This window comes from Crocuta crocuta, unplaced genomic scaffold, assembly GCF_008692635.1.
Source record: "Crocuta crocuta isolate KB4526 unplaced genomic scaffold, BGI_CrCroc_1.0 scaffold346, whole genome shotgun sequence".
Lineage (NCBI taxonomy): Eukaryota > Metazoa > Chordata > Mammalia > Carnivora > Hyaenidae > Crocuta > Crocuta crocuta.
Genome location: NW_027527957.1, coordinates 3,198,852 through 3,270,940, shown reverse-complemented (window position 1 = coordinate 3,270,940; position 72,089 = coordinate 3,198,852).

The following is a 72,089-nucleotide window of genomic DNA, read 5'->3' as shown; positions in this document are numbered from 1 at the left end:
ATCTGTTTACAGAAGACAAGCCCTAAAATTCCTCAATCAAAGCAAAATATATAAATCTAAAGTGCATGATTTATTTTGAAGGGTTTTTGCTAAGATCTGAACAAACATTCAGCTGCTCCCTTTATGGGGAGAGAATTGTATATTTTTTATTCTCCTTTTTAAACTGCAGAATTTTAACTCTAGAGGATTCCTCTTTGAAAATGACATATATCATGTACTCTGTATATTCTATATATATGTCATTCTGCAATAGATTTCATTTCTATTATTGCTGTATATGAGGTAGGGCCTGAAGAGTGAGAAATGAAGCAGAGAGCAGAAGGCAGTTTGTTGTGAAATTGATGCCGAGTAGTTCAGTGATCCAGAATGTATTATGAGTAAGAATTACTGAAATACCAATCCATAATATATTTATGGCCACACCTTCATGCTACTTATACTCTAATCAAAGGGTGAAGACAGTCATATTGCTCTAAATTAGAAGGCAATAATAAATTAGAAGACAAAAGAAAGAATTGTTAAACTGGGACTTAGGATTATTGGAGAACTATGTGTATATAACATCAGGGAAAAAAACACAAACCAAAGAAATCTTGGCTACTGTTGCATGACTTACGATTTTAGCTGTTTTTTTTCTAAGTAATGAGCGATGAATATACAAAACTCTTTTTACATATTATTTACAAGCCAGGAGAAATACTTCCATTCATTAGTTTATTCATTTTAGGTATCATTTACATAAAACAAATTCAGTGATTTTAACTGCAATGCTTGATAAATTTTGACAAATGAATATACCCGTGTAATCAGTATCCAAATTAATATAAAAAACATTATCACAATCATAAATTTTCTTATTTCCTTTTCTAGTTAATAATCCCCCTCACTCAAGAAACCACTGCACTAATTTCTATCATTGTAGATAAGTTTGCCTATTCTAAAACTTCCTATAAGTCCAAATCTAGACATTGTAGAAGATGCATTATAAAAATCATTTCCGTTAGAGGTGCCCGGGTGGCTTGGTTGGTTAAGCAACCAACTCTTGATTTCAGCTCAGGTCATGATCTCACAGTTCACGAGTTCAAGCTCCATGTTGAGGCCCATCAGCACAGGGCCTGCTTAGGATTCTCTCTCTCTCTCTCTCTCTCTCTCTCTCTCTCTCTCCCCCCCCTTTTCTCTCTCTCTCTGTGTGTGTGTGTGTGTGTGTGTGTGTGTGTGTGTCCCTTCCCTGCTTATACACTCTTTCTCTCTCAAAAACAAATAAATTTAAAAAATCAATTTCTGCTATATTCTTCATAGGAGTGTTGAGTTTTATTCTAGTAAATAATTAAATTATTGATGTATAACCTTGAACTTGTGAACTTTGTTTTGATGAGTCTATTTCATTTCTGTCATTAACCTCAGGGTGACTCCTTAGTCTTTTCCTCTCCAGGCATGGCCCTGCTGGTTGTCTGAAGACACAACTTCTATATCAATTTCCTCTAACTTAGTGTGGGATCCAAACTCTAAATAGTGTCTCCTCTGCATAGACTGAAATAGCAACTCTTCTCTTTCAGCCTTCCGTCTATTGTTTCCCTCCTGGACTCCTTTAAATCTCATCCTCAGGTGCAGTTAGTTCACTGTTCAACTGCGATTTGAGATGAGTTTATTCACAGCTTTTGGATTACTGTTCTGTTTCTCCCTTCTCTTCAGATATCCTTAATTTCCATGTTTACTGTCTGTCCCAAACCTCCTCTGACCCCTTCTCCAGTGTGGCTGAGGCTTTCTGTTTGAATTCTGTTCACCACTTGTGGATTGGAATGTGCCCTGGAGGGGAATGCTGTATACTCACCGAATTTCACTATATGTGCCCCTTCCTTAAAGGGTAAATTCACTCCACTTTCTGAATGTTTTTGTTTACCGTCGAGTGTCTTCAGACAGTTCTTTTTAAAATTTTGTCCATAGTTTATTTCTATAAAAGCTAGTCTGCTCTATTATATCTGAAACTTTTGTCCTGCCACAACCTGAGTTATTGAATAGAAGTACCATGATAGCACTTGTTATACCAAAGTCCCCATGGTATGCATTCTTTGATTAAACAAATAATAATATAAAAACAATACACTTAAAGTGTAAATTGCTTCCAAAGGGAAAGTGGATTTGTGAGAAACAATACAAGAAGCAAATGATTTAGATTGTATTTCGTAGAGTACCTCTTCAGGACATTCGTAGGATAAAGATGTGTGAGAAAACAGGAGATGAAGAGTGGTTTCCAAGGTAGAGGAAAGTGCCTCTGCCCCAGAAAAGAGCTTATTTCACATAGGAAACTGAAAGGAGACCAGTGTGACTTGATTCTAGCGAGTAAAAGAGAAATGGCAGAAGCTAGGCAGGGATGTACAATGTAGGATTTCGTACAAATGCTTGTAAAAATATACTTGTATATCACATACAATGGGAGGTTATTGACAATTTTTAATCAAGATAGTGACAAGAGTTTGAGTAAAGTATGGAGTTATATACTCTGGTTAAAATGTGGAAGGTGATTGGGGCGCCTGGGTGGCTCAGTAGGTTGAGTGTCTGACTTTGGCTAAGGTCATGATCTCACGGTTCGTGGGTTTGAGCCCCACGTCAGGCTCTGTGCTGACAGCTAGCTCAGAGCCTGGAGCCTGTCTATGGATTCTGTGCCTCCCTCTCTCTCTGACCCTCCCCTGTTCACACTGTCTCTCTCTCTCTCTCTCTCTCTCTCTCAAGAATAAAAAAAAACCTTAAAAAAATATGGAAGATGATTGGATTATGTCAAGTGCAATTGATAAATTAAAGATTGTGAAAACTGGGTAGTACAGTTGTCCCTTGAACAACATGGGTTTGAGCTGTGTGGGTCCATTTATACATGGACTTTTGTTCAACAAATACAGCCCAGTACTGTGAGCATACCTTCTCTTCGTTATGATTTTAGTAACATTTTTTTCTCTAGCTTAGTTTATTATAGAAATGCAGTACATAGTACATATAACATATAACATATGTGTTAACCTACTGTTTGTTGTTAAGGATTCCAGTCAGTAGTAGACTATGAGTAAAGTTTTGGAGAAGTCAAATGTTATATACAGATTTTCAACTATGCAAGGGAGGGCCAGTGCCCTAACTCTTGCCTTGTTCGAAAGTTGACTGTAATAGAAGAGATTAGCAGTATCAAGATGTATTTTTTTGGAAAACAGTGGAAAATTTGAAAAAATTTTTCTTTAAGTTTTAACATGTGATTCATTACTTAAAATCAGTGGTTCATAACAGATTTGGGAATAACTTTTCTGGCAATTATTACATTTTTCTGTCCTTCTTAAACACATTTTAATTTCTTAATATAGGACATAGCACACATTTTTTCTTAACAATGTACAGTAATATAAATAATCTGAGGTCATCTAGCTCAATTCCCACACCAAATTATAATCTTTGTGCACATTTCTTCTACCAGTTCTCATTCAACTTTAAAAAAAACTTATCTAGGGCACCCGAGTGGCTCATTTGGTTAAGGGTCCGACTCTGTTTATACTCAGGTCATGGTCTCATGGTTTCGTGGGTTCAAACCTGACATTGGACTGTGCACTGACAGCATGGAGACTGCTTAGGATTCTCTCTCTCTCCTCTCTGCTCCTCCCCAACTCGCTCTATCTCTGTCTCTTTCAAAATAAATAAACTTTAGAAAAGTTTTTAAAAAATAAAAAAACATCTAGTCCATTATTTTCTAGAAACCTATTTAAATCTGGAAAATTATAGCAGCCTAAAAAGTCTAACTTCTAATAAAATGATGTATTTCTCTTAACCTTTTTTTAAAGCTACTTAGTTAACCAATTACAGATGAGTAATGCTTCCTTCATAGTAATGAACTTCCTCAAATCTTAAATCTTGGTTTAAGACTGAACAATGTTTAGTATTTTTTTCTTTTGTTAAATTTGACAATCCAGAATGACATTCGAAATTTCTAAACACTGTCATTTCTATCCCCACTTAATTTTTTCTTCACTTTTGATTCCTCTATCGATAGAAGTTAATATAAATCAGTAACTACTTGACTGAATACTTCAAGTATTCTTGCATACTTAAATTACAGACTATTTACAAATCATTGCTACTCATATCCCACTTCTGAAACAATTTAATGGGCAATAGTAATTTTATTAGATGACCTTGTATCTTGTTAGTATCTGTTATATTTAAACATTAACTTTTTGTGTGTTTTCCCTCATTTTCTTCTTTGCTTATTTCAACCTTACTCCAAAAGTTTACCACTAACCTTCTTTCCTTAAGTTCATGCATTTTTTATATGTATATGCACTTTGGACATATTGCATCCTGCCAATACTTAGTTTATCAGTTATGTTTATTTTGCATAGCCCTATCATTGCTAATTACAATATGCTCCTCAGTGGTATTGTCTATTCTTCGGCCATGTTCTGTCAGTAGTTTTTCCTTGGGATATAAATCTCTATTACGAAGTCATACTTTTTTTTACCTTGGGAGATTGTCTCTGTTGTTATTAGTCTCTAATGTTAAGACCATTTCTTATTTTCCCTACATGAAAGAAAGATATTTCCTAATAACTTTAAGAATATTGTTTCTGTTTTGGGGTGCCTGAGGACCTCAGTCGGTTGAACATCCTACCTTTAATCTCAACTCAAGTCATGATCTCACAGTTGGTGGGTTCAAGCCCCACATCAGGCTCTGAGCTGATGGCCCAGAGCTTGCTTTGAATTCCGTCTCTCCCTTTCTCTGCCCCTCCCCCACTCACATTCACTCTCTCACTTTCTCTTTCTCTCTCAAAATAAATAAACTTTAACAAAAAGAATATTGTTTCTGCTATTGATTTATTCAAAAGCACGTCCTTTTCTGGACTAATTAAAACCCCTTTATAAATCATTTAAATGTTTCCTCATTAGCCATAACGTCCTCACAAACATGTAGGTGCATCTCTGTAATTCATCTCCGTATATAAACTTTAAAATCAACTTTTGGTGTCTTTCTTCCATAACTCTGCCCATTTCGGTCACAATAACCATGAATAAGCCACTAGGACATTATAAATAATACCTAGTAGGGTCCTTTAATCTCAGCCTTTCTGTAGCAACTTAAGACTTTTCTTTAAATCTCTAAGAAATGAGAACTGAGTATACACATATACACTAAAATATAAATGATACATAAGAGTCGTGATATAAATTTTAAAAGTTTCCTCACCCGGAAATTGCTGCACCTGTTCAAATAAGATCTAGTTTTTTTTCAGGGCACGTGGGTGACTCAGTCGGTTAAACGTCTGACTTTGGCTTAGGTCATGATCTCACGGTTCGTGGGTTCGAGCCCCGCGTTGGGCTCTGTGCTAACAGCTCAGAGCCGGGAGCCTGCTTCAGATTCTGTGTCTCCCTCTCTCTCTGACCCTCCCCTGCTCACTCTGTCTCTCTCTCTCTCAGAAATAGATAAAACATTACAAAATTTTTTAAAAAAAAGATGTAGTTTTTTCTTTTACTTTCACTATCAAAGTGTGGCTGATCTTCAACTTCATCTCCAATGCCATGATTTTGCCACACTCTACCCCCAGTTGGTTTCAATTTCCATGAGACTAGTGTTCTTACTTCTCTATGTTTGACAATACCATCAATGCCAATCCAATGGCAAACATGCAGTTCTTAAAAAGTAAATGATTTCAATAATATTGGTAAACTAGTGAATAAAGTTTTGTTTATGAAGCCTTTTTCTCCATCTTTGTGCCAAGAACTTTATTTACTTCTATTGGTACAAAAGCATTGAGACAGCATTGGTATTCAGGTTAATTTTATACATCCAGTTTTTATTGTATGATTATTAGTGAGGAAATTGCTAATTGCTCAATACTCTCTCTTCTGTAATTCTTTCATAGGACTCTCCACTTTTCAACTTTGTAATAAAGTTAGTTTATATACACTCATGAAGTTTCTAGAACAGTAGCTTTAAAAAAGCAGGTGCCTATGTGATGTGTTATGATAGGGCCGCATCTGTTTTTGTATCCTCTTTGATGTTCAACACGACTCTGCGGCTTGCTTTGGACAGTAAAACATGTGCAGCAGTGAGAGCTCTGATTTCTGGGTATGAACTTTTAATAGCCAATGCACTTGTCAATATGGTCCTAGTGACAGTGAATATTGGAACCTGTACTGTGATGGAACTCCCCATGCACAGCTGTTTCTTTCAAAAATATTTATATTTAAAAATATTTGTTGTATTAAAATATATTTATAAATATTTACTTATACTAAAAAATATCCCCCTCTATTTGAAGAAAGTATGGACAAAGGGTTAGCATAGTACAATATGAAGTATATATAGATATCTTTTAAAAAAATCTGTCAGAATGAGAGTTTGGAAGTAGCATTTGGAATTTTTAACAGTGTTTAATTTTTTAACCCTAGTAAATAGAGTATTAGTCCATAAAAATGCTTTAGGGTCATCACAATACTTTGAGAGTTTACAGACAGTACCATTAGCCTTCCAAAAACTCATTCTCCCTTTATACTGATTGTACGAGCCTTAATATTTACAAAGCAGAAACAAATTCGACTAAAATACTTGATTTTCCAGGGTCCTAGGCAGCTAAGTACTTAACATTTTAGAATAGTCATTTCTGTCATTAATTTTCTAATAATCTTCTATTCCAAACTAAATAACATTCATTTATAAGTTCCTTAAGTGTTTCCCCACTGATCATATTTTTCCCATGTAACATGGAGCCATGACATACGGTCCTGGTGAATGAAATATGAGCAAAAGTTTCTGGGTCAGACTTCTGGACAAGCTATTTAAAAGAGGACAGGTTCGGCTGACTTCTCTCTTTACCTCCTACGCTCTGCTCTTGATCATTTGCCCTTTTGCTGGCTCCCTGCCTGGAGGACAGACGCAATGACCAGTAGGGGAGCAGCCAGATCACAACTGTGAGGGGAAACAGTCTTATGTTAAAAATGGAAGAGAAGGATAGATATCGGACACCAATCCTGAACTATTTTCCCTTGTACTTAGAATTACAATAGGAAAATAAGGCCCTCGTGTCGCAAATTAATTAAGTCGTTGCCTGTTACAATGCTGCTAAAACCAATGACCGACTTACTAACAATTCTCTTCATAGTTTGGGAGAAAATAATCACAGTTTAAAATTTACTTAAAAGTAAATTGTTGAGATTAAAAATAAACAAAATCCTGTGCTTTTCATCCCTCATGCCCAGCTTTGTCCTGGGCATATATGGAAGATTTATTTGATTTTTAAACAATACTCCAATTTTGGCAAGCTGGTAACTCTTCAAGGAGGGAGAGATTACTATTCAAGAGAAGGTATAAAAATCTATCTTTATTGAGCATACTACTATAAAATAGTGGTAACAAAAACATGGACTATGTTTTCCCAAACACTAGAGCAACACAGGGAAAAGAAATTATGCAGGAGAAAGAGAAAGGCTGTAGAGAAAACACTGCTTACTTGAAAAAAAATACTTTACATGTTGCATATGGCCCATTGCTACTTAATATCCACGCTTGACACCTTCTAGGGTCCACAAGTTCTGGAAAATGAAACTACATTTCTCAGATGTTCTTATAGATAGGGTTCTTAACATGCATTAGGAAATGCCATTTTCATGCATTCACACGAGGTGTATAATGTGCACAGAAGTCTCCTTATTTTTGGATACTTTCTGTTTGCTAGATTGTAAGGATGTGGGAATTTTCAATAGGATCACTGAACAGTCCAGTCTCTAGTTTCACAGGTGTTTAGAGGCAATTGTATTGACAGCTGTAATAATCCTATTTTTCATACTGATAAATCACCAATTCAATAATATTTTAACTTAGAATTTTTCTGTGGTAGCCCTTCTGATACTTTCTTAGTTGTGTCTCAAGCATAAGCTCCTTTATTGGTCAGTTTTAAAGGATTCTGAGTCCGTTTAAGGAGATGCAGACTAAGACTCTCCTTAACAAATTGCAACGAATTTGTGTACACCAACTTGGAGGTTAAAATCCTTCTGTTTAACAGTGGTCTGGTTTCCTCGACTGAACCCTGATGGAGATAACCTATAAACCAGAAAGCACTTTCAAATTCGATTACTTTTTTAGTTAAGCACTCTATTTCTCCTTCTCCTTCTTACACTCTTTCTGTTTATTACCACTATCTGACCAGTCTCCTATTAATACCATACGTTACTTTTTAAAACATTATTAAAGTTGTTTTATATAGATTTGACTTTTTTAAAAGTTTTATACCTCTGTTCCTACACTCCTTACCCTAATGTGTTCATTTTATCTGTAACAATTGCTTTTTCCTAATTAAAAAACTTATTTTGACTCCAAAGAGATATTGGTATACATTCCCTAGCAAATGAACGTCGTCATGGATTGACCAATGGTAAATCAGAAATTCAGAAAGAGTATTATTCTAGATATTGCCTTCTGTGATCAGAAGATATTATTTTGTTAGGAAATAATGAACACGGTTTCCTCTAACGTTCTAGTTCCAAAAGTTTTAATAATACTCCAATCAAGAAAGCAGGTTTTTTTAAACCACATTCACGCACGTGCATGCATTTCACTTCTGTTTGGTCACGCAGGGGTCAAGAGGAAGGAAGGATTACAAGGGGCAAAAGGAAATCAATTGAGTAGAAAGATAGAGAAAGAGCTTTTGCAATTACAGAAATAGAAATATTGAACTTGATGGAAGAATAAGAAAACTGAGTATGACGAGGCTCTTATAGATATACATCCAGCCCCCAAAATACATCTCTCCATCCCCACAGGTACTGGCACCACCCTTGTGCGGTCTTCTCCCAAATTACACCGGGCTCGGTCTATGAGATCAACAGATTAAGTGCAAGGGAGAGGACGTCCCTTCTGAAGAAAGGTTACAGAGACTCTAGGGAGTTCCGTCTTGAGCCCTCTTGCTTGCTTGTGTTCCCATTCTCTCTTTCTTCGCTGACTCTGGAAAGGCCAACATTCATGTCCCATGAGCAGCATTATGGAGGACGTAACAAGGAACTGAATGAAGCTTCGTCCAATCAGCTCCCTAAAGGAGTTGAGTGATTGCTAGGTCTCTTCGGGTCACTACCACCCTGACTGACAACTTGAAAGCAACTCATGATAGATGCTGAGCTGGAAACACCCAGCTATGCCATACCTGAAATAATAAATATTTGCTCCTAAGTTCTGGGTAACTTGTTACAGTGAAACAAGTATCTAATACAACATATAATATAAAAATATGTATATTGATATATATGCATATGCATGTGTGTGGATTTATATACATATATACAAACATATGTGCACATATACATTTACATTTAACTTTGATGAATGCTGCCGATTAAGGTTAAATATAACAATTTTAAGTCAACATTGATTTCAATGCAGTATTAGAAGAGAGGGCGAAAGTCCTTAAAGCAACTTCAAATATAAACTCTTACTGCCATCTATTGGTGCTTTAAATAACTTATGGGCTTGTTTAGTAATGTTTCGTTCATTTTAGGGTAAGCTATATTTGGAACATAAATATATTCCAAACCCTTAAATACTACCTAATTAATATATGAAAATTTTCATTCATATTAGTTAGTTAGATAAGGAAAATATATATTCATTACAATGGCAAGTGTTTAAAAAGTATTCTTTTTTAGCCAAAATTTTTAAGTTCAAGTCCCCTTAAATTATTTTATATTTAATGTTATGACCACTGCTTTATAAATTATTAGTAAAAGCAAATCTACTTTCAACATAATTTTATTATGAAGTGCATTGCATATTTTCCCTAAATTTTATAGAAGTTTGATAATCTGGCAATGGGGATGAGTAATAAGGAGACTGCTTATTAACCAAATTGCATTATTCTAAACAACTGTTAATTAATGGCAATTTTCTCTTATTGAGTAAATTAAATACATAATTTATGGCTTATGGTATTTATAAATTACTAATAGAGAACCCTTAAACATAAAAATGTAAGGTTCACAGCTAACAACTGGAACAATATTAGATATCTTTTTTTTATAAAATTTTATACAATGAAATGGAAAAACATCTTATGGCTCCCCATTATACTCCCTGCTTCAATGGTCTTAAATAATAGAAGCCAGTTATCAATTCTTACTCAACATTTAATGCAGAATGCTTTCTCTTTTAGAAGTACTCCAGTGACACCTAATAAATGTTTACATTCAATAACATGAAATTACTGTCAAGTGTTGGGTTTTTTCTCCATGTTTCCATCTTGCATAGTTCTTTTATTCTATACATTGCTTATCACATTTGAAGTAGATGCTAAGTGTTAAATAATGATAAAATGCATGTCTCAGAAAGAACAAAGCAAGATTTAATGCACAACAGAAAAGTAACAGATGATGGATAGATAGATAGATAGGTAGGTAGGTAGATAGATAGATACATGATAGATAGATAGATACTCCACTTGCAAAAATTAGAATAAAGATACTGAAAGCAGTACTAAGTCCAGCTCAGGCAGATCAAATTTATTCTTTTGTTAGACTGGCTTCTCCTATCTATAAATCTTTCTGTCCCAGTGGGCTAGTCATTATAGATAATTGGTTAGTGTGTTATTTCCATGCTGAGCAGAATAGTTAAGTTACTAAAAGCATTTTTTATAGGCAGTCTATTGACACTTGCATAATTTAAGAAAAAAATGAATCTCATAAAACACCTGGCATTCATTAGTACTTTTTATCCATGTATTTCCTGCTCAATATTTTGATCACTTACCCCCTTCTGTGCAGATGACAGAAAAAAGCTCTCTCATAAGTGAGAATTTACTTTTATAAGCCAAGCATACAGTGAAACACAACACATTTATTTTCCTACTGTTGCTCTTTAATGCTGAAGATGAGATAGAGCTACTGAAGTATGTAAGAAAGTGTTGATTGAGAAGAAATTTATGAGAACCCAACTGGCATTATCTCGTTGTTGACTTGCATTTTCTATCATCTTATGGGAATTGTGGCTGAATCTGTCAAAAAGAAATTATCAAAGACTCTGGGATAATTTGCTAATGTACAATTAATGAGCAATTTTCTTTGATTGCTTTTTTTTTACAACTGTTAGATAATATAGAAAATTATCCACAAAGGAAATTCCATTCTTCTGTTTATAATTAATTTGACTTTGTTAGCAAATATTTTCTTGCAACTATACTGACCTTATAAACTTGTGTTGAGAGAAAGGGGGAGAGAGAGAGAGAGAGAGAGAGAGCCAACGTAAAGAATTTTTAAAGACCCAGGAATATAGATTCCTAGTTATACAAACAACTCTCCCATCTCTATTTCCCTTGACCTAATGACATGATAGATACTACTACAAGTCTAAGGGTAAACCTTCCAGAACCATCTGGGTAAATGGCTCTTGGCCCTATTTCATAGCCCTAAGTTTAGAAATACTGATAATATTGAACTTTACCACAGCCCTTTGATCCCCCAAAACAGTGACAGTTAAGAAATACATCCAATATTTTGTGTTTCAACCCCCTCTATCAACAGCATTTTGTGTTCTGGGAAACAGCTTACTGCAAAGAACCAACCACCTTTCACTATATGACTTAGCTAAGACTCACTATGCACTCTTTCTCATGACTTCGAGAAGACTCACAATGATTCCCTTGTTTGCCTGTGACAAGACAAACACAGACCTTTTCCGTTCTGCCTCAACCCACTGACAAGGTCAAACACAGATCATCACCCTTCCTGTAATTTCTTTAATAAATGATTACCTGAGATTAGAACTATCTGTCCCATGAAACTAACTGGACACATAGATAAGCATTTCCCATACAGCTGACTAGGACTTCCTCTTTTTATAAAGTAAACCCAACTCGAAACCTGTACCTTTTTGACTCTCCCAAAGCTTGAGGTAAATCCACTCTGCTGCAACATTATAATATCTAAATCTGGGGTGCTTTCCTCATAGCAATGGTCTGATTGAAATCAGTTTCTTTACTTATTTGATTTTTGCCTTTGACGATATACTTGGGCCAAGCTCTATTGGCCTATATATGCTGTTAATGTGTGCCAACAATAGTTTTCTCTGTGGAACTCCAAGAATGATGAGGTATACCTGATCTAGTGAGGTGATCTGTAGCTTGCATTAGACAACACTATATGCTTATGGCTAGCTCTGATGACTAGAGAGGAGCAAATATTCCTCCTGTGTTTAAACATTATCATCCACATGTGTGCTCCTTGGTCATCTCTCTCTTGGGTATCCTAATAATGCTGATTTCCTTATACATCTCTCAGACAAACTTTCTTAAAAACCTCTTATCTGTGCCTGAATTTTATTTCAACCTACAGCTAACACTGGAGTAATATCTAGTGGGAAAACTGACAATAAAAAAGTGTCTCTTCATTTCTGCAAATTGCATGAACTGTGTATCTTGTCTTCAGCAACCTAAGACTAAATGCCGAAAATTATTCAAGCAACAGAGAAAGAAAATTGCATAATTTTTCCTAATAGCACTGAGGTTGGTGACTGGGAACTAGAATTCTCTGCTTCATGTTGTACTATTACCACGGCAGAATGATGTGAGTAACAAACTCTAACATGTTTACGTTCAGTCATCATCAGGTTTCCATAAAGCACTCTACCCTTCTTTGTGCTAATCTGTTCTAGATTCTGAGAGGTAATAGGAAAAACTTTAGGTTCCCCATATCTACAAAGGACTAGGAGTTTCCTGTCCCACACACTGCCTCCACAACTAAGTCCACATTTTCTTTAAGGATCTGCTTCTTATAACTGCATTTCCTCAAGGGGTGGTTGTGAAAGTGAAATCATTAAATATAAGTACATTCTATATAGGAATAGTGCCTGGCACATACTACCTTCAAAGCTAATGTTACTTCCATGCATACATACACACTCTTTTCCTCCTACATACACTTACACATATACATATATATGCATGTGGGCACGTGCACATGCAGACACACACACGCGCACACACACACACACATCTTTTTGGCCCCTGATCTCACCTTTGAAAGCAAAATAATACATTTGTTGTTATTAGCTTTACTTTATCTATGCTCTTAAATGTTCCATGTAGCATCTGTTTTCCTCCACTTTAATGTTCTCAAAACATAAGGTCATTTAATATTAACAAATTATATCCATAGGGCAAAGGGAAAGACATTTACTTTGAGTTATTAAATCATGTTTATCCAAGTCACATTCAGATGCAGACCCTTCAAAAAGTCATTGACATTTCTAGATAAACAAGATAACACATTTCAATGAATACGGAGAAGTCAATTCACCAGAGGCTACAGTAAAGGATTATGGGGAATTCATTTTCCTTGCCTGTTGCCCTTCATTTACAAAAATGAGAAACTGAGATCATTAAGGAGCTGGATGAGAATTAAAGGGGAATATAATAGTGTTACCAATAAAGCAAGTCTTGTAGAATAATAATAGGATAAATAATGTAATACTCAATAGGCCTATTTCTGCTAATCCCCGTTAAAGCACACATCTTAGCATTGAGAATTCTAGCAAGATATTTGGCAGGACAACTACTGATTGGCATTATAGTTAACATGCGTTTTGAATTCAGACTTATACTTGCCTTATATTTTTTTAAAACATGATGGGAAAACATGGCAAATATGTATTCCTTCTCAGGGAGTAAACTCAAGAGAAAGGGCTTATCAGAATACTTTACAATACCATCACTCTATCTTAAATACTATAATCCCACAATGTCAACACATAGGGATAAGGGACTAGTGAATAAAATATACTTTGTTTCTTCAAATCACAAGAGAGTAACTTGCCTTGTGTCACTTGGTTCAGATCCCTCCTAGTAAATTGCAAATCCTTCACTCTGTAATATTCTCCCCAAGTCTACAAAAAAAAAGGATAAAAGAATTGAAAACTTCAGTATTGTTCTGAACCGTAAAGCCTAGTGAATTCCTTCTAGTAGCTCAGGTCACAATAATGGGATTTGAGTGGCAGGTTTGAGAGAGCTCCATAAATTAAATTAATGGGCATATTTCAACATACTTTTAATGCATGATAATTAACATGGCTTTATAAGATTTAGTGTTATCAGTAAATAATAGTCAGATTCTGCACATGTTGTATATTTTTTGTCCTTCGTGTTCAAATATGACATAGAATGACATTACTATCCTTAGAGAAACTAAGGACAAGAGACATAGAATACCACACAATTATTCACTTGCTTTATTTTCCTTTATACGTTAACAGCCTGAGAATGAAAATATAACATTCTCAGCATTATAACAACAATATGATTAGTGCAGACGTTTTTCTCTGCACATCTTTTCTTTCTTATTAGAGTATATCCAATTAGAAATATGGAATTAAATATTTAAAATTACTTATAACTTTACTATGTGACTATATCGACCCATTTTTGCTTAATTTTCTTACTTTTGTGAATTGCTTATAAATGTTTTTCTCTATATTTCTGTGAAATAGTTACCTGGTCCTATAGACAAATTCATAAAGCAAAGTATGCCCCAAGAACCCTAGCTCCTATCCCTGGATCCTCTATCCCTATCTTCCTCTACTCCTATGGCCAATGGTTGTTTTGTTTTGTTTTGTTTTGTTTTGTTTTGTCTTGTTTTGTTTTAAGATATAAACCCATGCATGGGGAAATATATACCTGTGTGTGGGTATCAATTTTTAAAATAAAATATGTTACTGGAGTTCTGTATCTGGTAGGAGAAAGAAGTTCATATAAGACTGACTCTCCCCCACATACAAAGTATAAATGTTGACAAAATGGGAAAAAATGTGATATAAATAAATAAATAAATAAATAAATAAATAAATAAATAAAATGTGAACAAATGAAGGCATACTCTAGAGAGGAAATGACATTTTGTAAACAGAAATGACATGAGGGAGTTTTTCCTAAACGTTTTGACCTTTAGTCTGAGAACGGACTGCAGTTGGCGCTTTGTCTATAGACAGAACCAGATTATTTCTGGCTTCAAGGACAGACGACAGATTTAGGGGTAACCTTAGCAACTACACAAGGAGTGTGTTCAAGCCCACATCGGCCTCTGCATTGACAGTGTGGAGTTTGCTTGGGATTCTCTCTCTCCCTCTCTCTGCCCCTCAGCTGCTTGTGTTCTCTCTCCTGCTCTCTCTCAAAATAAATAAATAAACTTTAAATAAAATGGTCAGAAAAATATTTGAACAAGTATAATGGCTGATCATTTTCCAAATTTATTGACAGGTATAAATGTACTGATTCAAGAAACTGAATGAGCACCAACAAAGGTAAATAAACATGAGGAAAACCAGGCATGTTAGTGTCAAACTATTGAAAACCAAGGTATAAAGGAGATCTGATAAGAAATCACAGAAGCAGCACACTTCACATACAGACCAGAACTATTCAAACAATCACTGAATTTTTATCAGGAATTATGAAATCCAAAAGACAGAGGAGCAACATCTTTATACTGTGGAGAAAAAAATAAAACAACAAAAAGTCAACCCAGAATTCTAAACTGAATAAAAATATCCCTCAAAACTGAAGGAAAAATAAAGACAGTTTCAGGGAATGAAATCTAAAGTAATCTAGTACCGGAAATGCTAAAGGAAGTTACCACAGTTATGCTTCTAGCTAGATTGCTATGTTTTCATTTCATGCAATTTTTATTTTCATGAAAAAGTTTTTATTTATCTTTCATTATTTGAAGATTGTTTTCCTGGGTAACAAATCCCTCCACTGGTGAGATTCTGAGCAATCTCTTCGTAATATCACTGCTACCGCATGCATGGGTTTCTGTATACTACACCTAACACCACCAGTACCATTCAGTCAGTGCATAACTTAATTATCCCATCCTTAGAGTTTTTTCTGGGATCCTCTCTTGGTCAGAAACTCAGATTGGATTTCCTAGAAGCATACATTTCTTTTGTGAGTGCTCTCACTAGAGTAAGGCTAGGGGAGAAAAGCTACGCAGAAATGGGGTCTCAGGTGGAGACTTTCTTCAGTCTGATTGCACAGGAAGACTCTGGAACACAAAATCCACCACTGCGTTCGTCTCACCTTGAGGCTTCATTCCTCGTGCCAGTTATTCACTGGCTGAGGGGATGTGGTGGTGCAGGCACAGGTGAATAGCTGCCAGAGAAGAGCTGCTCCTGTTTTGCTGAGAGACTGTGTCCAGGGAAAGGGTCAACAGGGCACCTGGGTGGCTCAGTTAAGCGACCTACTGTTGATTTCAGTTCAGGTGATGGTCTCACAGTTCCCAAGTTCGAGCCCCACAAAGGGCTCCGTGCTGACAGCGAGGACCCTGCTTGAGAAATTTGCTCTTCCTCTCTGTCTACCCCTCCCTGGATCACACACGCGCTACAGTGTGTGTGTGTGTGTGTGTGTGTGTGTGTGTGCGCGCGCGCGTGCGCACACGCGCGTGCATGCATGCACACACTCTCTCACTCTCTCAAAATAAATAATCCTTTTTTAAAAAGTGTCAACTGTATAGGAGGAAATCTGGTTCTTGTATAAAAACCCATGTGTGATTTTCAGGCCTGACTATAGACAAAGGCTTTACCTGATAGGCCTCATGGGGGAAAGTTGCTCCCCAAACACCAGGCAAGGTGGCAGCCAGTACATTACACTCTCTGAAGGGAGTTGCAATAAAGGACTCAGGCCTCCTCTGGCCTGTGTGGCTAGCCAGGCTCTTATGCATATTTAAGATCCTCGGTACAGAAGTCATCATTCCCATGTCCCCTTGTCTTCTGGAGAGGTCCTTCAGCAGCAAAAGGGGTGAGTGAGACTCCTGGAACATCTACTCATCTTGGTCATGCTTCTTTACTCTAGTTTACTCTTCATTTTTGAGGACTGTTTCCCTCTTTCTAATTCCTGGGTTCTAGCACCTGCAACTTTACTTGTTGTAATAATTCCAATTTATATTTTTCTCTAGTATCTTTGGATATTTTCATAATTCAATTTCATTCATTCAAAAATATGAGATTCTAGGAACACCTGGATGGCTCAGTTGGTTAAGCATCTGACTCTTGATTTAGGCTCAGGTCATGATCTCATGGTTCATGAGATCGAGCCCGGTGTCAGGCTCTATGCTGACAGCCTGGAGCATGCTTGGGATTCTCTCTCTTCTCTCTTTGCTTTCCCCACTTGTTCTCTCTCTCTCTCTCTCTCTCTCTCTCAAAATAAATAAGTAAATTTAAAAAATAAGAATATGAGATTCTATATTTTCAGTTTGGGAACATAAATTTTCCTCCTTTTGAGGATGTTTTTCTCCTTCTTTGTTGAGTTTCTTATAATAATCTTGCTTGGAATTCAAGAGCAATTGTGGTTTTTTGTTACACAATTTTACATGAAATAAGTTCATCTTATTTTAAAAGACAGGACTCCTACATTAACATTTTGAGCTTCATAGCTCTAAAGATTCCTCTTTTGTTATTTACAGAACTCTTATAACATGTGACCACTAAGGTCTGAAATCTCCTCCCTATCTCACTGCCCCAACTTCTACATGTATCTTCTCTTTTCGGAACTGCTTTTACCCTCGTACTGCTCAGTGTGAATTCTATTTTCCACTGTTTCTTCTCAGTAGCAGCTTTCCCCAGGGAGTGTTGTTAATTTGTTATAAGAGGTCATGTGATGAAGCCTTCTCAAGACTCTTCACCATACAGTCAGAATCTCATACTTACCTGTGAATTTACATGTCAAAAGTCTTCGTGGTTTCAGCTGCTACCGATAAATTGCCTTGCCACAAATTGCAATGAGTGCTCGCTGTGTTTTAGTTTTCTTATTTTTAGATTCCCTGTTACTTACCTCAGCGTTCTTCCAAATGGATCCTCCTATTGCTCAGATCTTGTAGCTCTCAGTGGTTTGTTCTCACTTTCTGGAATTCTGGGGGAAGCTCATCACGTATCTATATTATCACTGTCCGTGGAGTTTTTGTTTCACTGCCCTAATAACTCTGTCAGCTTTTATGGGGAATTGGGGGAGATTTAAAACTACCGTATTTGCCCCTGAATTTCCCTCATTTTCTTTTGTAAACTCCGAGTTTAAAAAAATTGAGAGTTATGAGACAATGTCAATAATTTAAGTATCCTAATTTAAGTTAAAATTTACCACTAGTGCAGTTCCGGAACTATATGGGTACAGTAAGTGCCTGTTCTCCTAAACAAGATACGTATGTGGGTCTGAGGCATCTGAACCTTGTTTGGTTTAGTGTATTCTGCTAGGAAAATGCAGGTATTCTCTAGCTCTAGTCCCAGTTCTTGCCCCTGTCCACACACCCAATAAATTACATATTGTTCCCCAACTGTGCCCCAGCTTCTCCTCTCCTGCCTCCTATGCTCCTTCAGGCTGAAGCATCCTGTCCTAATCCTCTATTTTCTATGGTTTCCAAATAGAACACTCAGTTATATTTGAATTGTCCGATACAATGTTTTGGATTAAAATATTATTTTATGCCTAAACTCTATTGTAATAGAATTGTGATCTACCTATGATACCCTTTCTCTTTTCTCTACCATTAAATCTGACTTTAAAGACTAGGTTTGCACGAAGATTCTTAAATACAGAGGACAAACTGAGGGGGATGGGGGTGGGGGAGAGTGGGTGATGGGCGTTGAGGAGGGCACTGGTTGGGATGAGCATTGGGTGTTGTATGTAAGCCAATTTGACAATAAATTATATTTTAAGATAAAAATGATTAAAGGCTCAGTCTGTAAGTCACTCATTTGTAAAGAAGGAAACATTACCCTGATTCTCAAGGTTCAGTGACATAACTTACGCATAACTTAAACTCTGATTATATATACACGTGGAGTTTTCACTGAATCAATCTGAGTATGCTTATATAGGTGTATTTAATTTTAAAAACAACAAGATTTTGAATATATAGCCATAAATTTAATAAAAGGATAATTCAGTGAAGTCACATATATAATGTGTTATAAACATGGACTTTAATGCTAAACAGAGTTCTTAAAACAACCATATTTTACACTTTTATTAAGTTAGAGGCATAACATTTTTTGTCTGAGAGCTGAACAGAGTCAAATCTAAAGGCAATTTTCCTTAGTGAAAAACTGTCATTTTTCTAGCAAATAATATGTTTTAATATATGTATTCCTGACATCTTGCATGCTGTGTTTTCACAAGTATACATTCTCATTCATAAGCAGAAAATGGCCTTGAATTCTCTAATACATGATCTAACAGCTAATGCAGTGAGAAGAGAGCAGCACCACAAGTAATGCTAGTAACGTACTTCCATTCTGCAATATTTCTTTTAGAGTCATCACTGATATTTAAGTTTGTTTTCATTTTAATTTAATAATATTTTTCTATCACAGGAGAAAATTTTCAAGGTTCAACTATTTCTTGAGAAATAAGACCTAGCCAATTTTCCCTGAAGCCTGATTTTTCCATGAGCATATTTCCTTTACCCACATTATACTGTCAATGCATTTATATACAGATGAAGAGAAATGTAATCATTTACATTTCATGTTAAAAAAAAACTAAGAAAAATCAAACTCTTTAGGTGTTGAGAAAAAAAATAATGGTTACTGTCAAGATACTTTTTAATTCTGCTCTCCAAATATTTTTTCCTCAGTGAAAAGAGCCACGATTGAGTAGTGTTATGAAAAGTTGTTAAATTATATTGTCTAGAATCTCAGATATATCAAAGAGGCAATGGGAAGTCCACTCTTACCACTGTTGTTTAACATAGTGCTGGAAATCCTAGCATCAGCCATCAGACAACAAAAGGAAATAAAGGCATCAGAATTGGCAAAGATGAATTCAAACTTTCACTTTTATCAGATGATATTCTATATGGAAAGCCCGACAGACTCCACCAGAAGCCTACTAGAACTGATCCATGAATTCAGAAAAATCGGAAGGTACAAAATCAATGTACAGAAATCAGTTGCATTTTTATACACCAATAATGAAGCAACAGAAAGAGAAATCAAGAAACTGATCCCATTCACAATTGCGCACACACACACACACACACACAAAAATAAAAAAAACATAAAATACCTAGGAATAAACCTAACCAAAGATATAAAAGATCTATATGATGAAAAAAACTATAGAAAACTTATAAAGGAATTTGAAGAAGACACAAAGAAATGGAAAAACATTCCATGCTCATGAATCAGAAGAATAAATATTGCTAAAATGTCTTTACTATCCAAAGTGATCTACACACTCAATGCAATCCCAGTCAAAATTGCACCAGCATTCTTCTCAAAGCTAGAAGAAACTATCCTAAAATTTGTATGGAACCACAAAAGACCCCCAAATAGCCAAAGTAATATTGAAGAAGAAAACCAAAATGGGAGGTAACGCCATCCCAGACTTTAGCTTCTACTACAAAAGCTGTAATCATCAATACAGTATGGTATTGGCACAAAAACAGACACATGGACCAATGCAATAGAATAAAGAACTCAGAATTGGACCCACAAATGTATGGCCAACTAATCTTTGACAAAGTGGGAAAGAGTATCCAATGGAAAAAAGACAGCCTCTTTAACAGATGGTGCTGGGAGAACTGGACAGCAACATGTAGAAGAATGAAACTAGATCACTTTCTTACACCATGCACAAAAATAAACTCAAAATGGATGAAGGACCTGAATGTGAGACAGGAAACTATCAAAACCCTAGAAGAGAAAGCATGAAACAACCTCCTTGACCTCAACCACAGCAACTTCTTACTTGACACATCCCCAAAGGAAAGGGAATCAAGAGCAAAAATGAACTACTGGGACCTCATCAACATAAAAAGCTTCTGCACAGCAAAGGAAACAATCAACAAAACTAATAGGCAACCGATGGAATGGGAAAAGATAGTTGCAAATAACATATCAGAAAAAGGCTAGTATCCAAAATATATAAGAAATNCAAATCATGGAAAGAACCTAAACGTCCATCAACTGACAAATGGATCAAGAAGATGTGGTTTATCTCTACAATGGAAAACTACATGGCAATGAGAAAGAATGAAATCTGGCCATTTGTAACAACGTGGATGGAACTTGAGGGTGTTATGCTGAGCAAAATAAGTCACGCAGAGAAGGACAGATACCATATGTTTTCGCTCACATGTAGAACAGGAGAAACGTAACAGAGGACCATGGGGGAGGGGGAGGGGAAAAATAGTTAAGGACAGGGAGGGAGGCAAACCATAAGAAACCTTAAATAGTGAGAACAAACTCAGGGTTGATGGGGGAGAAGGGAAAGGGGGTGATAGACATGGAGGAGGGCACTTGTTGGGATGAGCACTGGGTGTTATATGGAAACCAACTTGACAATAAACTATAAAAGGAAAAAAAAAGAGGCAACAATAAGTTTAGGGAAGAAACAACAGCAAACAAATCCAATGGAATGTTTTTGAGTTTGATTTCACCTAATCTTGAATTGAGATTAAAAAATAAATAAAAAACTTCTTGGTTCCTTAGGAAGAGGAAGATTGCTCCAGCACTGAAAAAGAATCCCATAGTAAGGTATATAATTACTCCATTCTGCCATGGGAAAAATTATACTGTCGAGGGATGATAAAAGCACCAATAAGGGACAATGCCCCTCATGTAGTTTCAGAAGATCAAACTGTTAGGTTTATGTAGGAAATTTTGGAAGTGTGGAGGTCATGGATTGGTGGACTTCCAAAGGCTTCAGTAGGCTGACATTAGCTATCAAAATATAGTTACTATGATAAAATTGTTGTCAATTGGTTGGCATTCAGAGCTGTGTTTATGCAAGTAAGTCCATTTCTACTTGTTTGATTTGCTGAAGTCAAAAACTGTTACTGACTGGTTTGCTTGTAAAAAGAAATTGTCATCCATCAGTTGAGTGGATTAAAATCCAATTCGGATGACTGCTTGATAAATGGCTACAGAATAATGAGTCTTTCCCTAGGATTGTGGTAATGTGTTATTCTCAGTTTCTCATTTCAGTTTTCACACCCAAAGTTTCAGGAAACACCATCAAAGATTGTCCACATCATTAGTACTATTATTGTCAATAAATATTTTTTGATTGAAGCATCAATAAGTATGATTTCATCCTGGTTTTGTCTTTGAATCACTTTTTGAGTCACCTATGGAAAAAATCCTATCCAGAAGTTTTTAAGAGTTTGCACAACAAACATCAAAGAATTTTTAAGCAAACAAGCATAACTAGAGTTATAAGAAGAGAATAAAAGAGGTTCTGGGACAGTAACCTAAGACCTTCTTTGCCTGACACATAAGTCCCAAGATGCCTTATGTTATAAAGCTGAGTTTTCAGTTCTCTAAGCTAACATACAGATCATTTCACATTTCCAGTTCACATGAATTGTTGACAATGGTATAGACTCTCTTTGAAAGACAGAAAGAAAACCCAAGACTAATCTGATTGTTCATAACTACTTATCTTACGTAATTCAAATTGGTTTGTGCTGTCCTAGAATGCGGGCTGTATTACTCACTATGTCAACCAAAGTAATGGGCAAGGTCTGACTACTTTGAATCCTACACCTCTTACTAATGGAATTCTTAGATGTGTGTTACACTTGGTATTACTTATATTACTAGACAAGTTGATATTCATCCAGGTCCTTTTTATGAGACATCATCTACTTAGGTCACTGGAAAGTCATTCACTTGGAATAGTTTATTAGCCACACAAAATAAATTAACCACGGTTCTGGATTGTCACTGAAAAGCCTGATTTCTGTAAAAGGAGAGCAACCACAGCCAGTCTAAAGGATATATTACTATTTTTAGTGCAGCTACAAGTAGTTTATTTCTCAGTGTTGACATAACGATCATTGGTATATCTTTTTCACTTATCTGCCACAAATATCATTGTTGGTAATGTTAGTTTAACTTTCTGTCAATTTATAGGAACATCTTACGATTTAAAAATCCTAATGCTAATACTTGTTGGCAGACTGATTTGTTTAAAGTTGGTAGGTCTTACATTACTGAGTAAAATTTTGAAAACCCATTCTCTAAAGGAAAATAGGAGTTATTTTGGATTTGATCAGGATATAGAACCACACAGCATTTAAACGGGAAAATTAATATAAATAATTTTGAATCTGTAGAATAAGAGAGTAACTGTAAAGGTAGACAGATATACATACAAAGTACCATAGGGCAGAAGCAGAGCACCAGAGAAAGGACAAATGTAGAAGAGTAGATATTCACCAGGCTGGAGTTCAGTCCTTGTTGGAGACGATGTAGTTGCAGCCCACAAGTTGGCAGGTGAGTTTTCTGAGTTTCTGGGGCTAGAACTGGTACACATTTACCACGATAGAAGGAAACAATTCTCTGGGGTATAGGTGAGCCAAGACCGGTGGACAGGAAGACAGAAAGTATCAGAGCACTGTGGTATGAGACTCACAGCGTAAGGTGTCTGTGTTGGAAGTCATCGCTGTAATTGGCAATTGATTGTAACGGGTAGTGTAAGGGTCAAGATGGTCACTGTAACCAGGGAGTGATGTAACATCACCAAGACTGTCCATCCACGTACTGCTAATGGATTGTGCAGCAGAACCAAGAAAAACCAAAATATAGGAATTGAAACCTGCAGCCTTCATTCACATGTAAATCTGCAGCCTTCATTTGGCGCCCTCTACTGACAAAGCATAACACTAGTCTCACTGTAGAGAGGAAATCCTTTGATTCAGTCCATCATCACAGAGCCATAATTAAGGAAGAATTTGGAACTGAGATTAATTAATACGTAGCATGAGTGAAATACCTAAAATGTATTAATGTAAATTATAAAGATTTAAGTTAATATAAAGCAAATTATGTAAGAATTAGATTATACTGGGGCACCTGGGTGGTCCAGTCAGTTAAGCGTCTGACTTCAGTTCAGGTCAAGATCTCGTGGTTCATGTGTTTGAGCCTCGCATCAGGCTCTGTGCTGACAGCTCAGAGCCTGGAGCCTGCTTCAGATCCGTATCTCCCTCTCTCTTTACTCCTCCCCTGCTCACACACTCTCTCTCTCTCAAAAATAAATAAACATTTTTTAAAAATCTTAAAGAAACCATTTTATTATGAAATATATGCAACAGTGCAATAGTTGGTTAAGCATAAAAAGTTAAAGAAACAAGTGACAAAAATAAAAATTAATTGTATTGATTAATAGGCATGGATAATTCAGACAAATTATTACAATTAAAAAGGAAGTACAGCAAGTTTTCTAGACTTTATAGCAGTATACACAAATCTATTGTGCTTCTATCTGTAAACAAAAAAGAGGATCTGGATTATTTATAAATAATAGAATTAAAAAAATAGAACTGTGTCATGTGAACATCCCTCTGACAAAGCTGTGATACATTTTGTAGAAAATACATCACAAAACATTAAGGAATGCTATAAATGAAAGGCCATTCAATGGAAACCTACTAGTCACAATTATCAATCAGTATTTATAATTACTTTAGAGTGCAATTTCAAAGGGCGCCTGGGTGGCTCAGACGATTAAGCATCTGACTTCGGCTCAGGTCATGATCTCACGGTTCGTGGGTTCAAGCCCTGCATCAGGCTCTGTGCTGACAGACAGCTCAGAGCCTGGAGCCTGCTTCAGATTCTGTATCTCCCTCTCTCTGACCCTCCCCTGCTTATGCTGTTTCTCTCTCTCTCTCTCACTCTCTCTCTCTCTCAGAAATTTTTAAAAAACACTAAAAAAATTTAGAGTGCAGTGTCAAGACAACTGTAAACTTTTAAATGTCTTACTTTTCTTCTTGTCAGTGTATGTTTCCATGAAGAAACACACTTTTTATCTTAGTCCTTACTGCATAAAGCACCTTTTTAACTTTATATCCCTCCTGAGGGATTTTCAACTTTCCATCCTCGCTATGTTCTCTGATTGACAGTGCATCTATTTATACTAAGACATTTTCCTTTGCACCCTTTAGTAAATTCCAATATTTTATATAATATTGTAATGATGTAATAGAGAGGATGCCAGAGGGTCCTCTCTATTACACAATTATTCAGTTTTTGCTAGAGATCTTCTTCAAGGATTTCCTTATTTAAAAAAGATGTAAAAACCAGCTTTCTGGCTTTTTGCTCTTCTAAGTAAAATTATTTTGTTCTTTCAATCACTTGACAATTTAACGAAAGAATACTAATTTCCAAATGACTTCCTTAGCAGTATGAAAACATAGCTTTATTGTCTTCTACCAAGATATTCTGATGATGAAAAGTCTGGATATTTTTCAGTGAGAGTTGCTTTCTGCTCTCAATAATGTTTGTTTATCCTGGCCCCTTCTAGGATATTTCCAAAGCTGATATTAGTGACTTGAAATTTCAGAGTTATATCTGTAGTTGAGATTTNTTTGGGGGGGGGGGGATGCCGGGAGACCTTGTTAACCTTGTTTGTAACTGGTTGACCCTTTCAATAACAAATGACAGTTTATATTTTTCCCTAGTTCTGACAAATCTGCCACAATTATGGGTTTTTTTTATTATTATTTTCCCACTCTGTCTTCTCTGTTGCCATGTTAAGGAACATTTAGTAGGAAATCTTTAAACTTCATGGATTAATCTTCCTTATTCTTTTTGTTTTATGTTTTGTATTTTTCTGCAATATCTTCTACATCCCTTCTACTGATGGTTTCATCATCTATGCTTTTTATAAACATTGTTACAATTTCTTTCTTGTTCTCTAACTGCTTCCTTCTTAATCTTTTTGAGTTGAGGTATTTAAATCTCTGACACAATATTCAATTTAATTTCTTATTCTACTTTCTTCATTTATTCATTAAGCAAATATTTATTTATTGACCATAATTTCCCACTCTTCTAGGACCTCACTATGTGTTAATAAATTTTGACATGGTTCCTCTTTTCATGAAAATTACAACCTAAATCCCTGAATATCTGCTATGTCCAGGTTCAATATCTCAACTTCTTCATCTTTGTCCCATGTTCCTATGCTATTTTCAACTAGACATTGGATTTTTGCTCATATTTAAGATGAGAGATAAACTAGTTTCCTAGGTGTTAACTAAATCCATTTCTTCCAGTACATCTCTCTCCTAAAAGGAAATACAGAATAAGATCTCCATGTATGTGGGTAGTGAATGTGGGCCTAATGTAAATTACACATACAGGAAATCTGAAGTTAGGCTACGCACATTCTGTAATGTGCCAAATAGGAAGAGCTTTAATCTGGGTCACCAAAACCCACACTAAAATCTATAATTTCCCTTCAAATAAGTGGTTCCATTTTTCAGACAGAACATATGGAAAATATGTTACATATGGACTACAAGCTACACTGCATTTTTAGAGCAGAGAAGAAGCTGCAGCTGTTTTTTCTATGAATGGCTCCCTAACTAACCATCCTCTTTCTGGCTTCACTATTCACTCTTACTTATATCCCACAGCTACCTGATTGGAACATTCCCTGGGTGGTCAGGGAAAGCTGCCCTTAGCACTCAGATGTTCCATCCTTCCCCCCACTGGGTAAGAAATCTGCATATTCAGCACTGTTTCTTCCCCCCACAAACTCCCAACCACCATTCATGACCAAAATTCACTTTCAATGCCCTTCGATTGGTGAACAACTGTCTTGATCTCCTCACTGTTGTAAGTGTAAAACCTTTGGCTATTTTTTATAAGCAATGTGATGAGATTTTGAAAGAGGAGAGAAATAAGTGGGTGTGCTTATTGTGCATATTTACAAATAAGAAATAACACAGTTCTCTCTGCACATATAAATATTGATAACATATATGTCAATAGTATATATCTATTATTTAGATACATATCTATTATACATAAATATATAGATATATAGATACATATTATATGTGGATATTATATATAATATAAATAAAGACAGAGATGGTATATTTATTACATAGATTACATATATAACTTATTACATATACATTTATATATTGTAGAGAGATACATTTTTGTATATATGTATGTTATAAATATACATATATTTATGTGTGTATGTGCACATTTTAACAACAATTTATATATGATTCATTATTTTTTTATCACGCTAAAAATTATCTTTTAGGATTGTGGCCTAATATTGAATTTTTCTAAATTTCCCCTGATGATTAAAAGGGAAGTAGTACTTATGTTACTATTTCTTTATATAACCACATGGTGGCAGCAAAAGATAAGAGCACATGCACAGAGACGCTAAGCTATAAAGGAAAAAATAGAACCTTCTACACACTGTGCTATAGAACAAATGTACAATTACAGAACAGTCATACAGTATGAAGCTAATTTATATGATATGGGTTCTACAAAACTATTGAAATTCAGAATTTTTGTTACTTTTAATTCTAATGGATCAATAATGTAGCCAGCTGTGATTACCATGTTAACTATAACTCACCTTCTTAATCACACACTTGAACTTGTACTTTAAAAGTAGTTCCCACATTCTTAGCCATGCATCCAATGATATTTAGCTTTTCTGTACATATAAATTTATTTTCCTCCACTTATTATTATAGTCATGAATAGCAGGAGTGAGAGACTGAATATACAAACAAAGCCTACAGTATACACAATAATAGAATTGTGACCCCCAACTTGCTCAGGACCCAACACTTTATCTACAATAAACAGCCAAGGAAATCAGCCTACTCTAAGTCAGGTTTGTAGGAAGTCAGCCTGCTATCTCTAGCGATAATGCAGGAAGCTAAACAATAACTTTTGTAACAATAGGCCCAAATGGCCAGGACCTGATTAATAACAGCTTCCCTAAATTTTGTCCCATTCCCAATTTAGAACCAAGCACAGAAAGTCAATCATGCATCTCTGACCAATCATATAAGATCCACTCTTTCTTATTAACGTGCCTCCACTTTCATTGTGCCAACAGCCTCCGATTAGAGTTACCTGAAGCCTTCCCCCTTCTCCACTATGAAGTTACCCTATTTCTCTGCCTGCTCTTGAGTCTCTGCCAACATGCAAGTGATGGTGACTGACTCCCTTGTTATAGCAACTCAGAATAAATAGCCTTCTCTTGGTCGTTTGGTTGGTCTTCAGTTATTTCCACAGTAGAATTTAAAGTCATCCAGATCATAGTGGCAAGAAAAGCATGGCTATGTAATTTTAGCATCTGGACCCTATGAAAAGAAAGCAAGGGAACACAGAACTCAGTAGAAATTGATACCTGTTGTAATTGCAATTCAACTATTATATTCCCTTTTTTCTCAATACCTTTGTACGTTTTCTACTAATTATTGCAACTTGTAATTATCACTGTAAACAGCATTAACAACAAAAACATGTTCTCACCTCATATATTGTAATAATCCTGAAGATTGTTCTCTAAAGAAACATTCTCACTTTCTGCTTAAAATCTTGAGACGCAAATCCATTAGCCACTATATCAATCTCTGGGTGATATCTACTACACATGGAAACCTTACTGATAACTACCAGCAGCGTACCTTGTAAAAATAATGTGGAAAAGATTGAGGGAAAAATAAAGGATAATAGTTAATATATACCTAGGTATATATGCAACTGGTCATGAAGCCATGGTTAGTAATTATAACCTCCTTTTCCATGACTCATTATATACTCTCTTTGTCCTTAGCCTGATTCCCTGTAGGCTAACTTTCTTTAACCAGGAGGCAGGTGGGGAGAATCTAAACTTTCAATCATGTTTTAGTTGTTGATTTTATGGGGTTTTTGTTTGTTTGTTTTTTAGAGAGAAAGGCAGAGCATGAGCAAGGGAGAGGGGCAGAAGAAGAGAGAAAGAGGAAAGGAATCTTAATCATGCTCCACGCTCAGTGTGGAACCTGATGTGGGGTTCGATTCCGCTATCCTGGGATCGTTACCTGAGCAGAAATCGAGAGCTGACCTCTCAGTTGACTGAGCCACCCAGGAGCCCCTAAGCTTTCAATCTTGAAGATACTAGTCGCTCTGCCTGTGTATCATACTTGTCCATTAAATCTGACCACTTAACATGGGAGTATCCCCTGGGGTATTCAGACATATTTTGGCTTATTGTGTAACAGTACTAATTCCTCCTGATAATCAGGTTCAGTTATCTCAGCCAATACTGTAACACCTTCTATGCCTCAGAGTACTGGCAACAGTCTCAGTGCCCATTTTTAGCCACCACTGTTGTACTTCCTTATATGTTCATTTTCTTTTCTTCTCCAATCAAAACCTCTGGACCAGCAGTTTCCTCAGTAACGGTACTGATAAGCAGTTGTTTTCTGAGTGGATTATTAAGAGTAATAGTGAGAAAAGATATTTCTAATCCCAATCCTTGATTTCCAGACCCACCACTGATGGCGGGCTATAAATAAATGTTGACTGCCAATAGATAGTATACAGGATATATTCTGGTCAGCTAAAACACTTTACTATCTTTGTGTGATTGAAGCTGGGTGCTATATAAAGGAATGAACAGAAATTTCCCTGCCCCCTAGGTGTCTACATTATAAATTTTGATCAAATTTCCAGGAGCTGATATAAAAATAATCAGAAACATTTATTATCAGAATTGTTTACTGATTACCAAAACATGTTTATTTTAACTGTATGGTATGATTCCAAACTGCTGTGTATACCCTGAGAAAAACTGTCTTACCTCAAAAGATAGCATTTCTTCTCAGTCTGAAAAAATATCTTAAACTCAAAACACTTAAAACTCAATTATTACAAATTCTACATGTATTTATCAAATAACAGAATTAACTAATCAGTTCTGCAGTATATGTATTCAATTATTCAATTTTTATTGCAATGCATGTATTCCATTTTTTTTAAAATATTAAGGCAAATGAAATGGGACTCCGGTAATGTTTAAGATAAAATTTAAGATATATATAAAAGTAAAATATAATAAATAAAATGGAAAATGAGAATATTTATGTAAAACTATATTTCAAAATCTACTGTAAATACCTTGTATAAGTTAACATTTTAATGTTGCATTTCGAGCTATTTCAGGCTCAGAGCCATAAGTAATGAGGCAAGATCAATATCATATATTTAGTAGTGCCAGGATACTCCAATTAACTGTACCCTGTTAAAACCGCTTTCTATTTTATATGCATGTTTATTTTTAATACTAAAATATTAAAACTATTCAGCATGTTACAAAAAATATTATTAAAAGCAATACTGTATTTTACCAATGAAGATATAGTCACAGGAACACACCCAGGATGAACTCTGAGTTTCATTCCATACCACTCTGTTGTATAGACTGTATGAGTGGACACAGAATTAGCAGGGAATCTTCCATTGGGCTGAGTAATGCACTTACAAAAGTGCCTTCACTGAATTGTCAAGACCACTTTCACTGTCTTCTTGTTCCTCACAATCTACTTTTATGTAGTGACCTAAAGTGACCTCATTGTGCTTTTGATAACCATGTGATTTACTTGCAAAATAAACTGTAAAAATGAGTGTCTAAGACCTAGAGCAAGGTTTTCTGCAAGGTTTAGGAATGTTAAAGATGATGGTGATGATAAAGATGCTGATTAATGATAAAGTCACCACTTTCCATTTAAAACAGCACCATTTCTGACAGAGATAGCAATAATCATGTTTTTTTTTTTTTCACTTTTTTAAGTAGGCTCCACACCTCATGTGGAGCCCAACGTGGGCTTGAACTTATAACCCTGAGATCAAGACCTGAGCTGAGACCAAGAGTTGGACGCTCAAGCTACTGGAGTTACCCAGGGACTCCAAACATGTACTTTAGATCACAAAACAAATTATTTATTATCATGTAAAATAACACTGATTACTAAATTATCAGTATTTATGAATATAACATTGTTTGATTACTTTCTAAAAAGATAAGAAGATTGTAGGTGATTATGCTATGCTTTTTGGGGGGATACATAAATACGGTGTATACAATAATACACTCTCATACTAGAAAATTGAAATTGGTATTAAAAAGTAATTAGAATGATAAAAAGTTTTTTTAAATGATGGGAATAATGATACATATTCCAATGGACACAGCCCAGAACAAAACTGTTTTATAAAATTATTGAATTACAGACTGTAATATAAACAGGCACTTTAAACAGGCACTTTACAAATTATACAATTATTACTTTATAAGAAATTGTATGTCAATTCTTGTGAAATTAGAATTTTTTTAAATATTTTTATTTATGTCTAGGAGAGAGAGAGAGAGAGACAGCGTGAGCAGGGGAGAGTCAGAGAGAGAGGGAGACACAGACTCTGAAATAGGCTCCAGGCTCTGAGCTGGCAGTCGGCACAGAGCCCGACGCGGGGCTCGAACCCATGAACCGCGAGATCATGACCTAAGCGAAAGTCGGACGCTTAACCGACTAAGCCACCCAGGCGCCCCAAAATTAGAATTTCTTATTCATAGTGACAATACTATAAATAATCATCAGTTTCACTGCATAGTCCATGAAACCCCTTGAACTACTGATAAACTGACAAAGTAAAGTTTATAGTGCACATTTCCATGAGAACTATTTGAGAAAATGCCATTGTTAAGAGAACTGAAGCTTGATAACCATTTCTAGGAGTATGTTAAGATTAAACCTATAAAGAAACAGAAACACCAGGCAGATGATGTGGAATCTAAATAAAAAATAAAGCAGTTGGTTCAGGAAGTACATGATATACTAGTCAAAAGTCTAGTAAGAAGCTAGCAGATATCCTAGTACTTAGGCAGGACTTGGCTATGAATTAGCGAGGTAACTAATATTGACCAGTTTTTCAGGCTAAAACTCCAAAGTATCCCCAAAGGACAATGTTAAACCATAAAGTACCAATCAAAACCCAGACTTATAAGGTTAAGTCCTAACTAAGCTGAATATAAATTCTTAGGATGAAGTCCTCTGTGAATTTAAATTTCCTACAGTGCATCAATTTAATATACCATTTTGGTCACAATGAATTTTCGATAATTAAGAATAAAACTAAAAATAAAAACACTAAAAATAAAAAAGAAGAATAAAACTGCTCTAAACATCTATGTGCAGTTTTACGGGTAAGTTTTCAAATCACGTGTCTAAGTGTTTAGGAGCATGGTTGCTGGATCATAGGATAAGGCTATCCATCTTTAGTATTATAAGAAATGCCAAGTTGTTTTACACAGTTGCTGTTGACCTTGCATACCCACCAGGAATTAATGAGTTTCTTACTCGGCATTATTGCCAACGTTTGGTAATGTTAGCTTTTTCAGTTTGGGTATTGTTAGTTTTTTGGATCTTAGCCATTCTAATAGGTATGTAGGTAACTTGCTGTTTTAATTTCACCTTCCTGACAACAGGACATAAATTCATATAACAGCAAAGAAGGCAGGGTATATAGGCAAAGACATAGTAGAGTCGGGGTGCTGTTTATGGTCTATATAAATAAATTAAACATAAATTCAAATGATTTTGTACACATAGTTTTCATGTCATTTCCTCCAAAAAAGTAAGGAAAATCTAAATTATATCTTATGTTGACAATGGAATTAAGCAACAGTATCTCTGAGGTGCCTGGCTGGCTCAATTGGTTAAGCATCTGACTCTTGATCTCAGTTCAGGTCATGATTTCTTGGTTCATGGGATCGAGTGACACGTTCTCTCTCTCTCTCTCTCTCTCTCTCTCTCTCTCTCTCTCTCTCTCTCCCCTCTCTCTTTCAAAATAAATTCCCAAAGACTATTTTTGTTTTATTACCTGAATTTTCCAGATTTTATAAAATAAATGTTACTTTAATGATTACGAGTGATTAATAAAAGATGTAAAATGTTACTCATAATATTGGTAATATAATATTACAAATGGGGATCTAAATCCTTAATGATAGAAGAATGGTCTATTATGGTTTGAATATTCTATTGCTGATACTCTATCACAATAATTATTTAAAAATAGGGAAATACTCGGGACGCCTGGGTGGCTTAGTCGGTTAAGCGTCCGACTTTCGCTTAGGTCATGATCTCGCGGTTCATGGGTTCGAGCGCCGCCTCGGGCTCTGTGCTGTCTGCCAGCTCAGAGCCTGGAGCCTGTTTCAGTCTGTGTCTCCCTCTCTCTCTGACCCTCCCCTGCTCACGCTGTCTCTCTCTCTCTCTCCTAGAAATAAATAACACATTTTTAAAAAATAGGGAAATATTCAAAATATAATTCTAAGAAATCAAAAGATACCCTGTTGTATATTACTATGATCACATTCACATTTTTGTGAAGAGACAGAGACAGATACAAAGAGATAGTAAGAGAGTGCATTAATGAAGATAGAGAACCTGTCTATCTTGTACTCTCTACAGGCTCAATACCTACGCCTAGATCAATGTCTGCCACAATACATATTCGCAATGACTTATTTATATAGAGAATGTACCCATACAAGATTACTATATATTGAGACTTAAAGAAATATACAAAAATGCCATACACTTTAAGGTTCATTTTGGGTAGTAGAATTATACATCAAAGGTGATCTTTAAAAAATGTTTTCATTTACATTTTTATATTATCTAATGTTTCTATTAGATAAGTTAATAATGTTTCTACTAATAAGTATCCAATATATAACTTATTTCTTATCCTAATCTTAAGTACCTCTAAGAAAATATCATATGCATTTCAACGTGATCTTAGGTATGTAAAATAAAAAGGTGGCATGAACAAACATTTTCATTCTATTAAAAATATTTACATTTTTTTGAAATCACAGTGAAATGGATGTTCTGATTAAAATCCAATCAAGACTACCTCTAGTTCTGTAGCAATTTCTTATACAATATAACTATGAGAATCTCTGCTGATGGTTAATTACTGTCAGAATTGAAATTAGTATTCCAACTACCAACTCTTTAAAGAGGCCTTAGTGCAACAGAAAAGAAGCACCAGATGTTCAGATGACTGCAATTTTGTCCTCAGCAGAGGTTATAATCAGGTTCATAATATAAGCCTCAATGAAGAAGCAGCATGCTATAGAAGAAAAGTACAGTGCGCAAAAACTCATAAAAAATGAGCTCAAAATTAGTCTCCATCACTTAGTAATTATGAGTTTGATTCATCCTTAACTTTTGTAAGCCTCAATTGCTTCAACTATATAATAGAGATCATAATAACTGGCTTACTTGTTCATTTCAAGTATAATGTAGTATATTTGTCAGATTCCAAAGAACTCTTGTGCCTGTTTTTTGTTGTTGTTGGTTCACTTTTTTGCTTTTTATTTTTGTTTTTATTTGCAGGGTGTCAGTCTCTTATTTTCCCTCTCTTATCCATCAAATCACATGCCTTCAAAACTGTTTTCTCTCAGTGGAAAAAATTATTAACTATATTGGAGCAAGTGACCAACTGTCACAGATATAACCACACTAGAAAACTATTTCCAGAAGTGGCTTTAGAGTTTGTTTTACTTAAAATACAGGTTTTTAAAACATATCTAATAGTACCAAATAAAATGTAATCTGCTTCAAATTGTTTACTTAATTTTACTTTGAAGCTGGTGTGGCTAAAAATAGTGCAAGATTATTCATCTTGGCATTTCCACATGGCCAGAGTAGGAGGCTCCTGTAGTTTGTAGATTCTGAAGCTTCTGAGTCATCCACTCCTTGCCAAAATTTTCTTTGGATATTAGGCAATGTTCCCATATCTCTTAAAGAGACTTCCAAAGTATTTTTATAGGTCTCATCTGCCATACTCTCTCCTCCCTGCTTATCCATCATACCATCACCCCAATACCATCTGAACTTTCTTGAGCCTATCCGTACCCTTTGTTATCTCTCTCTTTCTCTTGGTCCTTTAGAACGATATCTTTATAATTAACAAACCCTTTTTATCCTCATCTTCTCTGAAGGATTACCTCGCCCACCTTATTCTAACTGAGGCCAGACTACTCACTGAGGGTACTAGCTTGCTGTCATCTCAACTACTGTTTTTTCTCTCTCGTGCTGGGAACATTATGTAAGTATAACCCTTGTGTCTTCAAGACTAATGTTTCTCTACTTTCTTCTTAAACTTTCTGTTCTATTTTTTTTTTTAAAGAAATCCCACCTCCTATGCCCATAATCTTCCCAGCTCTTAGTCCAAAGTTCCTTCCCCTTTATACACAAATTCTTCAAAACTGGTTTCCACATATGCTCTTACCTTTCCCTGCCTCCTGCTCTCTGTTCAATACATTTCAACATGAGTACTGCCAATACCACTCCCTTAAAAGACCCCTTCGTAAGATTACAAAGGGCTTGTAATATCTTCCAATCTAGTTAACATTTTAAATTCTACTTCCTTGATTATTCAGAAGCATTCAACCCTAATAGCTACACTTAACTTCTTGAATTTTTTTTCTATGTCCCTACAGTCTTCTGATTTTCCTACTACTACTTGTATCTCCTCCTTCTCCTTGGTAGCTAGTTTCTCTACATTGACTATTATATGCTAAATTTATTCATGACTCAAGGCAAAGATTTCTTTTTTCATCTTCTATACACTCTTCCGTTAGGATTGAATTTCTGCCCGTGAATATAACTCCCTAAAAAACCTCTCAAATGTTGTATGTATTTCTACTATAAATAAGACAAAATGGGGTAGTGTGTTAAAGTACAAGAAGAGGTAGGGACAGATCATTCAGGAAGGCCTCTTTGAGAAGCTGCCATTGTAGTTGAAATTGGGATAGTGAAAAGGCTTCAGTCAAATGAAGCTAGGTCAGAAAAGAGCTCTCAACAGAAAGATCAGCAACTGCAAAGTTAGTGTAAAGGGTGTTGAGATGAGAAGAAGAGCAGATTGCACATTATAGTTTTCAAAAATACACAGTGAGGCTTTTTTTAATGTTTATTTATTTTTGAGATAGAGAAAGACAAAGCTTGAGGTGGGGAGGGGCAGAGAGAGAGGGAGACACAGAATCCAAAGCAGGCTCCAGACTCTGAGCTGTCAGTACAGAGCCCGATGTGGGACTCAAACCCATAAACCATGAGATTATGACCTGAGCCGAAGTTGGATCCTTAACCAACTGAGCCACCCAGGCACCGCCAGAGAGTTTTGATTGTATATGTGTGATGCAAAGGCATGGGAGAACTTTAAGCAAGAGAACCACAAAAATTGTCTTAGTCGACAATGTAGAATAGGTGAATAGTTTCCAGAGGGAATCTAGTCAAGTCAGTTTATAGGATTATGTGGAATCCAGGAAGAATGATGATGGTGGGATGAGCAAAAGCAGCAGCAGAGACTATGACGAGAAGCAACCATTTTATAACACATATATTATTATATAATATATAATACTCAGAGTTCACAAATCTTTCTTTGAATTAGATATTGCTTTCAAGTTGTCAGAAGGGAATCAGGAATGGCTTCTACAGTTTTACCCTTATCAAATAAGATTTTGGTGCTACTTAACAAATATGGGATAGCTTTTGAGGATTAAATGGTGGTGTATACATAGTTTTTTCTGTATTATATTGAGAGGATTATAATACATAGAAATGGATATATCATGCAGGCAATCAGACATATGGGTCTGCAGCTCAGGAAAGATGTCTGGATTGAGATAATATTAGATATTAATACTAGAGAATAAGTAATATGGTAACAATATTTTAACCCAATGGCCAAAATGAAGACCTGAGGTGGAAAGAAAGTAGAAGTTGAGGACAGAACCCTAGGTCACTAATTTTAAAGTTTTTATAAAGCAGCAAAGGACAAAGAAAGGCTAGTGATTTACATGTAAAACCAAACAAACTAGATGTCATGGAAGCACAGAGAAGAAATTGTATTCAAGAAGGTTGTGGTAAACCCTTAAAATAAGTAAAGTTTTAAAAGGTGGGGGCAGTGCAGGGTGGCTCAGTCAGTTAAGCATCTAACTCTTGATCTCTGTTCAGGTCAAGATCTCACTGTGAATTTGAGCCCCGTATCATCGTATCATCGCATCATAGAGGGCTCTGTGCTGATGGAACAAAGCCTGTTTGATATTCTCTTTCTCTCTGCCATTCCTCTGTTTATTCTCTCTTTCAAAATGAATAAACTTAACAACAACAACAAAAAGGCCATAGTAAATTGTATCCAATGCTTTGAAGTTCATGAGACTAAGACAAAAATTTTAACATTAGCTTTGACATAATGTACATCAGTGCTAACTCTGATTAGAATTCCTGGTGAGGATGAATGCCAAAATGGAATTTGCTGAAGAAAATCCAGATGTAAGGAAAGAGAGCTGTGGACAACTTTTTCTAGGAATTTTAGTTTCATGAAAAGGAGAGAAATAGTAGGGTAGTAGCTGAAGGAAAACGGTAAACTCAAAAGTGGTTGTTTTAAAGATATTTATATCAACACATATCTGCATTAATTAAAATGATACAACAGAAATGGAAAAAAGTGATGCTGGAGACAAAATTCAAGATCAAGGTCTTAGAGAAATTGAAAGTGAGTAGGATCTAGTTCACAGGTAAATTGGCCTTAGGGAAAAGATATCCTCCATTGTTATGTCAATCCTGAACAAAGAATACTTTATACAGACAGAGGTAGGGTGTTGAGGTTGGTGGTAGAAAAATGAGATTGTTTTTTTACCGATTTTAGTTACTTTTTAGTGAAATATGAAAAACACAACAGTTCAAGTTGAGAAATATGGAGATTTTTAGGAAGCCAGCAAGTGTTATAGTCTGTTTATGCCCCTGCCCCCCAAATTCCTAAGCTGAAATCTTAATACCAATGTGATGGTTTTAGGAAGTGGGGCCTTTGGGAAGTGATTATATCATGACAATGGAGCCCTTATGAATGGGATTAATTATATATATATATATACATATATATATATATACATGTAAAATTAGATACTGTCCACAGAATTTTCCAGCCTCTTCTACCATGTGAGGATACAATAAGAAAGCTACGACTAAAAAGAAGGGCCTTACACAACCATGTTGGCATTCTGATCTTGAGCTTCCAGCCTCCAGAACTGTGAGAAGTAAATTTCTGATGTCTATACACTACCCAGTGTGTGTTTTGTTATAGTAACTCAAACAGAATAAGACAAGTAGAATATTCTGTCCTTGTTGAATATCCATTTTTATTTTTGTTTATAAATTTTATTTAGTCTAATGAGTTTTGTGGTATGTTTCTGTCAATGCTCCTCTACTTTAGCTCAATTATAAAGTATAGATTATTGAGTTTAGCAAAGTTAGGCTTTTCCAGATGTGAACGAATAAGGGAAAAAGGAACAGGAGAATTAGGGGAATTTGTCATGGGATTTTATAGTGCTAGGCCATGGAATATGGGTTGGGTGAGGGATATGATATCATAAAGGGGATGGAAGATTATTAAAAATAGTGAAAAAGTGGTAAGTTCATGGAGTTGGAAGTCTTAATGATTTCAAAGAATTCTGGAGTGGGGTCACAAGTTTAAGTAAAGTGAAAGAATAGGAAGTGTTGTCAAATTGTGAGAGTTGAGATTGAGGTATGAAGTCATGTCAAAGTTTAGAATATGACCACGTGAGTACATGGCTATAGTAGCTTCTCTCTGGCAGTGGTGGTAAGTAGAGCAGGAGAGGGGTGGTGCTGTCTCATCACAGCAAGAACCTCAAGATTGGCCTTAATTTCTCTTATTCTTTCCCTCTAAGATTAATTCTAATGAATTACTGCATGAAGAATGAGGTGTTTAACAAGTGAACTTGAACACACCCATACCCTCAGCTTTCAACTCTTCAATGTCTCTCCTTGTTTTCGGGTAAAGAGTACAATTCCACATAGGGCTAAACCTTCTGATTTCGCCCAGTCTTCACCTATCTTGCCAGGGATAGCAGCCAAATGCCCCTTCCTGCCTTTGCTTCAGGCCCTCTGGCTTTCCTTCTGTGTCTTGAGTATATTCTGTGTTCTGGTATCCTCATTTTAAGGATGAGTCCCCTTGCCTCCTTTCGGATGTCACCTCAGTCAGCATTTCCTTGCAAAAAGACTTCCTGACCTCCCAATTTATCACAATCTCAATCTCTCCACCTATTAGAGTTCAGCAATGCAGATTAAATAATAAAGCCATGTTCCAAATTTCAAAAAATTTCAAATGTCATCATGTCTCATTTTAGTGAGAATGTGGGAAAAGGATGTCTTCCCTATTGTTGATTAAAGCATACATGTTCTCCAATTTGGATTTTATATCTCATTATGTGAAAAAAGCATATAAAACACATGTACACCATGAAACAAATTTTGTGATCGTACTAATAAAAGTATAATTCTGGTATATGTTATTGGAATAAACACACATACCACATATGGATAAGAATCATTATTTTAATGGTGTGTTTTAGTTGTAGCATAATGCATACTCAGAAAACACACTTTAAATATTATGCCTTATTAAACAACTCAGTTCATTGTTACACTGATTTCAAAATTCACCAAAATGCTTAGAGTAAATATTTCTGTACATGAGTTTTGAGTAAGAAACTTCAAATTAGTTTCTGGAAAATGAATTATTTGTGTTGAGTAGAATTAGGATCACAGACACTCACTAAAAGCCTAGACCTATTTTCTGGAAATTTCCGTTGACTGTAACTAATGTAGCCACTTACTCTAATGCTATGTTTAGTTGTTCTCTGCCACCATTCAGTTGTTTTTATCTGGCATATCATGTGTGCTTACCCTCTCAGAGCTAGACTATTCCAGGAAATTGCCTGTGAGACTTCTGTACATCTACTGCTCTGGGTGCAATCTGGCTTTTTTCTATATTAAGTGAATTCAGAAAAGAGACTTTTTGCCTTAAAGAAGACACTGAATGACATTTCAAATAAAATATCAATTAGGGCTTTTTTTTCCCTATAATAAAAAAGTGGTAGGTCAGATCAAGACCGGACTATAGAGATTGACATAAAGAAATATACGAAATCAGGAAACCAGAATGAATGCACATTTTCTGTCTTATCTTCACCCAGAAAAAGAATTTGAAAAAATAAAATAATTTTTAAATGGGAAAAAAAAATAACTGAAAAAAGTCAAGGGGTAAAAAATAACAGACCTGACTTTTCTCCCTATATTTTAGTTTGGATCCTAAGCACAAGTATTTATTTTTCTAGACTTGTGTGTGTAGCCTAAAGAGGAAGGATCATAATGTACAACAAAAAGAGCTTGGGCTTTATCGTTAATCACCTTAGGGCCAGATACTTATGAGCTACATATTCTCAAGTAGATCACATCCTGTCTCCAAGTCTCTGCTTCTCATAAATGTAAGTGGAGATAAGTAAAACACTTGCTCTACATGCTTCCCTTTATAAAATGGGTAATAGGTAGTACACCCTATAAATAAGGTAAAATGTGTTGATGAATGCTGGAATTACAAATCGCCATGCAAATGATTATCATGTTATCGTGTCAGTTCTGGGATTGAATGAGATCCTCTAATTCTCCACAATACTGATGCCACAAAAACTTATGAGCAGTATTAAGCTGTGTCATTGCCTTGCTGAAAGAGGAAATAGAGAGAACATAGGACACACTTTACTAGTTGACATTTCATTAGGATTGTCCCTGATGGCAATTCTGACTGTAATGGGCTATATCTCCACTGTGCTATGTGCAAGAGGAGAGAAGCATGCACAACGCCCCAGCCTTTGAGAAGTATTCCATTGGCTAAAGCAAAACAGAAAAAGAATGAGATTACAAGTGAGTTTACCAAAGAGAGGACATGCAAGATCTTTAATAATTAGTCTCTGGTGGGAAATATCATGTTTTCAGTTTGTATAAATTACAACGTTCTCATTAGAAATCTCCATGCTAAAATATGAAGAAATCTGGTAAATAACTGTATAAATACAATGATTCCAGAGAAGGTTGGAGAAAGTATTAAAAAATACATGGATGTTGAGAATGTATATTGCAGCTCATCAAAACAGAGTCTACTAGCCATCATCTTTACTTGTAGATTTAAGCCATAAAAAAGCCATCGCTATTTGACATATCCAGTGAAGGAATCTTCTAGGTATTATCTATTCCTGAGGTTGAAACTTAGCAGACTTAGGGATTGGTTCAAGGAACAAAATACTTCAGAAGCATTTAAATTTAATAGTTTGAGATACCTGTCTTTACTTATTAGAATAACAGAAAATAATAAGCAGAGCAACAATACACAATAGAGAAAAGAAATAATGAGTAGTGTATGCCTATCTTGTAAGAAAATGCCAAATTAATATCATCCTCTGGATTTCTGTAGCACTCTTTTTCTTTTTCTATCCTGTCTCCCATAGGTCTGAAGTAAGCAGGGAGTCCCATGATAAGTGGGAGAGTACAGTTGTAGGAGCTCAGTGGGTTATAAATGAACTCCATATACATGCAGTAAAATGCACATTTTAGTCCCAAAGGATATAATTGCCTTGTAAACAATACGGTTATAATAGCATAGGAAGGAAAATGTCCAAAAATTCTTTCATCATGCTAACATGATGTCGATAACTATGGCAACATTTCCTGACAGCCTAAATTAAATGGTAGATTCTGAAAAAAATCCAAATTGACTTCAGAAAGGAAATGGATTAATCAATGTCAACATAAATCTAATTTTAAAAAAAGCTTTATACAATAATGGAATGTCTTTGTCTAAATTATAATACATTTTAATTTTGTGTTCAACCTTGGCAATGATTTATTTACTTTCAAATGTATTTATTCATGATGATGCTTAGGTTAATAATCAAAAGCTTTCTGTTGCTTTTCTAGTCACTAGAGTGGATGCAATGATGCTATGTCTGTATGACAGAAAACTTAGTATATTAAAAAGGAAAGCAATGTCCAAATTCACAATAATTTTGTGACGAGAATTCTAAGTAACCCTAATAGCTGGCTATCAAGAGTGCCCAATTCCCCGTATCCATAAAGAAATACACTATGGAGCTATGCATTTACACAGAGGATATTTTCCCAAACACATATGCATTGTATCTGTGTATATGTTCTATACTTGGGCTCCAAATTGGTATAGGGGTTCTTACCCTATTGAGCTGGACTCATGAGTAAGCTCATTTCGACTCTTTAGGAAAAGAGATTACATTTGAGTCAGACATGAACAAGTTCCTCCACGTTTCCTCACTTCTGATTGCCTTTCCTCTTCCTATTTGTTCTTCCACGGTAGAGGCACATTCTTAGATGCATTTAATAAAACAGGAAGAGTCCAATGGAAGAAAGGGGAATTTACCTAAGTACATTTAATTTTAATCCTCTTTTTTCAGAATTCTAATCACTACCGATGACCCCACCCTATTGATTGATGAGTCTGTGTCTATTGGGACTTTGTAAATTATATAAGTGTTCTTTCTTGGGGGAGGAGAGGAAAGGGGCAAGAAGCATTTTTGAACTTCTCTTGACAATTATATTTCACTAAAATTATTGATGATATCAATAATTGTGGACTAATATTTTAAGTGATGTTTTATTTTAACTCCTTATGTATATTAATAACACCCTCCATCAGAGACTAGCTGTATAAAAAAAAGTGTATTGAGAAATGTGCCAATAAATTTTTCCAAAGAACAGCATGAGTATTTGTTGAATTTAAGAAGGAAGGAATGGATAAACTATCTTCTGCTGGGTTCAATTAAGTCCTTCAGAATGTCTGAGGCCTAAACTAGATCGCTAATCAAGAGTGAAGGAAAAAGACATTCTGAAATGTTTCCTTCCTTAGTTCATACATATTCACCAAAACTTCCTCATAGTTAATTAAAGAAACAAACCTAAACAAGTGTGGTTGATGATGCAACTACTTTCAGAGCTTAGTAAAAATGGCCTTGATAGAACAACTGTCTATTTGAGAGAAGTTGATTCACTTCCTTTCAATGGAGTTCACTTAACTTGCTTTAATCAGTCCTATATTTCAGGAACAGTTGAAAGCAGCTATCAAAAACACTGTGATTTCTTTCAAGTTTTTCAAAATTTCTACGTCTATGTTCAAATCTTCACAGCAACACTCTATAAATAAAACATCAAAAAACTTAAATATGCATATTTCACATAACTTGGCCTATGCTACTAATTACAGCACTATATTCAAAGGCCCATTAGACAATTAGATTATGATCTTATGAAATGACTTTTATTATTTTCTTTGATATGTGACTTACATGTGTTTGACCTTATAGTGAGATTTCTATGTAAATTTCATTCTCTAAAACTTTCTCACTTCATTACACATTTTTAAGGAAACTCTCAAAAGATTTCATAGAACGTTGATTTTCCATGGAAACTGGTTGGCGTTTTAGCACAAAAAGGAACATCATTCACCCTATTCCATAAAACGTGTTGTCTCTATCACATATTTAATTTGGTTACAAAAATCTAACTGATCTATACTATATATTCCCTTGTGTCAAACACAAATTCTTAGAACCTAAATGTTTTAGTGGTGCATTATCTATTACTTATCAAGTGCAAGAAGTCCTGCAATTTTCTGAGAATAAAACATCCAAAATTTGAGACATTTTGCAAATTTGTACTCAAAGTACAATTACAAGCTCTCAATTTCTGTCAGTGTCGTGACATTTCTGGTGGTCACCTTGCCATGCAAAGTATAATAAGGCCATAATAATGATTTTTTTCTTTGGGTAATTTTATTCTAGTTAAGTTGTCCAGTTAGCTGGTTGGGCTGTCCTAACTACAAAAGTAAAATAAGAATATTAATAGAGTTTACACTTAGATTCCCAAGTTACTCCAAGAAATAGGCCATTTGGTGATGATGGTCTAATGCTACTTAGTTGGTCTAATATGACTTGACTTCAAGTGTACCTGATCTAGATGAAGAACACTTGCCCAAGATTCAAAATTAATAGTAAAAATGCTATAGGAAAAAATGGTTAAATTTCAGTTTAGGTGTTTGTTTTTGGCACTGGAAAAATAATCTCACTCCATAATTTTTCTGAGCCTTTTCCATCTGCTCTCAAAGAGACTCTGATGGATTAAAACAAAGAAACTAGCTAAGAAAGTAGCTGTAATATTTGACCACAAAGTCCTTGTACTTATGTGTTCTATGTCAAAAATATAGGCTCTGTGATAGGTTTACTTCTTCAAAAAGAATACTTTAACCTTCTTGGATGCAATGTGCCAATTTCTCTTAACATACTCTAATCCCTGTATTCTGACTCATGTTTGAATGTCCCAATGTAGAAATCTGTTTGTGGGTTTATCTGGACTACCCAGTTATTTTTTAAATTGAAGTATAGGTGACAAACAATGTTACATTAGTTTCAGGTTTACAACATAGTGATTCCACAACTCTATATGTTTTGCTTTACTCACCAGTGTAACTGCCATCCGTTACCACACAACACTGTTACACTACTGACTATGTAACCAGTCATTTCTTTTTCATAATTTATTGTCAAGTTGGTTTCCGTATAACACCCAGTGCTCATCCCAACAAGTGCCCTCCTCCATGCCCATCACCCACCCTATCAGCCCTCAGTTTGTCCTCAGTATTTCAAGAGTCTCTCATGGTTTGCCTCCCTCACTCTCCCATTTTTCCCCTTCTCATCCCCCATGGTCCTCCGTTAAGTTTCTCCTAATCCACCTATAAGTGAAAACATATGGTATCTGTCCTTCTCTGCCTGACTTATTTCACTCAGCATAACACCCTCAAGTTCCATCCACATTGCTACAAATGGCCAGATTTCATTCTTTCCCATTGCCAGGTAGTATTCCATTGTATAGATAAACCATAGCGTCTTGATCCATTTGTCAGTGATGGACACTTAGGCTCTTTCCATGTTTTGGCTATTGTTGAGAGTGCTGCTGTGAACATTGGGGTCCATGTGCCCCTATGCATCAGCACTCCTGTATCCCTTGGGTAAATTCCTAGCAGTGCTATTAGTGGGTCATAGGGGAGTTCTAGTGTTAATTTTTTGAGGAACCTCCATACTGTTTTCCAGAGGGGCTGTACCAGTTTACATTCCCACCAACAGTGTAGGAGGGTGTCCATTTCTCCACATCCTTGCCAGCATCTACAGTCTCCTGATTTGTTCATTTTAGCCACTCTGACTGGCATTAGGTGGTATCTCAGTGTATAACCAGTCATTTTTAAACACAAAATAGGGGAAGTGGTTCCTGAGAGATTAAAATTAATGATCTCTTGAGGTCAACTACTATGCAACTAATCCCCATAGTGACTTTGAAAAATAGTAATAAGTGTCTTCTAAAAGTAGATGCAGGCCAGTGGGCCCAGAGCGGGGCTAGTGGGCCAAGACTGGAGTACACAGGCCTTGACTTGGCCCTTTTTGGTCCTTATAACTTGAAGCACCCAGATTGTCATTTTGAGCAGTTTGAAATTTGCAAAGCCAATTCTCAGAATAAATCCTTCAACAGTCAGAAAAAGGAATACTTTGTTGGTTGGTTGCTTGGTTGGTTAATATTTGTTTATTTTTGAGAGAGAGAAAGAAAAAGAAAGCACAAGTTGGGAGGGTCAAAGTGAGAGAGAGACACAGAATCTGAAGCAGGCACTAGGCTCAGAGCTGAAAGCACAGAGTGCAACATGCGGCTTGAATCCATGAAGTATGAGATCATGACCTGAGCAGAAGTCAGACTCTTAACTGACTGAGCCACCCAGGTTTCTCTTCTTCTGCTTTTATTGACATGTAATCGATATACAGCACTGTGTAAGTTTTAGGGATACAGCATAATGACCTGACTTATATTGTTAAATGATGACCACAGCAAGTTTAGTTAATATCCACCACCTTATATAGATACACAAAGGAAAAACAAAACCAAACAAAACCAAACAAAAACCTGTTTTTCTCCTCGTGACAAGAACTTTTAGGATTTACTCTATTAGCAACTTTCAAATGTACCATATGGCAGTGTTAAGTATAGCCATTGTGTTGTCCCCCAGTACTTACTTATCTTAAAAACTAGACGTTTGTACCTTTTGACCAAAAGGGTATTTTTTAATCTTCTCAGAAACTGAAAGAGACATTTACCCTAAAGGAAAGGACAATGTACATGGGTGTGAGGGAAAAAAGATACACCAGGTGATGGTGTATGGGATAGAAATGGGAATACTGAGAACTATTTAAAAAAAAAAACAAACAAAAAGTTTCTAAATTTGCTCTCTTCAGAAGAGTACTAAAATCTTACTGCCTTCAAAAACAAAAATCAAACCCAAGCTAGAATTTCAACATGAATCATGGATGACAAAATAAATGGGGAAGTAAATGGATTTTATTTATAGATCTCAGCAACAGACACACTGGAGAGGAAAAGGTGAAGCATTCCTTGTGAACAGGGCAGACAGCATTAGATGCACAGTGATCTTTCTGGTAGCCCCAGCATGCAGATCTGTTAGAAGAAGGAGTACCATCATTACTTTCACTTGCAGCCCAGAAGGCCACAGAGACATGTAGCAGAAAGTGGAATACACCAAAGTTTTGTGCAAATTCCAATACAGCTCTTGGGCAAGAATGGGAAAATATATATTCTTTATACTCTTTATTACTTTTATAATCCCATAATGCTGGGAAATGAAAGTCTGATAAATAACATTTATACTCCAGTTTCAGCTGGTGATTATTTGTAATACAGAATACAGCTTTATTGCAACTTAAGCAGTATAAAATGCATAGATTATTTCTAATTGTCCATGATCACACTTTACACGTGTGTATATATATATACACACATACAACTTACACATATACAGGGAGAGAGACAGACACGAAGGGTATTAATCGGCTCTGCTCAAGTTCAGTGTACATAACTTTTAGAATTCGTGGACCTTCTTCATAAAGAGGCAGGTTTAAAATACATGCACATATTTAATAAAAGTTTATAAGCTTTGTGTTTTCCTTTATTCATAATTTCAGCATTTTTGTATATCCCCAATGAGTTATTCAATCATGTTCAAGGTTCTTCATTGCTATAAAAATTAGTGTTATTTGCTACTCATCCTACTGGAAATCCCTGAATAGAACTTACTCTTAAGTATGAATAGTAAGAGATAATATTTTAGGCCTGCTTACTTTTTCTTTTTTGGTATATAAAATTTTTACCTGGGCACCAGACCTACCATAGCTACCAACAATTTCTTTGAGACAGAGTTCATTTTGGATAATCATTTCCATTCTAAGAGACAGATAAAAATTGAAGGCCTTAATTTCTAAATCCCCAGCTTGGAAGTCTTTGAATTATCTCAACTTTCTAAAGGATTTTAAGCTGGAGAAAAAGTTTTATTGCTCTCAATCTGAATTCTAGTAGTAACTTATTCTTTGGGAAATGTGACATGTCCTATGGTATGCACCAAATCATCTGGTTTCAAGCGTGTGACATGTGTGATTATATAGATGAGTCACTGGTGGATATCAAAAGCACCCAGTCCCTGTCTCCAGATATATCTCTGGTATCCCCAGCAGGATGGCTATCCATATAGCACAGAGAATTGGAAAAGGGCAGAAACCAGAGGCAACACCAAAAAGAAAGATCTTTTAGAATTTAAGAACTCAGAACTCTTCTGTCTTTTCATCAGTTTTAATTGGGTCAATAGCTTTCACACTTGGTCCGTTCCTTGATATGAGTAGTGTAAAATCCTTTTTTTTTTTCATTCTGCCTTCAAATGCCTGTACTAGAAGTTATAAGAAAATCTCCTTCATCTCTTGTGAGGAGTAAGGGGTGTTGATCCGTAAAGTGTCAGGATCCACTGGCATCCCTCAAATTTACTCCTTTAGATGAGAATTCTTCAGCAAGTGTGGATCTCTTGAAAAACCACAGCAAACACCTGCATAGCACGCTTCCTGAACATGAGTTTGCTTCTCAGCAAAGCAAAACTCATCTCTCAGGTTGAGGCATGCTTACATGCCCAGGACTGTTAGAGTGTGGTTCCCTATTTAGTCTCAGAAGCCTCCCCTGAGGTTGTAGACAATCAGCCCAACATACTGCAGCTCCGCACGCAGCTGTGACTGAGATGCTACGTCCAAGTTGGACCCTTCCCGCTTCTACGAGTGGGCAGGGATTCAAGACAAGCAGCTGCAAGCTGCTGTGACATCATGGATCTGGCACGGCGCTGCTGCACATCACGGGTGGGAAAAGTCTGACTTGGTTTTAAACATACTTTGTGTAAATATGCTTACGAAGTTAGTCTTTGTCTGCCTGAATCTGTATGATGACTTTTTCCTGACTGATGTCCAGCTGATTTCTTCTTTAATTCTAGCCTTATGATTTCTGCCCTTTGTGCAGTCAGACTGCGATCTTAGCTGCTGACCTGGTTATAGACTATTTTTATCTATGTGAACTGTGTAAGTCTGTGTATCTCTCCAACCCAAGAGCTTTTCTTTCACTCCACGGGCAGTTCCAACAGTCTAAGCCCTTTACGATCAGCTCTGGGATTAACTAGAACATTTCAATCACTTCTATCACCTGCTTACCAAACACAATTATATTATTCTAGGCCACTGGGGGTTGATCTTCAAGCTGAGCAAGTTCTTGCCATTCCCACAAAATTTAACTTTACTATGGTCTTCAGACTGTCAGTACTGGCCAGATTAACTTGAGTGCATTTATAGAAACGAAAATTTCCTTCTCGAAATAAATAATAAAAAATAAAAATAAATAAAGCTATCCTTCTCACATGATCTTCGAAATACCATTTTTCACTTTAATCAGAAGAAAAGAAAGTGTTTTACTAAGAGGATGCTAATTCCTTTATTTTGTAGCAGTCCTTGCTTAGGAGGATTCTGTAATCCAGTTGCACTCTGAAAACTGTTTATGCCACACATTTATTGCTGAAATTCCTACTAAAGAGAATAAAATATTACATGTTTAGAGCTCAGTTTGTTACTCCTCTTTCCTCACTAAAGAAATGTATTTTATACCATGTATTTTATAACATATATAATTATAAATTTACAATAAGTGATTTTTAAGAAATAAAACTATAGAAGTATAGTAAAGCAAACTCTATTTTGCTTTAGTGAAAAGATTTAATGTAATTTTCTATTCTTCCCTTAGTTGTTTAAATCTCTCATGCATACTACAATGGCACTTGTCTCTCTACCCATAGTTCCTTTCCTCAAACATATGCCTGGGTCACTCCTTCACTTACTTCAGACCTCTATATAAATATCACTTCTCCTGGTTTTTTCTAAGTTTATTTATTTTGAGAGAGAAAGAAAGAGAGAGTGAGTGAGAGAGAGAATGAGCCACCAGGGGAGGAGCAGAGAGAGAGAGGGAGACAGAGAATCCCAAGCAGTCTCTGGGCTGTCAATGCAGAGCCCAACATTGGGCTCAGTCTCAGGAAGCATGGCATCATGACCTGAGCAGAGATCAAGAATCCAATCTTGACTGAGCTAACCAAGAGCCCTTAAAATCACTTTTCAATGAGGTTTTCCCAAACTACTCTATTTAAAATTGCAATTTTAGGGGCTCCTGAGTGGCTAAGTCGGTTAAGCGTCCGACTTCGGCTCAGGTCAGATCTCACGGTTTGTGGGTTCGAGCCCCGCATTGGGCTTTGTGCTGACAGCTCAGAGCCTGGAGCCTGTTTCAGATTCTGTCTCCCTCTCTCTCTGCCCCTCCCCCACTCATGCTCTGTCTCTCTCTCTGTCTCAAAACTAAATAAACTATAAAAAAAGAAAAAAAAGAAAATTGCAATTTTATTTTTCAACTTATCTTTTTTGCCTTTAATTTTCTCCATGAGAATTATGCATTTTATTCATTTCTTAATCTGTCTTTAAAATGGAGGCCATCAAGAGAAATTTCATAGTATAAATTCAAATACATTTAAATATAGAAATTCCAATAAATTCAAACTCAAATATATTCAAACTATAAATCATTTTCCTTAGCGGCAGAATATCACTGTCAATATTCTCATACCCCTCTACAGAACAACCTGTGAAGAAATTATTTTCAACTATCCTTGGATGTTCATGTGATCAAGCTCTAAACAATGAAACATAATGGCCAGAAGGAACTCTCAAAAAATCTCTTTAAAACAGGAAAGGATCAATATGTCTTTTTATTTTTTACTGCATCTTGCCTAGAATAAATATTCAACACTGGAAATGGAACAATTGACTTGTAGCCATTAGGGGATAAGTATGAGGACAAAGCCACATGCTAAGAGTGGACAGATCAGGCCTAAATCACTGATGGCATTGCCATTAGACTCCCTTTTTTCCCTTGCTATGTGAGAATAACAGTCCCTCAGCTGATTAGGCTGCGATTACTTGTATTCTCTATTAAGGCCATCCAACATAAATTCCAGCCAATACAAACCTAAAAAAAAAAATCTCACAAAGCTCTACCTTCTTCCAAATTCCAACCGATCCTCTGCCTGAGAGGTGCACTCCAGAATTGTAAACTGGGTCACAGACATATAAGCCACAGTTCACATATAAAAGAAACATCACAATACTACCGGTTTTATTCTCTGATCAGTATTTTTACTACACACTTGTGGGCAAGTTGCATAACATGCTGGAAAGAGCAAAATTTTTTTCTGGGCTCTTTGACATCTCATGCTGCTGCTGATCAATATATTAGTTTGCATTAAGAATAAAGCGGGAGAGTCAAATTAGCCTAGATTATCCAACTCTTATTTAGGTGACTGCGGTTATTCCTTCACTCCCACAAAACCGTGTGAAGGCTTTATGTCAGATATTTAGTACATTTCATTCAAAGGTTAGGAAGCAATTTTAACACTTGTTAATGACAGCTGCTATCTTCTATCAGTGATTTGCTGAACTACTGCTGGCAGATTAGATTGTGTCTGCTACATCTGTTTCTAGCACATGATCAGACTGACCTGGTGTAACATCTTTGTTGGTGAGAGTGAAAAGTTGATGGGACAGTATTTGTCAGACTGAAGAACAACTCATAAAATCTAATTTCAAAAAACTACATAAAGCAAATACCCTAACTCACTTCTGGAAGCTGCTTTTTGGTACACTACTCTGGAAATATCATGGCATTGCCTTATTAAGTGGCAATCACACTGCTGGAAAATGAACTCCAAAGGGCATCTATTTCCACTTCTTTTGTCCACTGTCCCATCCCAAGGGCCAAGGACACTGTGTGGCACAGAGTAGACATTCAAGAAATAGTTGTTCAATTAAATTTAATAAAAATGGTTCAGTTCTTACTGCTTCTGTGGAAGAAAACTGCTGCATTTAGGGAAGAAATTTTCCAAATTTAAAAACCAACAACTCATTTTTATTAAAAGCAGAAAATCAAACTTCCGATAAAATATAAAATACATGTTTTGAGATGTACTAAATACATTTTTCTGATTCTTGCTCAAGTTAGAGTCACGGCGGGGGGGAGGGGTAGCTCAGTGCAATAACAAATTTCAAAATACACAAATATTAGATGCATAAATTGTGCCTCTTTAGTCACTAAGTATATACACATGCTATCATCAAAAACTCAGCTCAAATTCATGGGCATGAATGGGAGACTATAAGACAGAGCTATATCTGGCTTCCCAGTGTCCATCACAGAAAGGGTGATCTTGCTACGAGGGTGCTGATTATTAATCTAGAGGGAAGCAAATATGATGAGGATATACCACTGAGATGCAATACAATCAGGCCACTTCCATGAGCGAACAGGGTAGAGAAGTAGAGGAGCATTGACTGGGAGGATTTCTTTAATTAAGCATTGATTATAATGAACATCATTATAATAACATAATGATGTGCTAAGTTGCAATTTAGTAAAGTAAACATAAAAGGGAGCTATTATAAGCGGCATTTTCCCATCATTCCATGGGACATCAACTGGAATTGAAATGTAGTTTGCTATATTACTAATTCTAGAGGACCAGACTTCAGTTATTTGCTCTATTGTGGAAGCAGATTAAATTTTCTAACCATGTGTACTTAAAAATCTTCCTCTCTATGAATTCTAACAGGTGTTTTATGGTAAAGTGCTCCAAACCTTCTTCAAAAATTTCAGGTTTGATACTTAAAAACAGTAACACACTCACAAATATATTTAATATACATGACCTAAGTTTTATACTTTATAAGGGCAAAGGATAGAGATACCTCTGGAGGGACAGGGATCCTGGGGGCGGGGGGGAGGGTTAGCACTGGGAAGCAACAAAAATGTAGGTATCTAAACCCTTTGGGGGGAATGTTCCCCTTTGTTAGTACTATTACCTTAATACTAACACTCCCCTACTTACTCTACTCCCACCTATTCCTCTAAATTCCTCTCCCACCTTTCTCTCCTTTCAATGACACTGGCTTTCTTATAGGTCTTGAGTACACCAAGCACCCTCTCACTTTATGGTGTTTCCATTCTTTGCTTTCTGGCTAGAATAGCATTCAGCCATTTTCCCTCAAAGCTTACTCCCTCCCAACCCCCAGTAATTCTGGTCTGTCCCCAAATATCACCACATTAGTGAAGGGTTCAGCTACTGTCATCTGACAAGTAGCATGACCTCTCACTTTGGATTTCCTGGTTTCATTTCTCTAGATCATGTAGCAGTACTGCATATTAAGTATTAATTTACTTCTGATTGTTCCTGCCTATAAGAATATAAGCTCCATGAAAGTTACAGTCTGTTTTCTCCAGTGTATATCCACAGGACCTCAAGTGCCTGGCATGTGGTGGCAGCCCATGAAATGCTACCTGGATAAATAATAAATGATTGTATACTTTATTTTTTTAACTTATTTATTTATTTTGAAAGAGAGAGAGAGAGTACAAGCAGGAGAGGGACAGAGAGAGAGAAAGTGAAAGAGAGTAGGCTCCACACTGTCAGCACAGTCTGATGCAGCGCTCAAACCATGAGGTTATGACCTGAGCTAAAATCTAGAGTTGGGCTCTTCACTGGCTCCCCCAGGCACCCCAATGATTGTACACATTAACAGCAGTCTATTCAAATATATTGCACTTCTGAGATAATCTTCAGCTTTGATAGCCATGGTGCTACCTGATTCTCTAAGATCATTCCAATGAAAGTATTTCCTTGTAGGCAGTTTTCTAGCATTTCAATATCTCCTTTGATCATCCTGTCTCCTAAGCTTCAGCATTCAACTTCAATTTAATGAAGAAGTCAGATTAAAGGATAGTCCTACAAGACATACTAAAGCCTACCTAAGTAAATAGAGGTTTAGGCCGCAATAAAAAGAATATAATGTGATTTATTTCTTTTCTAAATTTATATAAATCCTATTTTCAAAACTATATCATTGTCAGCATCTGCTGGTAGAGAACTCCCTTGCCTGCAGACTCTGTCTACTGCAAAGTTTCTTCTCAAATATTACAACTCCTGCCGTGCTATCCACGTATCTGCCAGAAACTTTCCTTGGAATGGTAGGTGTTTGGAGACAGGGAAAAAGGGAAGAAACTTTTATGGCTCTCTTCTGAATGAATTCTGGCAATCTATCATACTCTCCCTATAGTTCCACCCANACAGCAACTTAACAATTGTGTTAAGTGCTTTAGGGGTCCGTTCATCAAAGGATGAAAAAAGTTTTGAATCATGGAAACATGAATGTGATTCCTGATCACTTACTAACTGAGAGGATTTGAGGAAAACCATTTAACATCCCTGAAATGGTTTGCTTTATCTGCTAAGTACCAGTCATAATATTTCATATGAATATTGTGATAATTATATGAAATAATATATGTATAGTGCCTGGAACATACTCCTCAATGGATGTTGCGTAATTAAGAACAGATTAGTTTGACTAATAAGATTACTAAGTGTTAGAAAAATGCAAAGAAAAAAGGCAAGAGTGGTAATAAATGAAAGAAGGTGATGAAAAACTAAAAGAGAGAAGACAAATTCATATACATATATTGAAGCCATGAGCAGGAAGGTAGGATCAGGAAGTCAAGAGGTTATTTGTATTAGAAAGCCTATGTTCTCTGACCCAAAACTTCAAGCATTTTGTGTGATAATAGCTGCTTTTTTGAGATTACATTATATGGGGACACAGTTCTTGGACACATAATTAAATCTACAAAATCAGTTTTGGGAATCATTGAGCAAATGATTGTGAATCAATCATATTTTATGGATTGTTATGAATTACTGTTATCATTATTATGAAAAATCCACACTCATTAAAGATGATAGAAGTGGGGTGCCTGGGTGGCTTCGTCGGTTAAGCGTCTGACTTTCGCTTAGGTCATGATCTCGCGGTTCGTGGGTTCGAGCCCCGCATCGGGCTCTATGCTGACTGCCAGCTCAGAGCCTGGAGCCTGTTTCAGAGTCTGTCACTCCCTCTCTCTCTGACCCTCCCCTGCTCACACTGTCTCTCTCTCTCTCCTAGAAATAAATAAAAATATTTAAAAAATAAATAAATAAATAAAGATGATAGAAGTAATCACTACACTGGGATAATTATTCCTTCCTTGAAGTATATGTAACATTTTCAAAGGAGAAAAATGTTGTCCTCTCAAAGGCTTAGCACTATATTTATAAAAATAACTTAAGCAAATCTGTAAATAATATATTAACAAAAATAGTGCTTTTACAAAAGCAAACAACAAAAATCACAAGAATTTATTAATCCTATTGAACTTTGTACCAATCTTCCCGAAACTATTCACTGACACCTGGTAGCTTTTCCTGCCTCTTTTATTTCCACTGTTCCTTATTACAAAATAAGTTCTACTTATACTAACTTCTTTTCATTCCTCTAAGTAGCCATTCTCACTTTCACCAGTCTGTGGGAAAGTCCTTGGATCCTAATCTAAACACATTCTTCAGGAAGCCTTCCTTGATCTCTCTAGCTTGGACTATCTGCTTTCCCAAACTCCCATGGAACCAACACTCAGGAGTTCCTCTACCAAACTCTTATCATTGTTAATTGCTTACATGGTAGACTCTTTCTAGCCACAAAGACAACAAATTCTTTGAGGCGAAGGGCCACAGCTGCATTGCTCACACATAGATCACAAGTATCTGGCTCAATAAATATTTTTAAAAATAAACTTGGGCTAAATAAAGGAAATTAGACACATATGCTTATAGTATAAGAAATTCTAATATAGACACACATTCATTTTTCTACAAGTTTGGAAGTGTTTTTGATAATATGATAAAAAATAATTTGTCACCTCAGCTTGCCTTTTCATCAAGTTCGAGGAAGTTTCCCTTAGGAAGTCCTATGGGTTAAGCAGCACTAGAATTGTCATTTCTAGTATAATTATGTCATCATAAAAGAATAACATTTGTTCTGACCACGTACAGTCTTTCCAAAAATATCCCTTATGAGTTCATAGGGGAAGGCACAGTTCTTGCTCACTGAACAACAGTAATGTAACTTGAAATCATTACCAGGATATATAGCAACTGAACAAACCAATAGAATCCAGATTTAATCCATAAGTTTTAAGGGAATGGACCACATGATAGAGTATTCATCAGAGTGATATAAGATTAAGTGGCCTTATCTTGTTCAAAAATATGTATTGAGTGCATACTCTGTACAAGGCACTCTGCTGGAGTTGTGCAATATAACTTCTAAAGTTTAAACAGAACATAAACATATGTACACACACATATACACACAGCCATCTATGTTGCCAAGTAGAATGAGATAAATTCCACAGGAAGTAGATATATTGCCTTATGTGATCAGTTCTTGCTAAAAACATCAGAATACATGTATATTCATGAAACATGTGGCATATAATCTCAGCCTTAATGGGAAGGAGTGATAACAGGACATTACATGAGTGGTCTATGAAAAGTGCAACTAAAGTAGAGATCATGACAGAGAAGGTAGGGTATATATTTGGGATATTGTAACAGTGTGTCAAATTCATGCAGAAATACGATAAATAAGACATAAAGAAAAGTTTGATCTGATACAGCAACAGTTCTGAATAATGGGTAAGGATTTGGGATGAGGTGAGACCATTTCATCAAAGAAATATGATTAGAGATTTCTCAATGAGAGCTTTTGTTTGGAGAATTTTGTTTCAAAGTAGAAAAAGAATTAGAAACTAACTACAAGCTGTTTAATACTTCTGATATATATCCATGTCTCATTGTAGTGACATGATCAATAAACCAAACCTCTCAAAAATTAGATGAACGGTTGTTAAAATGTACATAAATGTCAGCCTTTTTGATATCTACTCATTTAATCAAGACCAATAATAAACAAACTTTTCCTTTTGGAAGGAGTGGAAAATGGGTTAAAATATCAAGGATAACCACATCAGGTAGAAACACATCCTTATGTCAACCACATTAGGGATGCATCATGTACCAAAATGGAAAAACAGGATTTATTCTTATCTTCCCTTCTTGCTTACTTGTAATTTCTCTGACAGTGAGAAACCTGGCTCCCACCTCCTATCAATTTATTTACTGTTCATCTCCCACATGCATGTAAAGCAGTTTCTGAATTAACCCACATCATCATGAGAAATAAATTTCCCAACTTGAGCCCAGTGCTTATGAACAATTCCTTCTGTGTTTAGCCTTACAATTTCCAGCCAAAACATCATTTTCCAAAGTTCTAGTTTTTACAAAATATGAATAAGGCTGATATTAACATCTATCTACTGATTTTTGTTAGAGCATGAGTTTTCAAAGGAAATGAAGTATTTCAAAAATGATGAATGCTTAACCAGGAGGAATAAGAGATCTAGGAACATGCCAAGTTATTAGTTTGAATTATGTTTGGCTGCAAGAAAAAGAATATCTCAAATAGTGCTGTAAAGAATACAGAATTTTATTTTTTTTCTCACGGGAAATTCTGGAGATGGTGGTTCTAGTACTGGTACCCTCTATGGAACCAAGTCTCTTTCTTGCTGGAAGCAGGCTCCAGGCTCTGAGCTGTCAGCACAGAGCCCAACGTGAGGCTTGAACTCACACACCCTGAGATCATGACCTGAGCTAAAGTCAGACACTTAACCGATTGAGCCACCCAGGAGCACCTATATATTATTTTTCTTTTTCTCTTTTCTAGTGGCTAGAATGTAAACAAGATGACTGAGGCCTGTGTAAATAAATTTGTCCACAAGGGAAATTTAAGAATAGAAGGCCACCACGACTACTTCTAGGAGACATGAAAACAGAACTATATGACTCCAGAAGTTGGTCCATAATTGTCTACTTCCAGACAAGAGAGAGAAATTTCTTCATGAGAGAGAAATTTACTTCTGTCTCTTCTATGCTACTTTTAAGTTTTCTGTCAAAGAAAAACCTAATTCCAAAAAAATACAGAGAAAACAAATCTCTTTCACAGTAACTTCATCCAAGTTGCAACCATGATAGGCAGAGTTGTTTTGAAAGTTGCCAAGGATCAAATCAGGACTAACCAGTGCATTTACAAGTAATTAAATGTCATTTCATAGATCGTTTGCTGAATTTCTAATTGGTATTTGACACTGTGCTAGGCATCAAGGATATAGTGTAAGCTAAACTATAATGGCCCTGACTACCTAAAATTTTCTGTCTAGTTAAGAATAAATATTTTAGGGGCACCTGAGTGGCTCAGTTGGTTGAGTGTCCAACATAGGCTCAGGTTATGATCTCGCAGTTTGTGAGTGTAAGCCCTACATTGGGCTCCGTGCTGACAGCTCAGAGCCTGGAGCCTGCTTCAGATTCTGTGTCTCCCTCTCTCTCTGCCCCTCCCCTGCTTGCACACGCCATCTCTCTCAAAAATAAACATTAAAAAAATTTAAAGAATAAATATTTTAATAAGGTAATTTTACAAAAAAAAAGGTAAATGTATAATTTGGAAAAACTCTTAATGACAGAAAGGAAGAGAAAGAGCTTTCAGGCAGTCAGAGTCGCCCATATGTGGAGCTGACTACTTTCATCACTTCTTATTGTTGGTGTTCAGGCACAGACTGAATGACAGCTTGGGAATGTGGAGAATAAAATGTGGAGAAAACAGCCACCCTCAAGCTGAAAGTCACGCTCAAACTATGATTTGAAATCTCACAGAAATTATTCTCTAAATCCTAAAGTTGTTTAAGGAATAAATTCTAAATGCTCTGTTTTATATGTTATCTTATGTATCTCATTAAATGCTTTTGTGTGCTGGTTCATGAGTACCTTGATAGATTTTATGGTGTTAGAAGGAGTATATTTAATTCCAGATTTATACTTCAGCTCCCCCCCCCCAGGGGGTAGGACGCCTTTTATCTTTCTCCATGAGATTTGATGCAGGTGTTGCATATATTAACTGCTTAATGAATATGCATTGCTGAGTTAACTCATCTGGTCTCAAGCTGGTGCTCAATTAAACCTCTAGGAAGCCAGCTAATTCCAAAAAGACATTAGTTACAGGTTCATAATGTAAGTGATTTGGGAAATTCAAAGAAAACAGTATAAAAATCTGATAATGCAATTGCTTTATCAATCCTGTGAGGTTTCTTGTTGTATTGAAACTAGCAGAATGCCTCACGAAGAGCTGCTGTGAATGTTTTTTTTAAAGCATTCTGCTGCAACATTAGGATGAAGATGTATACCGATGTGCTCTTATTAATTCTAAAGTTGGTGAGTTTACTTTCTGTAGGCAATCTAATTATTCCACATTATAAAGCTACTTTAAATTTAGTTTGGCAGTCAAAGGTAGCTTATAAGTGATCTCTAGATTTACTTTTAGGAGGAATTTTCATCTTTAAATGCTTTTCTATAGCATTTCATTTTATCTCTCTCTCTAAATAGTATTGGCTTTTCTTTCCACTACCAATTCAGAATAATGTAACAATGTGACTTAGTTGACGTATAAAAGAAGTTCTAATGATTAAAAATAAATTAAGTGCCAAAATTATATTAAAGAGTTTGAGGGCACCTAATGGTATAATTTTTCTAAAAGCAAAACATATAATCTAAATAAAACTATACCAAGTTTTCAAGGAAATCATCAGTTTTCATCTATAGCCTCTAACAGAAAGATGTGAAGATGAACATTATAGAAGCAACGTTAATGGAGGGTAATTCAGTGAAGGAGTGACTGATCTCATAGTGTCCTCCAAAGATCACTAGCTATTTGGGATGTACTAAAACCTACATAAATGCACACACACACACACACACACACTCACACAAATACTTTGTGAAAACATCATTTTGGGGATGTACCGGGTGATAGTGTATAAAATATTGTTATAACATAAACCTTAGCTTTATTTTTGCAAATCATTTCATGTGACTTATTTTGAATGAATCATCCAAACTGAAGCAAGTTGTACTTCATTTTAAGAATTTACCTCGAGGGGGCACCTGGGTGGCTCCATCCGTTGAGCGTCTGACTTTGGCTCAGCTCATGATCTTATGGTTCCTGGGTTGGAGCCCCGTGTGGGGCTCTGTGCTGGCAGCTCAGGGCCTGGAGCCTGCTTTGGATTCTGTGTCTCCCTCTCTGACCCTCCCCCATTTGTACTCTGTCTCTGTCTCTCATATACTAAGTAAATGTTTAAAAAATTAAAATAAATAAAAAGAATTTACCTAGATTTTATGAATGTTAGTTATCTCATTGGTTAAAGATAAATTGATAATCATAATATGCCTATCTGATATAGTTTATATAACTTTTAAGTTAGGAAATGTACGCAGTGACCAAGAACAGTTTTTGATAAATTACACATAAAAAGGATCATCATAGCTATTATGTACTTTACTTTTATGTTCATGTCTCTTTAGATTGTATATTTAAGCATATTTAGATAAACATATAAAAAGATAATTCTGGAATAATACGTTTTTTCCCTCTTGTTATGCTTTATGGTAAATTTAACTTTCAAGAGACAAAGGATATCCAGTGATTGTTATGCAAATATCAGAACTCCACACATCCCCCAGGCACACACTCTGTTTCTGTAGTTTCAAAGACCAGGCACAAACCAGAATGGAAAGTCCTGCTCCTGGAAGCACATCCTACACCATGGTTCTCAGTATTTTTATACCCTAGTTTATGAAAAGATATAAAAACTCTCACCAATATTTCTGGCCCCTGTTCCTATACAGAAGAGTATGTATTTGAATCCATATGTATGTGGTCAGGAGGGAGGTTTAAGTGGTGATGGTATGAGTGTAGTTTAAAAAGACTTCATATTGGATTCTGATAAGTTGTCCAAGTATATTAAAAGGTTATAGAATTATAGAGCCATAGCTTGATAAATCCATTCTAAATTGATCATCCTGGTCTTGTTAATACCCAAAAGTTATGACTTGTCTTTCTGTAAAGTATGATTAGATTTATACTGAATCAGGAAGTAATAGGATATAAGGAAAAACAGCTATTTAAGCAAGTTTTTTAGTAAAAATAAGGTTCATATGGAGGTGATCTTGGCCAAAAAAAAAATGATGCAATGCATAAAAGTATAAATTTAGCACATAGTTTTGAAAATGACTTTTCATGTTTAATTCAGAGAAAAAGAATGAGGAGGTTCTGGTCAATAGAGCGAAAAGTTATCTAAAGGGAAAAAGAGCAGCCATTTAGAGATATTGTGAAGGAAAAATATAATGGCTTTGAGCCATTTGACGAAAAAATGAACTTATCCCTTAAAAACCAAAAAGGACTCAGGAAATTGAGAGCTTAAAAGAAATTTTTCCATGAAATGACTGTAGCTGCTCATAATAACATCATTCTGATAAATGAATCAACCACAGATTCCCACAGAGAGTTCTTAACAAAAAAGTTATGTTAATTCTATAGTCACAGTTCCACCGAATTTTGCACTTTAAAAGTAGCAGGAATATGTTACTTAGGAAGAGTTGATTTAGGACATTAATGCTCTGGGAAGCTTAATCAATAGAGAAAATTCATTTATAAGGAATTTAAACTCCAGCTAAGAAATAAAATACCTATTGCTGATGAAAGATAGTAAAGAAAATCTCACCCTTTGCCAAATGCTTATTGATCACTTCAATACCCAAATTAAATGTCTTTCTATGTGAAACTTCCTTTTATTTTCAAAGTGGAATTATTTATTCTTCTTCTAATGCTCAACATTCTTTAAAAGATTAGAACCATTCCTTCTGTATTTATCACCAGCCATGTGGCACACCGTATATTGTGTTGGAGACATAAACCAACAACAACAAAAACTGCCTTTAGGAAACCCGAATTCTGGGGGTGCCTGGGTGGCTCGATCAGTTAAGCATCCGACTGTGGCTGACATCATGATCTCAGAGTTTGTGGGTTCGAGCCCAGCATCAGGCTCTATGCTGACAGCTCAGAGCCTGGAACCTGCTTCAGATTCTGTGTCTCCCTCTCTCTCTGCCCTTCCCTTGCCTACGCTCTGTCCCTCTCTCTGTGTGTCTTTTAAAACAGACATTAAAAAACATTTTTAGGGGCGCCTGGGTGGCTTAGTCGGTTAAGCGTCCGACTTTCGCTTAGGTCATGATCTCGCAGTTTGTGGGTTCGAGCCCCACGTCGGGCTCTGTGCTGACTGCCAGATCAGAGCCTGGAGCCTGTTTTAGAGTCTGTGACTCCCTCTCTCTCTGACCTCGCTGCTCATGCTGTCTCTCTCTCTCTCTCTCTCTCCTAGAAATAAATAAAACATTAAAAAAAACATTTTTAATGAAAATTTTTTAAAAAGAAACCTAAATTCTAGGGATGAGGAAAAAGAGGTATACAGCATTTATAAGTTGTTTTTTTCTCTCTCTCAAAAAAAAAAAGTGGATAGAGGCCTAGATGTATAGTGCAATGGTCGTGATAAGGTGTGGGAAGTAAGGTTGCAAAGAGATTTTTGGAGAAGAGGTGGTGTCTGAAATAAGCCCAGAAGTAAGAAAAGGAATATCTGGGTGGGCCAAGTAAAAATGACCTATGTGCCCTGATCATATTATGTTAAAAATCCTCTTACTGCATCCACCCCATGGACCCTTAATCTGAGAGCAAGGATAAGGATCATAGCATTTCTCTATTCTGCTAGCACTTAGAAAAATGCCTGGTTTTAGACATCAACAAATTCTTACCAAGTATGTATACACAGAGAAAAGATCAAATAGTTACTCAAATCCAAGAGCTGATTTGAACTACAAGAACATGGAGGAACGAAGGTCGGCATACCTTCAACAAAAACTTCTTGCAAACAGTATTCAGACAAGAAACAGCAACAGCAGCATAGTTTTTGAAACTGTCTAAATTCTCCAATAAAATAAAACAGAACATCCAGGACAAACCAGAATAAAACCAAAATCTCACAGAAGATAAATATAACAATACTAGGTAGAAAAATATTCTCATATAACCTAAAATATGAGTGGAAGAAGATAAACCACCACCAACTGCAAAACCTACCTGGATTAAGTGTTTGCACGTGATGAAATAGCAGGAAGGAATGGAATATCTGAGACCTGGAATTTTCACAATAACCCTTAGTTATTTACTCAGAACCTCAGTGAGTTGATTTGAAAACTAAGGGGTTGACATACTCCAACAGTGTGTGATACAAAGGGCTATGAGGTTTGGAAGTGATATTGTGCTTCATGCATGCTCCAAGCCAACTAGCCACAGCCCACTTCCAGGATGAAGCTCCATCCTGAAGAAAAACTGTGAAAAAGCTACATTCCAAATGTAACATAACAGAGATGACAGACACAAGAGAAAGAAGATCCAGGTAAAATAAGACAGAGAACAGAGCCAAGAAGCCTCAAAAATATACTCAAAACTTTACAGACAAGGAAACTCTAGAGCTATGGTATTAGAAAAGAATATTATGTCACCCATTTGAAAGTTCAGGAAAGGGGTGCCTGGGTGGCTCTGTGTGTTGAGCATCCAACTTCAGCTCAGGCCATGATCTCCCGGTTTGTAGGCTCGGGTCCCACATCGGGCTCTGCGCTGACAGCTCAGAGCCTGGAGCCTGCTTTGGATTCTGTGACCCCTCTACTCTGCCCAACCTCCATTCACACACATTCTCTCTTGAAAATAAACAAACACTGAAAAAATTTTTAAGTTCAGGAAAAATAGTTTGCATACCAATGAACAACAGAATGCAATGAAGCCAAAGCCCATACAATCATATGCTCCCCCAGATGACAAAAGTCTATACTAGAGAGAACAAAAGAACAAATACACACATATAGTATGCATTAAAAGATGTAAAAGAAGGAAGAAACACTGAATATACAAATGAAAATAATTACATAAAAATGAAAATACCAAAGACAAGCAAAGTATATGCAACTTTCACATATTAGAAGTTCCGGAGGGTGAAAAGTTTATGAAAAATAAAACTAAAGAAGTTTTGAAACTATTTTGAAAGAGTGCAGCATATACTTGGAAAAATTTACTCATAATACCCAACACTGAAAATATCTTAGTAAATTATGGATGTTAAAGAAAAAGAAAAGAACAACAACAATAAAATTTCAAGCAAACAGGTGGACAGAGAAGTGACTTTTAAGGGTGAAAAAACTCAAATGTTGTCAACTTTTCAGTAGAAGAATGAAGTAAAATTATGAACACTTCCATGATACAAAAAAGAAATTTATCCAAAATTTTATTTCCCCCTGATCTGCTTTTCAAGTATAAACACTGCAGGTAAACTGTCTTCAACATGCAAATTTTCACTGATGTATTTCCCAGATTTCTTCCAGAAAATGAGTATTTGGAATTATAATGATTGTTGAATTACTGAGAGAAAGAAGTTAATGTTAAATATATATTCATGTAGAACAGAATAAATTAGGAGCAAAAGGGATTATGCAGTGGTTTTATTTAAAGTAAAATATACTTCCTTCCTTCCTTCCTTCCTTCTTTCTTTTTTACAGTCCTCCACAATCAAGATCCAGAAAACATCCATAGTCCCCCACAAAAAACTCCTTCAAATTATCCCTTTATAATCATATCTACCCTCTCTTAACTGTTGGCAACCACTGACCTACCTTCCATCATTCTATTCTCTTTTCAAGAATGTATATAAGTGAATTTATATCATTTGTAACCTGTTAAGACAGGCTTCTTTCACTTCAGTGTACTATCTCTTAAATTCTTTGAAATTTTGCAAATATTGACAGTTTGTTGTTGTTGTTATTTCACTGAATAGATACAGTACCGCAGGTTGTTTATTCAATCACCTGTTGAACATCTGGTTGTTTCTAGTCTGGGGCTATTACTAATAAAGCTTCCATAAACGATCATGTGCAGGTTTTTGCATGAAGATAACTTTCCTTTTCTCTAGAGTAAATGTCCAGGAGTGGAACTGTTGGTTTTATATGGTAAATTGGGAAGCATTCTCTCCTTACGGTAAGCAGGATATTAAGGTGGGCTCAAGATTTCCACTCTAGTGTACATACTCTGTATAATCTGCCCTTGAGTATGAGCAGAACTTATAAACGAGATGGGCTATCAATACCAACATATTTTACATAGCAGAAGGAATTCTGCCAGTATAATTAAAATCTACGATCAGATTTTGAGGTGAAAAAGGGAGACTGTCCTGAGGAGGACTGACCTCATCAGGTGAGATCTTAAACATGGTCAAGAGATGGGGAGAGAGAGGGAGAGGACAGAAAGACACAGATTCTCAGGTGGCGGCTCATGAAAAAGACTGCCTTGTTCTGTCATGATCACAAGTCAAGGACTAGCAGGTGACCTTGAGGACTTGAAGACCCCAATCCTACTACCTCTATAAAGGACTCTGACCTCAGATGACACAGCATTCCTAGGTGACACCTTGATTTCACCCTCGTGAGACTCTGAACAATGAACCCAGATAGCAGTAAATGGACTTCTGACCTACAGAAACCAAGATACTAAACGGCTGTTGCTTGGAGCCACTAGGCTTCTCATGATTGTTACAGAGGAAATACTCTTATTTTCTGGGGATTATGAAAATTTATGGTATTTTTAAGATGTTTTGCTAAAGTTGACAGTAAAATGCTCTGGAGACTTGTTTTTGGAAAAATTTTTATTACAAATTCAATTTCTTTAATAATTAAATGGCTACTCGGGCTATTTAATCTTAGGTGGCTTTTTCAGATTGCTCTTTTAATATAATTAGTTCATTTTATCTAATTTTTTAACATATGCTTCCTCTTGATTTTTTTAATGTTTATTTATATTTGAGAGAAATAAAGACAGAGAGAGCACGTGTGCACATGAGCAAGGAGGGGCAGGAAGAGAGAGGGGACAGAGGATCCAAAGCAGGCTCCACACTGACAGCTGCAAGCCCAATGTGGAACTCAAGCTCACAAACCACGAGATCATGACCTGAGCTGAAGTTGGATGTTCACCAACGTTGAACCCTTGACCCAGGCGCCCCTCCTCGTGTTATATTTTCAGTGTCTGTGGGAGCTATGGTGCATACCCTCTTTTATTCTGATACTGGCAATATGTACCTTATAAATTATACATGTGGGATATCTTTAATCTGATACAAAAGTCTATATTTCTGTGTTTGTCTACATTTAATGTTATTATTTATATACTTGAATATTGATCATTATTTGTTTTTTGTTTCCCCCTCTTTTTTGTTACTATTTTATTTGTATTCCATCTCTTTTTTGCCCTATTTGGCCATTTTTAGTATTCAATTTTTAATTTATCTGCTGTTAACTAGACTATATCTCTTTGTGAATGTGTGTGTATACATTTATTTAGTGGTTGTTTTATAGACTACAAAATGCATACTTAACTACTTCAGTTATATAGCAGAAACTGTATCACCATATATGTCCCTTTACTCTTTTCTCTTTATGCCGTAGCTATCTATGAAATCTATGTCCTTATCAATAAGATCTTCATGCACTGAAAATGCCATTTGACAGTGTTATGTGTTTTAGTTACCTACTCTCAAACATGTTTTAAATAACTCAAAAATAGAATAGGTTATTATAGTCACTCAGATATTGCTATTTCTGTTGCTCATTATTCATTACTGATCTAAAAATTATCTTCTGGTATGATTTCCCTTCCCTCTGAAGATTTTTCTTTAGCAATTATTTTTGAGCAGGTCTGATGGCTATAAATTCTCTTCGTTTTGGTTTATCTGAAAGTGTCTTTATTTCACTTTCATTCTTGGATATATTCCCTGTTTTTAAGAACCTGGGTTGGGGGTGCCTGGATGGCTCAGTCAATTAAGCGTCCAACTTCGGCTCAGGTCATGATCTCACGGTTCGTGGGTTCGTGGGTTCGAGCCGCGTCAGGCTNCCGACGCGGGGCTCGAACCCACTAACTGCAAGATCATGACCTAAGCGAAAGTCGGCCGCTTAACCGACTAAGCCACCCAGGCGCCCCGATAGTAATTTTCTTATAACAATAAAAAAAATTTTTTTAATGAGCAAAAGGTTTGCCCCTTCTCGTCTCCAAGGTTTCTAATGAGAAATCTTCAGTGATTCAAATGACTGTGCCCCTATGACCAATGTTTTAGTTTTTCCTGGAAATCTTCTAGATTTTTTCTTTGTTTTGAATAATTTTGGACAATGTACCTGGGCATGGGTTTGTTTGAGTATATCCTGTTTAGGATTGACTCAGCTTTTCAATCTCGCAGGTTACTCTTTTTGATTTTTTAATGTTTTCTTTATTTTTGTGATAAAGAGAGACAGAGTATGAGTGGGGGAGGAACAGAGAAAGAGTGAGACACAGAATCCATGAAACAGGCTCCAAGCTCTGAGCTATCCACAAAGAGCCTGACAGGCGGCTTGAACCCATAAACCACAAGATGGTGACCTGAGCCAAAGTTGGACACTTAGCCCACAGCCACCCAGGCGCTCTTGTCAGTTTATATCTTTTGACAATTTTGGGAAGTTTCCATGCTTTCAAATACATTTTTAAATTTTTTTTTACGTCTTTATTTTATTTTGAGAGACAAAGCAAGCAGGAGAGGGACAGAGAGAGAGGGAGACACAGGATCTGAAGCAGAATCCAGGCTCTGAGCTTTCAGCACAGAGCCCGATGTGGGGCTGAAACCCACAGACTGTGAGATCATGACCTGAGCTGAACTCTGATGCTTAAACAACTGAGCCACCCAGGCGCCCCTCATGTTTTCAAATATTTTTGTATCAGCTACTGTGGTTTTAAGTTCTAAGATCTCCCCTTGATTCTTCCTTATTTTATCTATTTTCTTTTGCTGATACTTTCTATTTTGATATTTGATTAAAAATGTTTCATTTTTACAGTAAAACCTTTTCATATAATTCAAATATTGATGCCGTCTCATCTTTGGTGTCTTTTGATATAATTTTCCATGTGTACTGAAATTTACACAACTTTTTGTAAGTTAAATAATTTTAGTTTGTACTCCAGACATTTTAAATATTGCTTTTTCGACTTGTAATCCTGTTTATATCCCAAGAGAATATTGGTATTTTTGTTTTAGTGATCTGTGAGCTGTGGATCCAATGTCAAATCACTATTTTGCAGTATTATTTGGACTTGTTTCATATTTTTACCACCAAGGGCTGTCCAGTCTGTGACTAGGCAGAATTGTACCCATAAGATCAATTCTCAAAGTCTTTGTTAGGAGTTTGCATACACAATTCAACAGTGAGCCCAGAAAGTTTTAACCAACTTAATAGTATCATTTTCTCACATTCCTCCTCCTCCTCATCTATCTCTCCAATACATTCCGGTTCCATGGTTTTCCCTTTGTGATCTTCTAGGCAAATACTGCCTTCTTCTAAAGAACAAGGGGGAAAAAACACCTAAAACAATGAATTTGGGCCCTATTCCCTTGGATCCCCAAGAGATAAGAATATTTCTTGACTTCAGAATTCTGAGTTTGTAGGCTCCCTTTACCTGGCTGCTATCACTTAGCTAGAGCATTAAACAACAGAGGAGAGAAACAGATAATAAAAGGGGATTTCCCATTCTTTTGAGATTTAGAAGTTACCTTTCCACCTACTGAGCCAGAATTACATGGTTTCTCCTGGACCTTTCTCTGTTTGTATCACAGTTTTCACACTGGGCTTTTTTGTTTGTTTGTTTGGCTGGGGTTTTTTAATTATTATTATATTGAAGTTCAGTTCAAGCTTGGGGATATTAGAAGGGGGAAAAATGTAACTCACCACTAGTTTGGTGATACTTCAAATTCTGGTCTTCTATTAACAGTCAGGCTGCTAATACTTGCCTTCCTGAGTTTCCAAATAGCTACCCATGGGTTCTGCTTATGCTGTACACTGGAGTTCAGTGGGAGATAAAGAGATGTATGTTTAACTCCATCCTATCCACAATCGGAGCATCAAACTTACATTTATAATGATTTATTTTAACAACGATAAAAATGGAAGACAAGTTTTATCTTTGGAATTTAAATAAAAGACAACATAATATACTACAAAGCTTACAATAAAATAATTCACAACTCTTAAATTCAAGTCATGGCTCTTGCCACTCAAAACTTATTCCTTTGGTCAGATCACTTCGTATATCTCATTCTCAAGGGTCTCATTTGCAGAATGGAGAGAACGACATAGGAGAAGAAACCTTATGGTTCATACATTAGGACTGCATACAACTTACATTTTCAAATAGTGTATGTTGGTCATGCCCAAACCGTCTTCTCTAATAAAGCCACAATTTTATGCTTCAAATAATCTTTAATCAATCCTAACAGTTACATGAATTCTAATGCTTCTCATATTTTTCTGCATTGCAGTGAGTATTTGACTGTGTTATGATTCTTGCTTTTCTTATGCCACAGGGGTGAGGGGAAAACAACATTAAAATGAAAGTCTTCTACAAGTGTTAATACAATTTATTTACAGTTAGAAATTATTATCTATGAAAACATAGTCACATATTTAGTAAAAGACAGTAAGTAGTAATAAAAAATTGGAGATAAAGGGCACCTGGGTGGCTCAGTTGGTTAAGCGTCTGACTTCAGCGCAGGTCGTGATTTCACAGTTTGTGAGTTTGAGCCCCGCATTGGGCTCTGTGCTATCAGCTCAGAGCCTGAAGCCTGCTTCGGATTCTGTGTCTCCCTCTCTCTCTGACCCTCCCCCACTCACACTCTGCCTCTCTCTGTCTCTCAAAAATAAATAAACATTAAGTTTTTAAAAAAAATTGGAGATAATGTTCACACAAAAAAATTCCCATCATTCAAATGTAAGGTGACATGCATGGATCCATATAGCTTTTGGTATTGATACAATTTACCACTGGATTCTTCACAAAGATAATCAAATGTTTAAATAAGTATGTTTTTCAATGAAGTTGTTATGACCACATAATTATCCTAAATTCTCCTCAAACCTCTCTCACGCTCCACCTACTAATACCAAGTCCCTCTTCATGGTAGCAAAGTGCTATTTATTAAACAACATTACAAGTTAGCTGAAAATTTTTATTAGCTCATTTCCTTAGATCAAGTATTCCTATTGCTGCTGCTGGAGTTTTCCCCAGAGAGAACACATACAAGAAAATGTAATACCTCTGATCTTTACTGTGATACTCAGAGAATAAAGTCTAAAAATTAATAAATATGTTAGAAAAGAGTATATAATTTTAAAGATAACTCAATTTAGAAATTGATATGGATCATCAATCTTTCATACTAAGAAACTTTTGTTATTTAAATGATCATTTATGCCTTTATAATAATCTGACTGGTGCAAATTCTGTTTAAAGATTTTTTATTTTATTCTTATTCAAAATAGGATCTACTTGTAGTATGTAAGCCTAATGAGCCATTTTTTAATATTCAATTTTCAAAACAATTTCCAGGAATGCATTATTTATGAGCAAGGGTGTTTGTCATTGCTCCTTTATAAGGTTGTCATCAGATCTAAATTAGACAAAGTATTCAAATCTCAAAGTACAGGGCTGGCACATCCTAGTCTCAGTAAATCGTGCTTCAATTCTCCCCTGGCCCTAGAAAACTAACAATCACATTATCAAAAGGGTAATTATAATACTTTGAACATTATCTACTTATTGAAATAGAGCTCCTCTCATGCTTTCATTGTAATTAAGATACCTCAAGATAATAGAGAATTTATATTTTTATTTTTATTCCCAACAATAAAAGAGATATGAATATAGTCACTTACTTTTTAAAAAGGAAATACTTAAAGCTTTTAGCATTTTCTTTAGACAATAAAGAGGAACTTCAGAAACTTAAAAGAATTACAGAATTGTAACATGAAAACTAATTTTTTTCTGTTCCAAAGCTACTCTAAAAGTAGTCACACACATTTACACAGTAAAAGTACTGAAGCGTTTGTTAAGCACAAATAGTGCCTGAAAAATCAGTCTTCACTAATATTTTTCTTTTCCTGTTCTTCATGCTTTAACCCTACTAATATTACTCTAACATATAGTATTGAGATACTTTGAAAGGACTAAGGAAATTTAGAGGCTTTCAATATTGTTACTAAATAGTACATATATTTTTAATCCTTTTACTTCAGAGCTGTTAAATAATACTGATGGTAGTGTTTGACATATATATTTGATGTATAGATATATGTATATTTATATATACTACATATAAAGAATATGACAAATACATATATATGTGTGTATATATGTATATATATACATAATACAATAATAAATGAACAGAACAGGTCACAGAGTAAATTTCCTATTAAAAACAATGAGAGGGGCTCTGGGGTGGTTCAGTTGGTTAAGCGTCTGACTTCAGCTCAGGTCATGATCTCACAGCTCCTGAGTTTGAGCTCTACATGGGGCTCTGGGCTGACAGCTCAGAGCCTGGAGCCTGCTTTGGATTCTGTGCCTCCCTCTTTCTCTGCCCTCCCCTGCTCATGCCCTGTCTCTCTCTGTCTCTCAAAAAATAAATAAATATTTAAAAAATGTTTTTAAATGAGGGAAACTCTACATGTAAATATATCAATCTGAACATATCTTAATGAACACAGAAATAATTGTTCAAAAATGCACAACTACCTGATCTAGTTTAGCAATTTAATGAAAAGAGGTATGAAGGGGAAAGCTTAAGAGATTATTAAACTTTTCCAGACAAAATCTGCATTGTTTGAATAGTTAAAACAAGCATAAATTACTTTGTTTAACGAACAATTTATTACCAAGAGAAGTCATACACAAATAACTGGCAATCATATTTTTAAAAGCCATCCCTCTGGAACATGAACATATTTAAAGAAATCTCTTCATATTTATTGTATTTAACTAGTTTTAAAACACTTACACATTCCAAAATTCTATTGATAATATTTCAGCATAATGTAGATCTTTAGCTAAAAACAAACCAATTAAAAACATCTGTAATCCCAGAGCAGTCAGTCATCAATAGAGCACATATTCACTTTCACAAACAATCCTATTTCAAATAGTAAAAAATACTCACTCATTATTAGGAAAAGAACTTGTAGTAATCTGATGCTAGTTTTAAATTTTAATTAATATGAAAAGCCTTCTCATGACTATGGGAAATAAATTTGTGTGCCATTCTTGGAAACTAAATTATTTTAATTTAAATTAACAAACAATGTATTGTATTTTTGTATCTATTATATCTTCCAAAGAAATCACCGTATGGATATGAATTATTTATCAGTACTGGAGAAATTGTTTTTATGATAAACTCATGTACAGTATTTTATGGCTACAAATTATCAGTGGGCCAATAAACACTTGCTTTATAAATACATCTTGAATGACGGAAGAAAATCCAGGGATTTTCCTTTGGAGTGTTTCATGTGTTTATCCAGTAAAGTATCACTTTACTTAAAATTGTATGTATTGATAATATTGATGACCTCCTAGTACTATCAATGAAAATTTTTACTCCCACAGAGAAAGCTCACATTAGGAAACCTGTGCCTATGATTAATATCATTTTCCATTATCAATTTCTCCCTCTCCACTGGGTAGTCTCATCAGTATGCAAACATTCTTATGTCCCTATTAAAAAAAATAAAAACTATAAAAAAGCAAAAACAAGAAAATTTCCCATTATCCTGCATTCCTCTGGACACTACCCCATCTCTCTCCTCTGCTTTCAGGTTAACTTTCTAAGTTTTCATAATTTCTGCCTCCACTCCTTATCTCACATTTTCTACTCTAAGGACTCTCCCTGGGCTTCTCTTATCATTACACTGAGATTACAGTTTCACAAATGACTTGCAAGTGGTCACTGACAGCGCTCGCTTTGGTTATGCTATCCTTACCTGAACTCTTGGAATCACTGTTTCCCCTTCCCTTTCCTCCACTTCGCTTTCTGCATACTTATTCTTAGTATCCTTCCCTGTCTTCCACTCATCTGTCTCCTTAAATATGAAGGTTTACTTCTGGGTCTATCTCTTTTTGTGGGTCACCTCACCAAGTT